General features: G+C 40.4%; 1 protein-coding gene across 1 annotated transcript; it reads right to left on the bottom strand.

The window, feature by feature from the left end:
- Positions 1-5,587: 5,587 nt before the first annotated feature.
- On the bottom strand, positions 5,588-44,331 carry LOC121387043 (chorion peroxidase-like). Its single transcript, XM_041518053.1, has 13 exons — positions 43,924-44,331; positions 32,389-32,482; positions 31,076-31,197; positions 29,068-29,250; positions 25,204-25,264; positions 23,552-23,643; positions 22,744-22,854; positions 17,919-18,017; positions 15,441-15,832; positions 13,705-13,958; positions 11,325-11,497; positions 8,805-8,907; positions 5,588-6,305 (listed from the first exon to the last, which is right to left on the bottom strand). The coding sequence occupies exons 1-13, from the start codon at positions 44,015-44,017 to the stop codon at positions 6,239-6,241; spliced, it is 1,845 nt and encodes a 614-aa protein (XP_041373987.1). The 5' UTR covers positions 44,018-44,331; the 3' UTR covers positions 5,588-6,238.
- Between the last annotated feature and the right edge of the window lie 16,999 nt (positions 44,332-61,330).

Here is a 61,330-nt window from a genome sequence, read left to right as displayed (position 1 = left end):
TAGCACGCTCGAGATAACAGTGTTTAAGTTCGTAACATTGCACAGGAAAATTGCCGAGACCGGCACTGGACCTCGATATATGTTGCGTAATCGAGTTTACCGAGGTCGAGATAACGAAGTTTGACTGTATATATATATATATAAATTGTATTATGCGAGCCTCTGCCGAGCATAATACATTATTGTTATTCCTAATACATGATATTGACGATACCGAAACACACGAGGGTAATAATCTCTTTATCATATAATATCAAGCTTAATACAACGTGTTTTTGTAAACTACACGCAACTTTAATTCCAGTCCGCCATTACTAGATATTCAAATGACGTAAGAATATGTTGGGCGGTGTAATTTTGAATGGAAATGAAGTCAAGCTCGAATGACTTCACTTTGGATGTCCTTACATCAAAATACACTTGGGCTTAACTTTTTTTGTTTTCTGAATGCTGGACAGCTTTCAGTGTAAACTTGCTATTGAAATGTTTTTATTTATTTTTTCAATTATGAACCGGCCTCGGTGGCGTCGTGGTTAGGCCATCGGTCAACATGCTGGTAGGTACTGGGTTCGGATCCCAGTCGAGGCATGGGATTTTTAATCCAGATACCGACTCTAAACCCTGAGTGAGTGCTCCGCAAGGCTCAATGTATAGGTGTAAACCACTTGCACAGACCAGTGATCCATAACTGGTTCAACAAAGGCCATGGTTTGTGCTATCCTGCATGTGGGAAGTGCAAATGAGAGATCCCTTGCTGCTAATCGGAAAGAGTAGCTCATGAAGTGGTGACAGCGGGTTTCCTCTCAAAATCTGTGTGGTCCTTAACCATATGTCTGACGCCATATAACCGTAAATAAAATGTGCTGGGTGCGTCGTTAAATAAAACATTTCTTTCTTTTTTTCTAATTATACCTTTTACAATATATAAAAAATTATGAAGTATCATTAAAACATGATAGTATTACGTTCTCGCCAAGCATCCCATATGCAGGAGTCAGTTCCTAGTGAGTACCAGTACACTAGTGCTATCTGTCCAGATGTTTACCGTCAACCATCCAGACATGAACAGTCTGAGATCGTGAACAATAATAGAATCCAACCACAGCTTCCGGCCCATTTACTTGCTGCTAGTTCATTAGGTAGTATAGCAAATGTCGCGCAAATACCAACACAGCCAGAATATCCTGACCCTATGGTCGGTGACTACTTACCTTCCAGGTCACACAATGAGTGTTACTTGCCCAGAGATACTGAAGTGTATCCTGAGAATCAGCCCATGCACTCGCATAGTGGTTACAATTACCCATACACTGGACAGACCAGGTACCCGCATTCTGCGCCACCTCCATTGGCGAGTTCGGACCAAAATCTAATTGGTCTGGTGATACGATTGTCCAGCAGCGGACTTGGTCTCGCACGGAGGATTGTCTCCCTTGATACATGTAGATGCCCTCCAAGGGAAGATAATTCATTTGGGAGAATCTCACTTGAGTTACCAAATTTAATAAAAAGGGTGATTACCGTGCTTTTGAAGCCCAGTTTAGGAATTTGGCCACACAATCGCGTTGGGAAGATACCCAGGCAACCCAAATGTTGGGATGTGCAATGGAGGGTGTAGCTCAGCGTTTGTACGCAGGACTACTTGAGCTTGAGCGACTGGACTACCAAAGGCTTTCACACAGCCTACGCAGACGATATGGAACCAGTCTTCCAGATGTTAAACGGGCGGAGCTGATGGGGCGAAGTCGCAAGTCTTGTGAGAACATTGCTGACTTGCGGGATGATCTGTGGTATCTCGTACAAGGTGCTTACCCTGATCTTCCCAATGAACTTCAGGAGAGGCTGGCTCTGGATGCACTGAAGAGGGCCGTAGACAAAGACTTATGACTCCGGTTTATGGAACGAGATGTACGCACTCTTTAGGAGGCAGTTGATGTGGCTGAACTTTATGAGTCGGTTGTTGGCAATCCTGCTCAGCAGAGATATGTGCGTGCTTTGAGCCTTCGTCCTTCTCAAGGAAAGAGAGTATATTTTGGTTCAGAGACAGAGGACAGTTCAGTTGACCAGAGACTCGGTACTATGACCAATCAGCTGTCAGATCTTCAAACGACTGTGGAAAAGTTGGCATCTATGCAACTTTGGTCATCTCATCTATACAGTCGCCCAAATAGAGGAAGACCGACAGAGATAAATCAGAAGACTAGTAAATTTTGGAAGAATAATGAGGGAGATAAATACTCTCACAATAAAAGGAATCATTTGGAGGGCCGAAGTTATTCGCGATCCCCTAGTACTTCTAGGAGAGGCAACGGTATATGTTTCAAATGCAATGAGACTGGCCACTGGGCTTCCGAGTGCCCTCTAAATTCCCAGACTAATGATTGTCATGGAAATGGAACCCCACTTAAGTCGGATTCGGTGGAGACTAGTGATAAACCAACCACAAATCATAAGGAAGTCAGAGCTAATAAAACAAGCGGTCAGATGGAGGGAGAGATTTGTTTGGTTTCTCGCCAAGGGAAGACAATCCCTGACTCCTTCCTCAATCCATCTGATCTAGTTACTGTTAAGGCTAATTTCCAGGCTTGCTTCAAAGTTCGAGATAAAGGCCAACTATTGAATATTAAGATTTCTAATACGTTGCTTTCCCCAGCTGCAAGCAAACGCTTTCCATCCTCAGTAGCCATCAACTCGGTTGACGTGGCGCTGGAGGCTGTAAATGGGACCTTATTCCAGGCACATGGAATATTTAAAGCACTTGTTCATATTAGTGATGACCTGAATCCCACTGTGGAGGAATTCCTGGTTGTAGAAGTTGGTAATTCCCATGACTGTGATGGTATTCTTGGTATAGATGTTTTAGACATATTAGGGGTGGGTGGGGTCTGATCGATGTTCCCAGGTCGAGGATCCGGTTGATGGGCAGACGGTTACCTACTGTGAGGGCTGAAACCACTGTCATTGTTTCAGATGACATCCGGTTGCTGCCTCAGTCTGTATCTATTATCCAAGTCCACTTGCCTCAACTTCATCGGGAACTGTCCCCGATATTGGTAGAACCCTGCAAGGAGATTTTATTCACACTTGGTTTAATAATGGGAAATTCAGTGGTCACAAATTACAATAAGGTAGCTCCACTGAAAGTTATCAATGTTCTTGATACAGAATATACTTTAGCTCGGGGAAGAATTATTTGTCAGTGCCAAAGTGTTAGTATAATTCTAGATAAGCAAATAAAGAGAGTATCACAAGTTAGTTTTAAAAATACAGTAGTACCTGATCATTTAATTGAATTATTTGATCAGAGTAAATCAAATCTCAACTCAGAATATCAAGAACAGCTCAGAGATCTCCTCTATTCATACAAAGGAACGTTCACAAAGAACGATGATGATCTTTGTCAAACAGACATAGTCAAGCACCGCATCGACACTGGCGATGCGAGACCTATTAAACAAGCTCCATGTCGTCAGACGCTGGTGAAGCAAGAGGCAGAAGAGAAAGAAGTTGCTCGAATGTTACAACAGGGTGTAATCAGTCCCCCAAGCAGTCCTTGGGCTTCCCCAACAGTCCTTGTGCAGCGCCAGGATGGCCGTTGGAGGCATTGTTGTGACTTTAGGCTCATAAATAACATTTCTCATAAGGACTCGTACCCACTACCTCGAATTAAAGATTGTATTGACAGTCTTGGGGGTGCCAAATTGTTCTGCACCATGGATGTGCAAGCAGGATACTGGCGAGTGGAAATGGATCCTCGAGACCGAGAGAAAACAACCTTTGTCACTCGTTATGGGCTGTTTGAATGGAATGTTATATCATCCGAGCGTATTTGAGAAACTGATGGAGATGGTACTGAGAGGTCTCCAGTGGAGTAAGTGTCTCTGTTTCCTTGATGATACCATGTCTTTTGGACTATTTTTTAAGAAACGTTATCCCGGCTCCAATCAGTTCTAGATCGACTGACCTCAGCTGGCCTGAAATTAAATCTAAAAAATGTCATTTCTTCAAAGAGAAAGTAGATTTCCTAGGCCATGTTATATCGGCTGATGGTGTTCACATCCAGCCAGAGAAAATCGAGGCAGTAAAGTCTTGGCCGACACTTAAGTTCCGAAAGGAGCTGCTGCAATTCTTGGGTCTGGCTAATTACAACTGTAGATTTACAAAAGACTTTTCTAAACTTGCCAAACCACTGACTCAACTTACCAGTTCATTAGTTGATTTCGTTTGGATTGAGGAAACTGATAGTGCTTTCATCAGTTTGAAGGAAGCAATTACCTCAGCGCCAGCTCTCGGATATCCCAAACAAGAAGGTGATATCACGGCAATCTAATTAAAATTAGCTCTGCTATTACATGTGGATCCAACAGCAGCCCGTTGGAGCTCATGTCCAGTTGACCTTTAGTTCGACCAATCAAAACTTTACTTGCAAAATCATACCAGTGATTTGAAAATAATTTGAAAACATTCGGGATTATGCCGAGGGTATATGCAATGATTCGGGTGAATTACGAAGTATGCCGGAAACTAATTTCAATATAAAATTTTATATAAAATTCGTTTCAAGACGAAAAAAAACCGTGATGGTATAGCCATAAAATCTGTTTATACTAGTATACAATCCAGAATTTATTACTGCACTTTTTCCCATGTTTTTTCAATGTTGAATTAGACCAACAATTTCACCTATTGCATAAATAGTCTCGCCCGATATTTTTAGAATTTGTATGCTCCCGAATAACGGTATAAAAGACGAAGTGTAATTGGTCGATATTTAAATTGTTATTTATAGATGAGATGTTACCTGGACATGGGGAGTCCACACAATGCTGTTAGATCTACTGGTAGACCAGTAGAGCTAATTTTAATCAGATTAATATCACGGTTGACACAGAACCGTCACACCTGACCACACCCCTCGTCCCCCAGCTGCTTGGAATAATGTTGATAATATGAGTAATGTTGACAGACTGAACACTAAATCCGTCCCCTGCCATAACATTCCATGAAGTGTTCTGAACTCGTACAAATAACAATAACACAAACGTCATGAAAAATATTTTATACTTTACTGAACAATAAGGTCCATGAGTTGTAACGGTTTCTGAATAGATAACGGAGAATACCGACTAAGTGTCAACTATCTACAACCTCAATAATCATATGTAAAGCACGGTTTCTGAATAGATAACGGAGAATACCGACTAAGTGTCAACTATCTACGTTTTTTTTTAACAACCTCAATAATCATATGTAAAGCACGGTTTCCATAAACTCTATAATAACAGGCGCAGATCGACATAGACACTTTGCAACATTTCTGTAAACTTTACTAGGTAAACTTCTACAATCTGTCGGACTACAGGCTGGTAGGTACTGGGTTCAGATCCCAGTCGAGGCATGGGATTTTTAATCCAGATACCGACTCCAAACCTTGAGTGAGTGCTCCGCAATGCTCAATGGGTAGGTGTAAACCACTTGCACCGACCAGTGATCCATAACTTGTTCAACAAAGGTCATGGTTTCTGCTATCCTGCCTGTGAGAAGCGCAAATAAAAGATCCCTTGCTGCTAATCGGAAAGAGTAGCTCATGTAGTGGCGACAGCGGGTTTCCTATCAAAATCTGTGTGGTCCTTGACCATATGTCTGACGCCATATAACCGTAAATAAAATGTGTTGAGTGCGTCGTTAAATAAAATATTTCTTTCTTTCTACAATCTGTCACCAACTTGATGAAGAACAGTGCAGATCATCTGCGACTGTGTTGACATAAAAAAAAATTGGGGGGTCAGGTTAAGATCGGAATAAATCGGTCTGAATGGCTGTAATAAATGGTCACCTGACCTTCTGGACTTCGTGAACCAATCAAAATTTCATTTAGACTGTCATGTACAGAGATACGATATTAAATTGTTTAGGTTTTTTTTCGTTTAGATATGCTGTAAAAGGCAGATTCATACGGATCAGAGCACTGAAATTTATAGAAGCTCTAAATCTAGTAACGTTTTTTTTTTTTTTTTTTTTTCTTTAGAAAAAAAAAATCAATTACAAATGTGATATGACGTCATCGTACATGTAACTAGCTGAATAAAGTACATTTTTTTGACAATTTGGATGCATATAATGTTTTAGGCCTCATTTTCGTGGACAATGAAATAGGTCGTCGGTTCGTGTTACGCTGCCTTTAAACGTAGACGATCGGCATTCAGTCAGTACTTCCCATAACATTCGACACCAAACTTCAGTCTTTCCATGCAGATAGATCCAAATATGGAATAGAGCTGTCCGAACACCTGACTTTAGGATTGCTGCAAACAAAAACAGAAGATAATGAATAGGAAAGGGAATCAGCATTTCTACAAATTACTGTAAATACATTTATATGCTATGGTTTATGTGGTTCAGTGTTATGGGATATTAAACAAGCGAATGACAATGAAAACTATTTCACGAGGCCCATAAACATGATATGAAATGGTAGCGGGTTTAATATCATATTTATTACCCATAATCGATCTTAATTTATATCGTTTAGTTGACGTTTCTGTAAGGTTGTAGTGCGCCAGTCGATGACGTCATAATGTGACGTCAAAGTGTTACATCCCACTTGGCATTCTGGGCCCATATTTTCGAAGCTCTCTTAGGTCTCACTACACAGAAGACTTCTGGGTGAGAGTTCACTGATCACGGTCCACTATAGTTCCTAATTGTGGCACATGTTATGGTTCACATATTCACTTCTAGGAAATGGTGAAGAATTAAAACAATATGTATGTTTAATGGTAAGCCTTCTGGCTGTATTTTGCCCATGTTATTTTGTAATATTGTGCATCGACCTTTTGGGACATGGGTATATAGTGCAAGTGACAGCCGGAGTGAATCGGTTTATGAACCACCTGTTCGGACCGTTACTACAGCCGGATGCGGTCATAAAGCAAAACACTGAGACGGAAATGTTCACAATTTTGGAATGAATATAAATCCTTATATAATGTATGTTCGCAATGGTGTATGTTGTTAGTGCCAACAAGAACCCGTTCTATGGGCAATCTTCATTTGAAGTTGGGCAGTTTAACATAGGTTTCAATGGCAGATGACATCTGTGTAGTGAGACCTTAGTGCTACGAAATGGTAAAACCATCGTAGGATGTGACGTCACTACAACACACGCCATAGTGACGTCATAGCTTACGATAATTTTACGATTTCGTAGGCTAAGATTGCTTCGAAAAAATTGGCCCTGGTATCACTTTGATATGTAGAAAGATATTTTAAACCATATGGGTAATAACTGTAATTCCATCATTGATCATGGGTTATAGATTTGCACCAATTGATCAAATTTTCAATTTACAGTTGATTAGGAAAAGTTACTTTTAAGTATACAACTAGAACACGTTTTTAATTAACGACCAGCAACTGTGTTAAACATTCGATAATTCTGAGGAAACGTGCAACTTATACATTTCTCCATTAGCACTAAAGGATCTGTGCTATGTATCGCACACCACGGCCTTTCATATACCATTTGTGGGGCACTGGTTGGGATAGAAGGACGACACACTCAACACATTTTATTTACGGTTATATGGCGTCAGACATATGGTTAAGGACCACACAGATATTGAGAGTCGAAACCCGCTGTCGCCACTTCATGGACATATGATTAAGGACGAGAGAGATAATTAGAGAGAGCCCGTTGTCGCCACTCAAGTAGTTAAATAAACGGTATCTAAGGGGGACAACTGTAGTATTCTATTTCTTATATATCCTCAAAAACCAGGTTTAAATCAATTTAAACGTGCTTTTCAATTATAACTTATAGTCCGTCCCACAAAAAAACGCCTTTTTTCATGCTATGGAATTTACTACAAATTATTTATTTCTGAATCGACTGATTTGTTGCACCAAAAAAAAAGAGTATTTTTTAAAATTATTTTCAAAACGCCTTTTATGTCTGGTTACGTCAAACCAAACTTAATTCTAAAAAACCCAAAACAGTTTTATAGAATGATGGGACGAACTACAGTTACTGCACTTGCGCTTGCAGTTATCTTATGAGTCACGATGCAATCTGTTTCAGGAAGGAAGGAAGGAAGGAAGGAAGGAAACGTACTTAACACAATTTATTTACGATTATATGGCGTCAGACATATGGTTAAGGATCACACAGATATTGAGAGAGGAAACCCGCTGTTGCCACTTCATGGGCTACCTTTTTCGATTAGCAGCAAGGGATATTTTATATGCAGCATCCCACAGACAGGATAGTACATACCACGGCCTTAGTTACACCAGTTGTGGTGCACTGGCTGGAACGAGAAATAGGCCAATGGGTTCACCGACAGGGATCGATCCTAGACCGACTGCGCATCAAGCGAATGCTTTACCACTGGTCTACGTCCCGCTCCGGGTTAGGATGGAGAAAAACCCAATATATCGACCAAGGTTTGAGATTCTATAACCCAATCAGGCAAGCGCTCTACTGACTGAACTAGTTCCCATTCCATTATCATTATAGTTATCAATCATCATCATCATCACCAACATCATTATCAACAACATCATCATCGTCATCATCAACAACATCATCATTATTATCAACAACATCATAATCGTCATCAACAACATCATCATCATCATCATCATCATCATCATCATCATAAATCGTCATCATCAACATCATTATCATCATCATCCACATCATCATAGCATCATCATCACCAACACAATCATCATCATCATCACTATCGTCATCACCAACATCATCATCATCATCATCAACTGAACGATGAGTATGTGAGCACCTTTTCGACACCATCCTGAAGGCATTCTGCTGTATGGCTTCTAGATCAAGGACGTCACACATCACTCGTGACAGGGTCATCCTCTTGATGTATCTTAGCTGTTCTGGAAAAAAAATACAAGTCAGTGGTTACGTAACACTTAACGTGTCACGTCAGGAATTAGTCTTAGAACTGAAGAAACAAAACGTACCTGGGTTTTTGCGGATGCATCGCAATGTTCTGTAATAATATCCATCCCATATGCCAGCAATAAGTATATATTATTTTTCAATACAAAATAAACCACTATTGTTAAAGTTTCGAAATAACTGTACTATGTTTTGTCCATACATTAACCCACGTGCTGAAATGATAATCGGAGTGTTTTGTTTTTTTAGTTAATTGGTCTTTCCTTTTCGTGGCCTGTACTTGTGGTTCCTGATTGGCAGGTGTATATTTGGACGGTCACCAGTCAAGGTGTTTAGAAACCAAAAAATACGTGCCTGTTTTATTAAGATAACAGGGTATTGTGGGATAACCGGTAATTGATATTATCATCTGTCCTGCTTTATTATTGTATATAATTCTGTAAAACCCTTGATTAAGTAGACTTTCCCATCTAAAATCACAAAACTGACCAATTACGTAGTCCCAAAGAAACTAACATTATCACTTGGGCATCGTGAGTGGTCGTTTTTGCTCCAACGTACCCTACCAATAGGCCTAATAATATGCATTTTTTCTTTTGATTTGGTTAAGAGGAAAAAATACTATAACCCCAGTTCGTTATATTAGTAGAAATTGAAATATATTTAGTTAAATAGTTTATTATATTATCAAGTCATTTATGTTGTTTTACAAGTCAGGTTGATAAAAGCGAAGTGCCTTGTAAATGACTGCGTTTGTTTACACTGTGCATACTGGAGTTGGTCGAAGCTGACATCACTTCGCCCCAAGCTATAATTACAGACGCACCGAAAACAAAAGAAAATGGATGTCCCCAGTTAGTAGGAATAATCACGGGTTTTTTGGGGGTTTTAATTAACTGAAAAATTAAATGTTTTTCATTTCTTAAAGTGTCAGTATGTGCTGGTGGTCTGGTATGCATCCTTCCAACACATTAGGCTCATGTTTGAGTTGATTATCCCTTTAAGTCACTTTCAAACTAAACACAGCCAATGGCAAAACCATCAGGTCACCTTCAAACTAAAGAACACAACCAGTGTCAAAATCATCGATTCACTTTTAAACTAAATAATACAGCCAGTGTTGAACACTTTAAGCCACTTTCAAACACGGTCGATGTCAAATATAATAACCGAGTCCTTTTCATACTAAAGAATACGGTCAGTTCTTTTAATTATTTAATATATTAATTTATTTTACATTTGTGGATTGTATTAAACAGTATTAGTACTACACACAAGAGAAGAAACATAATGATATTAATAGGATTTGTTTTAGGTGATCCAACATTGTGCAATTATTAATTATGGCTTGATTGTTACTATATTTAGTGAATTGATACAATAATCATAGCTAAAGTTATGAATGCACTTTTCTTAAATAATTAAAATTTAAGAATAATAAATCTGGTTTTAGAAATTGATTGCACCTCCACCCCTACCCCCGCCTGAAAAACAACGAATAACAAAAAAACACAACAACAACAACAACAACACACACACACACACAAAACCCCACCCATCCACCAAACAAAGAAGGTTAGCAAATTAAAAAGAGGCATGCATTAAAACGTGCATCTGGGCTTTTTAAAAATATGCTTCCATATCTATACGTACAGGTATGGGTTTTTTTATTATTGAATGTCAAACTTTCGATCATACGCAACATTTGTTTTTAAAACAAGAAGACTTTCGAATTAAAATCCTCTACCATTAAATTAGCGTCCTGCCCTATGAAACTCCTGACCAGAACACTGTACTTTAACTAGCAATCATTTTCAAATGTTTGCACCAATTGATATTGATAATTTTCAATATTTTCACAAGTGTATAAAGAGTACACTTTTGACCACCCCCTCCCTCCCCCCTAAAAGTGTACATCCCTAAATGTCATCAAAAAAAGTGTACGCTGGCCCCTTAAACCCCCGCCCCCACCCCCACCCCCCACCCCGCGTACGGTTTGTACGCTCGTAAAAATGTTGAAAATTGTGGACGGTCCCTTAGTTGTGGTAGTTTGGTTTTGTTAAATGTTTATTGTTCAGTCATTATTAATTAATTCTTCATTTATTCTTTCATCTCGGCCATTCATTCATTTTTTCAGTCAATTCATTCATTCATTCATTCATTCGTTCGTTCGTTCGTTCGTTCGTTCGTTCGTTCGTTCATTCTTTCAGTCAATTACTTCATCCATTCATTCAACTTTTAATTCTCTTTTTTCATTCATTAATTTTTTTTTTCATTCGTTCTTTCAGTCCATTCATTCAGCTCACCTATCCATTCATTCGTTCATTCATTCATTCTTTCAGTTCGTTCATTCATTCATTCATTCATTCATTCATTCTTTCATTGTACTAACCAGCAGTCAACCTTGTCCGGTAGTTCTTGTTTTCGTACCAGAACCGGTCTCCATTCTTCAGGTTGTAGAATTGTTGACCAATGATGAAACCAAATGTTGGTCCTACGACTCCGCCATTGTACGGCTTCTCCGTCAGTCCACCCACAAACAGATCCACTTCGTCATAGTTGTTGCTGATTAAATGAAAACATCAATTTATAAAAGTAAATTTCACCATTACACAAAGGAAAGGAATGTTTACAAGGAAATGTTTTATTTAACGACGCATTCAACACATTTTATTTACGGTTATATGGCGTCAGACATATGATTAAGGACCACACAGATATTGAGAGAGGAAATCCGCTGTCGCCACTTCATGGGCTACTCTTTTCGATTAGCAGCAAGGGATCTTTTATATGCACCATCCATTAGATAGGATAGGATAGGATACCACGGTCTTTGATGTACCAGTCGTGGTGCACTGGCTGGAGAGAGAAATAGCCCAATGGGCCCACCGACGGGGATCGATCCCAAACCGACCGCACATCAAGCGAGCGCTCTACTACTGGGCTACGTCCCGCTCAGATACATCACTATTCAAGAGAGTTAACTGTAGGTCCTTTTTATACGCCCGGCGTTGTCCATACGTCCGTACGTCCGTCAGAACGTCTGTCTGTTAACGTTTTCTTATCCGGACCATATCTTGCATACAGATGCATACAGGACCATCAAACCTCACATGTAGGAACAACTTAGGATATGGGTGTGTCGCGTACTATTACTAGGTCACTGTGACCTACTTTTCGCGGTCTACTGTACATAACAGTAAATCCTTATCCGGATCATATTTTGTATACAGATGCATACAGGACCATCAAACATCACATGTAGGAACAACTTGGGATGTGGGTGTGTCGCGTACTATTACTAGGTCACTGTGACCTACTTTTCGCGGTCTATTGCACATAACAGTAAATCCTTGTCCGGATCATATTTTGTATACAGATGCATACAGGACCATCAAACATCACATGTAGGAACAACTTGGGATGGTGGTAATCAGAAGTCCAAAATAATTAGAATTGAATCATATCCGTAACATATTCGTTAATATCTATAGTTTTCCATCAAACTACTGAAGGGTGTATCATATACCTCACCGATACTCTTGGCCAAATGCAGAGGATTTTTAATAATTTCCTACAACACTGAAACAAAGTAAAGTTTCTTTTATTTGACGACGTCACTAGAGCACATTGATTTTTTTTTATCTTATCATCGGCTATTGGACGTCAAACACATGGTCATTCTCACACTTTTAGAGGAAACTCGCTGTCGCCACAGAGGCTACTCTTTTACGACAGGCTGCGTTTCCCACAGGCAGGATAGCACAAACCATGGCCTTTGTTGAACCAGTTATGGATCACTGGTCGGTGCAAGTGGTTTACACCTACCCATTGAGCCTTGCGGAGCACTCGCTCAGGATTTGGAGTCGGTATCTGGATTAAAAAATCCCATGCCTCGACTGGGATCCGAACCCAGTACCTACCAGCCTGTAGACCGCTGGCCTAACCACAACGCCACCTAGGCCGCTAGCAAAAACGATAGAGAAATTCGGGGACAATAAGCGCCTGAAACATTTTCACCATATATATATTACATATTTACATTATTCTACCCACAATATTACTAAATTTGAAATCCATGTTAAAATGTATAGCGATTCGTTTGCAACCCTATTTAACTATTTTGCAGTATTGCTAATTATTAGGGCTTCTAGAATTTTCATAAAAGCCACTAGCCATGGGATCAGTGATTTAAAAAATTTACTAGCCACAATTAAAAATTAACTAGCTCTACTTTACTTTAAATTAATACAATTTTACTAAATAATAGTAATAATCAGATACATGTATGTTGCCTAAAGAGAGAGATAGAACTTAAAAACTCTAACATTGGGGGCTTGAGGTGGAGGCAGAGTATTCATATCAGAGCCGTAGCTAGTGGGGGGCAATCCTCCCCACCCACCCACCCCCCACCCCACCCCCCACCCCACCCCCACTCCACCCACACACCCCACCCCACCCCCGAAAAAATTCGGAAAAAATTCTCTATTAACTACTCAGTTGCCCAACCAAACAGACAATCCTAGCTACGGCCCTGCAAATTTACAAAATAGACTTGACTGCAACATTTGACAAAAACTAAATTCACTAGCCGTCGGGCATGTGAACAGTAGTTATTTACTAGCCAGGCATTGAATATCACTAGCCATGGGAGTTGGGGCTACCATAAGCTAAAAGCCCTGGCTAATACGAATAAATGTTATCCAGATTCGGGCATTTTGGTTGAATTAGGGCAAAGAATGGGAGCTCGTGCGCCTATGCCTGGGACATACTTGTAGGTTTCTAGGCACTTCCGGCTGAGTTGAACTCTGGGCGATCCTCGGCGCAGCAGACGACGGTATTGGCTGTAGGGCGGTAACCCGTGGTCCCGCCCTCGCTGTACGTTTCTGGCGGCCAGGTCCATGGGCGGCACAATTGTCTCGTACAGGTGATTGGTGAGGCCGGTCGTCAGGAAGCGGTCAGGGCGGGAACACGGGCGCGACACCATCCCGTCCATGATGCTGTACAACCCTCGGCTGTTGTTCACCTTTGTGCAAGGAAAGGAATGTTTGTTTAACAGTGTGAGACATATCAACAGCTGTTAAGTACTACTGTGTGGCAATGGAAAGACATAATTTGTATGGGGTGTATACTACCAAATTAAATCCCATAGACGACAATATTAACATATGTGGCTAAAACGCCTACCTGCAGCGTATCAATCGACATAAACGCCACGGATATAAATACTACCACCCCTCACCCTTAAAGTTAATTAGAAAACAATTGGGGGTCAAGCTGCTCAATTCTGAGATAACGGGTAGCATCTATGACTACCTTAGTTCCGCACAAAATTCGAGTACATTTTGTTACAGGTACCCCATACATGTTTCAAGCACAAGGCTACATGACACAGTGGTATTATATGAAATACAATTGCATACATTTTTTACCCAGATGAAACAAGTTTTTTCATAACCAACAAACTCATATTTATCACAAATCACAGGACTTGTGGTGTTCACTTCTCTATAAAAAGTTTGGTGCACCTCGAACTTTGACCCAGCCGGAAGTTATTTGGTTTAGTACTTCTTATATGTTTAATAACTACGCGAGGCAGTAGTATATCTACGACTAGTTCATTAAATTAAACATTGATAAACAAACCTCGACTCGATACATTTTAAAGAACTGGTCTACGGCTATTAGGCTACTGTTTGGAAAAGGAAAAATGACTGTGCTCAACGACATTAGATATATGGACTGCCGTTAGGCACGAAACAGGGCCGTACCTTGATAAAAATCCTAGGGGGGGGGGGGGGGGCACTACTTTTTATAAACAAATAAAACACTATACAAATTAAACCCTGAGATGTGTATGTTATTTTCTGGAGTGAAAAAACGTGAGATTCTCAGGGGGAAACTGTCCCTCCTGCCCCCTCCCACACAGCTCAATCCCACCTCTCCCAGGCAAACGTTCTACCACAGAGCTCAATCCCACCCCTCCCAGACAACGTTCTTCCGCAGAGCTCAATCCCATCCCTCCCTGGCAAACGTTCTACCACATAGCTCAATCACACCCCTCCCTGGAAAACATTCTACCACAGAGCTCATTCCCACCACTCCCTGGAAAACGTTCTACCACAGAGCTCAATCTCACTCCTCCCAAGCAAACGTTCTACCACAGAGCTCAATCCCACCCTCCCAGGAAAATGTTCTACCACAGATCTCAATCCCACCCCTCCCAGGCAAACGTTCTACCACAGAGCTCAATCCCACCCCTCCCAGACAAACGTTCTTCCACAGAGCTCAATCCCATCCCTCCCTGGCAAACATTCTACCACATAGCTCAATCCCACCCCTCCCAGACAAACGTTCTTCCACAGAGCTCAATCCTATCCCTCCCTGGCAAACGTTCTACCACATAGCTCAATCCCACCCCTCCCTGGCAAACACTTTACCACACAGCTCGATACCCCCACCTTTGCCTACCAAGTGGTCTTCTATAGATCTCGATGGAACCTCTCACCTTCAAGAAGTACGGTCGGAAGAACATAGTGTCCACTAGGGTGTGGTCACTGACGCTTGTCTTGAACTCTCGCGGAACGAGACTATGCCCGAAGCGGAAGGCGGCCGTGGCAAAGCTGTTGAAGACCTCGGCACGGAGAGTCGGCTGGTATCTGTACCTCCAGGAAATCCTCGACTGTCGCATCCCGCCAGGTCCCAGCACGATAGGCAGCCAATGCTTGTACGTGATGTGCTGCAATATGGCGCCGTTGATTTTGCGCGCCTCCTGGAAGAGATGTTCATCATTCCAGTGTTGGTTGAGGCGCTTGAGTATGCGCACGATACGGTTGTGAAGTTTGTGGAACAGCGTGTGCAGTCCCGTCAGACCAGGGACTTCGTTGACCCTGACATCGCCTGCAATGACACAAGTCGTACGTAGCAATGACGCACAACGTTGTACCTAGTGGGGAGCAGTTGTCCAGGAACTATTACAAACATCAGGGTGACCAGAAACCCATACCAAGATCCTGTCGAATCGTTCAGTGAAGAGGCGGGATGTAACCCAGTGGTAAATCGCTTGCATTGATGCGCGGTCGGTCTAGGATCGATTCCCGTCGATGGGCCCACTGGGCTATTTCTCGCTCCAGCCAGTGCACCACGACTGGTATATATCAAAGGCCGTGATATGTGCTATCCTGTCTATGGAAAAGGTGAATCCTATAACAACTTGTTCTGAATGTGCACGTTAAGCCCTATAACCTGACCTAATGGAAAAATGTAGCGGAGCTTCTTCTCTAAGACTATATATCAAAATTGCCAAAGGTTTGACATCCAGTAGCCGATGATTCACAAATCAATGTGCTCTAGTGGCGTCGTTAAACAAAACAAACTTTTTTGTTTCGTCCAGTGAAGTTTCCGATTATACTTTTAGCAAGAGATTGTAGTTTGAAACTAAACTCACATACACGATGTTAGCTACTCACGTGATTGTACACATTAAAACTAAACTCACATACACGATGTTAGCTACTCACGTGATTGTAGTTTGAAACTAAACTCACATACACGATGTTAGCTACTCACGTGATTGTACACATTAAAACTAAACTCACATACACGATGTTAGCTACTCACGTGATTGTACACATTAAAACTAAACTCACATACACGATGTTAGCTACTCACGTGATTGTACACATTAAAACTAAACTCACATACACGATGTTAGCTACTCACGTGATTGTAGTTTGAAACTAAACTCACATACACGATGTTAGCTACTCACGTGATTGTACACATTAAAACTAAACTCACATACACGATGTTAGCTACTCACGTGATTGTAGTTTGAAACTAAACTCACATACACGATGTTAGCTACTCACGTGATTGTAGTTTGACATACACGATGTTAGCTACTCACGTGATTGTACACATTAAAACTAAACTCACATACACGATGTTAGATACTCACGTGATTGTAGTTTGAAACTAAACTCACATACACGATGTTAGATACTCGCGTGATTATACACATTAAAACTAAACTCACATACACGATGTTAGCTACTCACGTGATTGTACACATTAAAACTAAACTCACATACACGATGTTAGCTACTCACGTGAGTGTACACATTAAAACTAAACTCACATACACGATGTTAGCTACTCACGTGATTGATAGTACTCACGTGATTGTACACTTAAACTAAACTCACATACACGATGTTAGCTACTCACGTGATACTCACGTAGTTGTACACATTAAAACTAAACTCACATACACGATGTTAGCTACTCACGTGATTGTAGTTTGAAACTAAACTCACATACACGATGTTAGGTACTCACGTGATTGTAGTTTGAAACTAAACTCACTCACACGATGTTAGCTACTCACGTGATTGTACACATTGAAACTAAACTCACATACACGATGTTAGGTACTCACGTGATTGTAGATTTGAAAACTAAACTCACATACACGATGTTACTAACTCACATACATGATGTAGATACTCACGTGATTGTAAAACTAAACTCACATTGTTACTCACGTGATGTACACATTAGCTACTCACGTGTTTGTAGTTTGAAACTAAACTCACTTACCCGATGTTAGGTACTCACGTGATTGTAGTTTGAAACTAAACTCACATACACGATGTTAGCTACTCACGTGATTGTACACATTAAAACTAAACTCACATACACGATGTTAGCTACTCACGTGATTGTAGTTTGAAACTAAACTCACTTACCCGATGTTAGGTACTCACGTGATTGTAGTTTGAAACTAAACACGATGTTAGCTACTCACGTAATTGTACACATTAAAACTAAACTCACATACACGATGTTAGCTACTCACGTGATTGTAGTTTGAAACTAAACTCACCCGGTGTTAGCTACTCACGTGATTTTACACATTAAAACTAAACTCACATACACGATGTTAGATACTCGCATGGATGTAGACATTGAAACTATCACGAACCTGACGTTAAGCAGTTTGGAGCCTCGGTTTCGTTCTTGCACGGCCTATGGATGTTTTTACCTCGAGGCAGCTGGTTGCTAGCTGACGTTCTTAAGAGACCTGCCAAACGAAGACAAACATATCAGCTCAATAACCTATATCTAATATATTTTAATGGCTATACTATAATGAAAAAAAGAAAAAGAAAGAAATGTTTTATTTAACGACGCACTCAGCACATTTTTATTTACCGTTTATACGGCGTCAGACATATGGTTAAAGACTACACAGATATTGAGAGAGGAAACTCGCTGTCGCTACTTCATGGGCTACTCTTTTCGATTAGCAGCAAGGGATCTTTTATATGCGCCATCCCACAGACAGGGTAGTACACACCACGGCCTTTGATATACCAGTCGTGGTGCACTGGCTGGAACGACAAATTGCACAATGGGCCCACCGACGGGGATCGATCCCAGACCGACCGCGTATCGAGCGAGCGCTTTACTACTGGGCTACATACCGCCCCCATATTATAATGAGTAGACCTGGCAGTCAATAAACAGATTGAAAATACAATGGAAATATTGTTGGGTGGATTTTTTTCCAGGTTATGTCATGTTGACGTTTTAAATCACAAAATCAGATTTAAGTTTCAAGTGAAGGTCAGTTATAAACATTTACAACTTGTAGAAATGATACACTATCAAGTCGTAGAATAACAAATGTTAGAATCGTGATAACATCACTTAAAGCGATTACAATAACGCAGAGAGTTTACAAAATAAAATGTACTGGAACTTATTGTGTTGTTTTATCACTGGCACGTGGTGGCATTAACACGATGAAATGTACTTGAACCTTTTGTGTTTTATCACTAGCACGTGGTAGCATTAACACAATAAAATGTACTTGAACCTATTATGATTTATCACTAGCACGTGGTAGCATTAACACGATGCAATGTACTTGAACCTATTATGTTTTATCACTGGCACATGGTAGCATTAACACGATGCAATGTACTTGAACCTATTATGATTTATCACTGGCACGTGGTAGCATTAACACAATGAAATGTACTTGAACCTATTATGATTTATCACTGGCACGTGGTAGCATTAACACGATGAAATGTACTTGAACCTATTATGTTTTATCACTGGCACGTAGTAGCATTAACACGATGCAATGTACTTGAACCTATTATGTTTTATCACTGGCACGTGGTAGCATTAACACAATGAAATGTACTTGAACCTATTATGTTTTATCACTGGCACGTAGTAGCATTAACACAATGAAATGTACTTGAACCTATTATGTTTTATCACTGGCACGTGGTAGCATTAACACAATGAAGTGTACTTGACCCTATTATGTTTTATCACTGGCACGTGGTAGCATTAACACAATGAAATGTACTTGAACCTATTATGTTTTATCACTGGCACGTGGTAGCATTAACACAATGAAATATACTTGAACCTATTATGTTTTATCACTGGCACGTGGTAGCATTAACACAATGAAGTGTACTTGAACCTATTATGTTTTATCACTGGCACACAACAAGTGGTAGCATTAACACAATGAAATGTACTTGAACCTATTATGTTTTATCACTGGCACGTGGTAGCATTAACACAATGAAGTGTACTTGAACCTATTATGTTTTATCACTGGCACGTGGTAGCATTAACACAATGTAATGTACTTGAACCTGTTGTGTTTTATCATTATTAACACAATGTGTTTATATCACTGGCACGTAGTAGCATTAACACAATGAAATGTACTTGAACCTATTATGTTTTATCACTGGCACGTAGTAGCATTAACACAATGAAGTGTACTTGAACCTATTATGTTTTATCACTGGCACGTGGTAGCATTAACACAATGAAGTGTACTTGACCCTATTATGTTTTATCACTATTAGGTGTTTTTATCACTGGCACGTAGTAGCATTAACACAATGAAATGTACTTGAACTTATTATGTTTTATTACTGGCACGTAGTAGCATTAACACGATGCAATGTACTTGAACCTATTATGTTTTATCACTGGCACGTGGTAGCATTAACACAATGAAATGTACTTGAACCGATAGTGTTTTATCACTGGTACGTGGTAGCATTAACACAATAAAATGTACTTGAACCTATTATGATTTATCACTGGCACGTGGTAGCATTAACACAATGACATGTACTTGAACCTGTTGTGTTTTATCACTGGCACGTGGTTGCATTAACACAATGAAGTGTACTTGAACCTATTATGTTTTATCACTGGCACGTGGTAGCATTAACACAATGAAATGTACTTGAACCTATTATGTTTTATCACTGGCACGTGGTAGCATTAACACAATGAAATGTACTTGAACCTATTATGTTTTATCACTGGCACGTAGTAGCATTAACACAATGAAGTGTACTTGACCCTATTATGTTTTATCACTGGTACGTGGTAGGTCACAAAAAGTAAAATGAACTCATTATAGTGTTTTATCACTGGCACGTAGTAGCATTAACACAATGCAATGTACTTGAACCTATTATGTTTTATCACTGGCACGTAGTAGCATTAACACGATGCATTGTACTTGAACCTATTATGTTTTATCACTGGCACGTGGTAGCATTAACACAATGAAATGTACTTGAACCGATTGTGTTTTATCACTGGTACATGGTAGCATTAACACAATAAAATGTACTTGAACCTATTATGATTTATCACTGGCACGTGGTAGCATTAACACAATGACATGTACTTGAACCTATTGTGTTTTATCACTGGCACGTGTTAGCATTAACACAATGAAATGTACTTGAACCTATTATGTTTTATCACTGGCACGTAGTAGCATTAACACAATGAAATGTACTTGAACCTATTATGTTTTATCACTGGCACGTAGTAGCATTAACACAATGAAATGTACTTGAACCTATTATGTTTTATCACTGGTACGTGGTAGGTCACAAAACATAAAATGAACTCATTATAGTGTTTTATTACTGTAGGACTCAAAAAATAAAATGTATTTGAATATATTGTGGTGTTTTATCACTGGCACGTGGTAGGACTCACTAAATTGGTGTTGGGTTCGCTGTATCTTCAAACACGTTTCATCCCAAAGTTACGCACTGATATTACAGACAAAAATAATGTTCTGTTCTCTATCTATCTTGCTCTCATCTTACAATATCTGACTAGTTTTCTATGTCGTGTTTTGTTTTTCTTTCCTTGTAAAATCCAGACGTAGCCCTACTGCGGACATTTAATATTCTAATGTTAATATTCTAATGTTCTAAAAGATTTCTCCATTAGTTAGTGAACACTGCCCATGCTCATACTAAGTTTTAGAACTATCCAATCAAAAGTCTACCCCCCCCCCCCCCACCCACTCCCGAGAATCATAGTTCAAAAGTATCTAAACTCCTCAAGGCGACGACAGACTTTCAACTTTTCAATTTAAATTTTGAAAATATGTAATAAACATTGTAAACTCCATATTTCCAAACTATCTCTCTATTAGTTTGTCGAGGGTACCAAAAAGGATCGTTGTACAAAGTTTCTGAATCAAAACTGTGGAAGAAAGATTGAGTTGATGGAAATGTTGACGAAACGTTCCACCGACGAACTTCATAACAGAGAAGGGCGGGACGTAGCCCAGTGGAGAAGTGCTCGCATATATCAAACACTTACCCAGATGTACCCGTCATTCGTGTCAAAAGCACATTCACGTCAAACACTTACAGATATCAAACACTTACCCAGATTTACCCGTCATTCGTGTCAAAAGCACATTCACGTCAAACACTTACACATATCAAACACTTAACCCATATTCAAAAGTCATTCACGTTAACAGCACACTCACGTCAAACACTTACACATATCAAACACTTACCCAGATTTACCCGTCATTCGTGTCAAAAGCATATTCACGTCAAACACTTACACATATCAAACACTTACACCCATATTGAAAAGTCATTCACGTTAACAGCACACTCACGTCAAACACTTACACATATCAAACACTTACCCATATTAAAATGTCATTCACGTTAACAGCACTCACGTCAAAGACTTACACATATCAAACACATACCCAGATTTACCCGTCATTCGTGTCAAAAGCACATTCACGTCAAACACTTACACATATCAAACACTTACCCATATTAAAAAGTCATTCACGTTAACAGCACACTCACGTCAAACACTTACACATATCAAACAATTACACCCATATTAAAAAGTCATTCACGTTAACAGCACACTCACGTCAAACACTTACACATATCAAACACTTACCCATATTAAAAAGTCATTCACGTTAACAGCACACTCACGTCAAAGACTTACACATCACGTCAAACACTTACACATCACGTCATCAAACACTTACCTAGATTAAACAGTCATTCACTTACCCATTAAAAAGCACACTCACGTCAAACACTTACACATATCAAACACTTACCCAGATTAAAAAGTCATTCACGTTAACAGCACACTCACGTCAAACACTTACACATATCAAACACTTACCAAGATTAAAAAGTCATTCACGTTAACAGCACACTCACGTCAAAGACTTACACATATCAAACACTTACCCAGATTAAAAAGTCATTCACGTTAACAGCACACTCACGTCAAAGACTTACACATATCAAACACTTACCCAGATTAAAAAGTCATTCACGTTAACAGCACACTCACGTCAAAGACTTACACATATCAAACACTTACCCATATTAAAAAGTCATTCACGTTAACAGCACACTCACGTCAAAGACTTACACATATCAAACACTTACCCAGATTAAAAGTTCGCAGATCATTCATCTCTTTGACGCTAGATCCATATATCTGAGACGCATCCATGTAGGCAGTGATCATGTTCATCTGTTCCCTGTGTGATTTGTGCCCTATAGGATAAAGTGAAACTGTGAAACTTGTACAAATCCCACGAAACAAGTACTGAGTGTTGAATAAAGATCATCGCTTGGTTCCCCATGTAACAGTTGGGGTATACCTTTCAAGAGCCGAATTGTGGCCCTGTTTTGAGGTGGCCAAATCATGGGTTCGCGGTGGTTATGACACTGAGTTCAAAGACTTTCTGACAATAATTTAAAGAAAATAATACTGACAGTTTTTAAAATACACATGTAACAGTGTCTGGTAGATATGGAGGTTTTATTTTTATTTTATTTTGTTTTGTGGGGGAGGGATTGGGGGGTAGAATGTTCTAATTTTTGTTTTCGTAAATTCTTGACTGTGATATGATCTAAAGAATCTAAATATAGGATATTGATACGACCGGTTTGCATGAATCAGAACTTGTAATATGGTATAAAAATTTAAAAGAATTGTTTTCACTGAAATTAAAATTATATAAAAATAGTCGACGTTTCCTCAGTAAAAAATGAACATGTTGAGAAGTTTTAATAGTATTAGGTTCTGTAAGCATTGTTAATATGTAAAGTGGATTTGCCTAAACTGATAATTTAAATAAAAAAGGACACCTACCTTACCCACCACTACCCCTACCACCGCCATTTTTTTTTAAATAAAAATTGGATATAGCTATCAAATCAATTAATAAAATTTCTAGAAGTAACAAACCTTTTTCATCGGGCATAGATCGTAAGAAGTCCATACATTTCCGTTTGAAGTGCGGATCTGTTTTTGGAATTGGTATTGGAAAACATGGACCCCTGAAAACAGTTAATCAAAGTGCGATTAAAGTTACAGTTAAAGTTTTGTTTAACGACACCACTAGAGAACATTAAGTTATGAATCACCGGCTATTGAATGTCAAACATTTGGTATTTCTGATATATTGTTTCAGACAGAAAACCCGCTACAATTTTCTATTACAGTGAAACTTTTAAAAGGTTTTAAGAGGTATCCTGTTTAGAGAGGTTCTCGTGCACAGATATTTAAGAAGGGAACATGAAAAACGTCTTGTTTTGAGGGAAATCCGGTTTACAGAGGGTACGGTTTTGAGAGATTTCACTGTAGTAGCAAGGGATCTTTTAAGTTTTATATGCACCATCCCAAAGACAGGATAGCACATACCACGGCCTTTGATATACTAGTCATGGTGCACTCGCTAGAACAAGAAATAGTCCAACAGGGATCGATCCTAGTCCTACCGCGCTTCAGGCGAATGTTAAAGAGCCATTATCACAGATAAGATTTGCTTATTGCGGAAACTTTGAGTTATTTCTATATATAATGATGAAACAGCAAGCTTAATTAAATAAGATCTTTGTATCTGCTCTAGATCTGCACATAACCGGTTCTATCCCATGTCGGGATGGTGTTTCATTTGACCAATGAAACCACTGCTAGCATGTCATTTCTATGGAGGCTTAGTTTCAAGTAAAATACAATTTGTTTGTTTGGGGGAGGAGGGCATCGCCGATAAGACTGTATACTACTGACCGGCCTCGGTGGCGTCGTGGTTAGGCCATCGGTCTGCAGGCTGGTAGGCACTGGGTTCGGATCCCGGTCGATGCATGGGATTTATAATCCAGATACCGACTCCAAACCTTGAGTGAGTGCTCCGCAAGGCTCAATGGGTAGGTGTAAACCACTTGCACCGACCAGTGATCCATAACTGGTTCAACAAAGTCCATGGTTTGTGCTATGCTGCCTGTGGGAAGCGCAAATAAAAGATCCCTTGCTGCCTGTCGTAAAAGAGTAGCCTATGTGGCGACAGCGGGTTTCCTCTAAAAAACCAGTGTCAGAATGACCATATGTTTGACGTCCAATAGCTGATGATAAGATAAAAAAATCAATGTGCTCTAGTGGCGTCGTTAAATAAAACAAACTTTATTTTTTATTTGTATACTACTGTGTATGCCACATGTATGTGTAACGGCGATAGTGTATGTGACTTGCCCAAAATAATAGTGACAGTGTCTGACTTAACCTGAGTAATAGTGATGGTATCTGTCACTTACCTTGTGTAATAGTAAATTGTTGTGTAATAGTAAATTGTGACTTAAAATGTATAACAGTGATGATGTCTGACTTACCCAGAGTAATAGTGATGGTATCTGTCACTTACCTTGTGTAATAGTAAATTGTTGTGTAATAGTAAATTGTGACTTAAAATGTATAACAGTGATGATGTCTGACTTACCCAGAGTAATACTGATGGTATCTGATTTAATGTGTGTAATAGTAATATTGTCTGTGGCGTATTCTGAGTAATAATGAATGTATCCGTGACTAACCCTGTTCAGGTTTAATAGTATCATACTTACCCTGTGTGATAGTGATTGTGTTTGCCATCTGGTAACAACCCTTCACAACAGTCTTCCACTTCTAAAACCCAAACATCTTTATGTTAGTACTTTCAGAAATAAAAATTATCATTAATTCTGTTTGAAAACCATAAGTCTTGGTTTCCATCATGTGTTACATTTACAGAAGGACTTCCAGTTCCATGTATCGTCCCTCCTCTCTCTCTCTCTCTCTCTCTCTCTCTCTCTCTCTCTCTCTCTCTCTCTCTCTCTCTCTCTCTCTCTCTCTCTCTCTCTCTCTCTCTCTATCTATCTCTCTCACATCTCTCTCATTATGTATGTATGTATGTATGTATGTGTGTGTATATATGTATATATATATATATATATATATATATATATATATATATATATATATATATATATATATATATATATATATGGGGCGATTACTTTACAAAAGTAATCGATAACGATTACGATTACTTTAGAATGTCACGATTACGATTACAAGATAATTGAAAGTAATCGATAACGATTGCGAATACATTGTCTAGCAATCATGATTACAATCATGATTACATTTCCACAAATCTACACAAATAATGAAATGTTACCACCATGAAGTTATGCACTTTATTTTACAACCATACCGATTTCATTCATTGAAAGACATAATGGATAATTTTGGATTATTTAATCAATTATTTCAAACATTTATAAACGTATGTATACTGCAGGGAGGGAATCGGTTTCCAAAACCAGATTTATTATTCTTAAATTTGGATTATTGACGAAAAGGTACCCATAACTATAGGTATAATTATTGTATCAATGCATAACATATATATTTTGTTATATTATTGAAATAAGCCATAATTAGTCATTGCAAACTGTCTGATCACTATTACTTGTTTTTTTATTGTTTGTAGAACGTATACCATTTAATACCAACCACAATTTAAAAAAAAAAAAAAAATCTATAAATGAAGAAATAAAGAACGAAAGAAAAGAACAAACAAGTAAATAAATAATTAAATTGATATCTGCATACATATACATGTGCACAAGATGCTCATTGCATTTAATTGTTGACATTCTAAAAATGACTATTATTAATTAATCGATTTGCAGTCATGCTTGCTTTGTGCCATATTATAAGGATCCAATTGTATCGATGAAAATTACAAGTATCTTGGTCTGAATGTGTTTATATTGGTATCATTAGAAGTGCCGCGTTTCGTAGAACATCCATTAAAATCAGCTTTTGGGAATTTTTATCAGACGTATTAATATTTTAAGCTATTTTAAAGGAAAATTAACCAAGGTTTATCGTGATACACTACTTTCAACTGGGTGTTTGCTTAATTAGTTACGTAATTTGTGGTTGTGTCTGCGACAGGGTGAGGATGACTGCCCATGGAATCAAGCTTGATACGACTGGCTGGCTGCCCGTCTGCAGTCGTAACCACTAACAAAACCACGATACCATGGTGGACTTTCACACCTGTGACAAAACGAGATATTGTCAGGCGTTTCTTAGTTGAATTCAGACCCGTGATAACGCTGTATATATGCATTCAGAGGAACGCAAGTGTTTTATTATAAAAACAAATATATATATATATTATTCATTTTTTTACGGCAATGAATTAGGACAGAAAACTGGGGCATGGTGCAGAGCCCTTTTATATATTGCTAGCTAGAACACTGTATTCATTCAAGTGGTTTTATAGTAAACGTAAACACGATAGATACCATTAGGTGAATGTGTGTCTTCATCCCCTGGGTAACATTCATTTGATATTCCAGACGTTATGATCTCCTGTTTCTCAAGGCAAATAATAGTTCTATTATGAAAGTAGCAGACAATGGTAGATCAGTTCTACTGACTGACCAGTACTGCTTCTAACTATAGGCACTGTTACTGAAGTTGATGCGAAACACATCTAAGTTTAGTAAATAATTATTAGTAATCATGAAAGTAATCGCTGATTACGATTACATTAGCAATGTAATCGATTACGATTGCGATTACACGAAAACATGTAATCGATTACAATTACTGATTACGATTACCCTATCTCTTATATATATATATATACTCTGTCAAAAACGAAACGCATAGGTGAAATATTCATGGAATTATCTCTTTAATACAAAGTGGCATAATTTCGTTATTTATGATCGTATCAGTCACATTTGACATGAGCATGTGACAATGTTCTTGCTATGGAATTATGGAATAACGGCAATGAAGGCGTTTTCGTCACCAAACAGCGTCGCACTAGGGCGCTGAAATCAGTACCTTGTGTGGCCACCAGCAGCAGCAATCATTGCGAGACATCTCTTGGCATAGACTGAATCCGGGCACGTGGAATTCTAGCCCATTCTTCCTGCAGTGCATGTGACAGTTGCGGAAGCATCTGAGGCTCCGGTCACGCTGGCGTACACGTCTGTTCAGTTCATCCCATAGATGTTCAATGGGGTTGAGATCTGGCGATCTTGATGGCCATGGCAGCACATTAATGTTTTTATTCTGTAGGAAATCTATTGTTACACTTGCCGTATGCGGCCTGACATTGTCCTGCTGAAAGAGTTCTCTCTGTCAATCCAAAATGGGAAGCATGTGACGGCGAAGAATTTCATCCCGGTCGCGTACAGCTGTCAGGTTGCCTTGTACGAACACAAGTTCACTTCTGCCGGTGTATGAGATGGCTCCCTACATCATGACACCCCTTACACCGAATATGTCAACTTGGGCGACGCAGTTGTTAGCAAAACGTTCAGTGCGGCCTCTGTAAACACGTTGTCGTCCATCACGTCGCTGTAGAAGGAAACGTGACTCGTCGCTGAACCATACTGGCCGCCAGTTTCCCAAGTTCCACCCCTGTACATTCGTGCAATAGCGAACACGTAAATGTCGATGTTGACGTCGCAGGACGGGGCCAACATACGTTCTCCTAGCCCGTAAACCAGCTTCTCGAAGTCGGTTCCGAATGGTTTGTGCAGATACCATTCTCAAACCAGGTATGCGTCCAGCAGTGTTCGTTGCTGTGGCAGTTCGGTGACGCAAGTGCAGAACCGGGATGTAGCGATCTTGTGCTGCAGTTGTTATGCGAGGTCTTCCACTTCTGGGCCGGTCTTCAGCTGATTGAAACTGCTGGTATCTGTCCCAGAGACGTGAAATGGTGCTCTGATGGACATTCATGTGGCGTGCGACTGCTGACTGCGATTCACCTAACTGGAGGCAGCCTATTGCAATGTTTCGATTCGGCAGGCTTAGTCTTGGCATCTTGTATCTCGTCTACGTCGAAATGGAGATGAGGCATCATTGCGAGCAATGCAGCTGTAAATACCCATCACTACCCCAATCTTTTCCCCGAGTTTCACGTGCATTTGCCAAAATCTGACCATTTCACGCCGATTTCCTGCAATTGTCGCACAAGGTGCGTTAAATTTGTTTTAGGGTGCATTTGGGCATGCTGTCTCATTCCAGGAACATTAACAAACATGGTCATTCAGCAACATTGTACAAAAAAAACACCGATATTTTGTAAACTCAAACACTTTTCTTCTTTCCCTATCGCCTATGCGTTTCTTTTTTGACAGAGTATATATATATATATATATATATATATATATATATATATATATATATATATATATATATATATATATATATATAATATTCTACCATCTCTCTCTCTCTCTCTCTCTCTCTCTCTCTCTCTCTCTCTCTCTCTCTCTCTCTCTCTCTCTCTCTCTCCGATTTCTCATTATTTGTTTTCTATGTCTGTCTGTTCATCTATGGTTTTGGTTAGATCGACTGACTAAAACATAAAGTCGGGGTGTCTAGTAAGATCTCACTGTTAATTAACTAACCTTCTTCTTCTGCTGTTGCCGTGATGTCGTGGTCTACAAACTGACCCCACTGCATGAATAGTAAGGAGAGATTGTGGTCGCGGAGTTCCCCTTCATTGCCCTCCGAGTGACAGTTTGTGCTGACAAGGCGAGCACTGGGCAGGATTCGTCCGTCCCTTTGGAAAAAACGAGGCTTGGAGACTCCTGAAAAGTCAAAAGGAAAATATTTTTTAAATGGACAATTCCTGTTCCCATCTCATAAAGTATTAATAATAAGCTATATAGCATAGGTTTGACACTAAAGCCGACACAAAGCTCTGTTATTCCGTCGTACGATGTCGGGTAAGTCGTTTTTGACGAGAGTGCTCAAATCATTCTCTAGTAAGTCAGCTGTAGTGCGAAACTGTCTTTAGTAGGTCAGCTGTAGTGCGACACTGTCTTTAGTAGGTCAGCTGTAGTGCGAAACTGTCTCTAGTAAGTCAGCTGTAGTGCGAAACTGTCTCTAGTAAGTCAGCTGTAGTGCGAAACTGTCTTTAGTAGGTCAGCTGTAGTGCGACACTGTCTTTAGTAGGTCAGCTGTAGTGCGAAACTGTCTTTAGTAGGTCAGCTGTAGTGTGACACTGTCTTTAGTAGGTCAGATGTAGTGTGACACTGTCTTTAGTAGGTCAGCTGTAGTGTGAATGTATTTAGTAGGTCAGCTGTAGTGTGACACTGTCTTTAGTAGGTCAGATGTAGTGTGACACTGTCTTTAGAAGGTCAGCTGTAGTGTGACTGTCTTTAGTAGGTTAGCTGTAGTGCGACACTGTCTTTAGTAGGTCAGCTGTAGTGCGACACTGTCTTTAGTAGGTCAGCTGTAGTGCGACACTGTCTTTAGTAGGTCAGCTGTAGTGCGAAACTGTCTTTAGCAGGTCAGATGTAGTGCGACACTGTCTTTAGTAGGTCAGCTGTAGTGCGAAACTGTCTTTAGTAGGTCAGATGTAGTGTGACACTGTCTTTAGTAGGTCAGATGTAGTGTGACACTATCTTTAGTAGGTCAGCTATAGTGGGACACTGTCTTTAGTAGGTCAGCTGTAGTGTGACTGTCTTTATTAGGTTAGCCGTAGTGTGACACTGTCTTTAGTAGGTCAGCTGTAGTGTGACTGTCTTTAGTAGGTCAGCTGTAGTGCGACACTGTCTTTAGTAGGTCAGCTGTAGTGCGACACTGTCTTTAGTAGGTCAGCTGTAGTGCGACACTGTCTTTAGTAGGTCAGCTGTAGTGCAAAACTGTCTTTAGTAGGTCAGCTGTAGTGTGACACTGTCTTTAGTAGGTCAGATGTAGTGTGACACTGTCTTTAGTAGGTCAGCTGTAGTGTAAATGTCTTTAGTAGGTCAGCTGTAGTGTGACACTGTCTTTAGTAGGTCAGCTGTAGTGTGACACTGTCTTTAGTAGGTCAGCTGTAGTGTGACTGTCTTTATTAGGTTAGCCGTAGTGTGGCACTGTCTTTAGTAGGTCAGCTGTAGTGTGACTGTCTTTAGTAGGTCAGCTGTAGTGTGACATTGTCTTTATTAGGTCAGCTGTAGTGTGACACTCTTTAGTAGGTCAGCTGTAGTGTGACACTGTCTTTATTAGGTCAGCTGTAGTGTGACACTCTTTATTAGGTCAGCTGTAGTGTGACACTCTTTAGTTGGTCAGCTGTAGTGTGACATTGTCTTTATTAGGTCAGCTGTAGTGTGACACTCTTTAGTAGGTCAGCCATAGTGTGACACTGTCTTTAATAGGTCATATGTAGTGTGACTGTCTTTAGTAGGTCAGCTGTAGTGTGACACTGTCTTTAGTAGGTCAGCTGTAGTGTGATACTCTCTTTAGTAGGTCATCTGTAGTGTGGCACTCTCTTTAGTTGGTCAGCCTTTAGTAGGTCAGCCTTTAGTAGGTCAGTTGTAGTATGACACTGTCTTTAATTTGTCAGCTGTTGTGTGACACTGTCTTTAGTAGGTCAGACTTCAGTGTGATCCTGAAAATTAAAAAGTATATATTTGCATATTCTCTCACCGTCGTCATACGACTGTGGTAAAAACCTCCGAAAAGGTCTACCCAGCATTCCCCACTGTAGTTTCAGGAGATTGTTACAGCTACCATCAATAGATCGATACTTATCCGCTGAATCGCAATAACTGAAAAATAGCATTAATATAAAAAGTAGAAATGAATGGTTATTGCGGGACGCCTCGTCACATTACTTATCCTACATAAATATTTCAATTTACATGTAATTTTTTATTACTGCAAATATAAAAGCATATATATAGCTCCCCCAATGATAAAATTACCAAATATTTGACATCCAATAGCCGATGATTAATGAATCAATGTACTCTAGTGGTGTCGATAAACAAAACAAACTCTCTTTTCGGGGTGATTGCCGGGCACTTGTCGTATTATTGTATGAGACGGCCCCTGGAAGACGGAATGGCTGAGTGGGCGATCATGTGACGCAACGTAGGTCGGCGAACTTTGAATTCTGCTGTCTGGAGTTTGCCGAAGCTTAGATGAATGTGAGTGCTGTCGGGTTTCTTTCTGTAGTGTGTGTATTATTGATTAATATCTGAAATTTTTTTTAATCAAGGAACTCGAAAATGATCGATGTAAATGTATTTGACGTCAAACATAGGATTGTTGTGGTATTAGAGCGGGAATCTTTGACTGCTTTTTGGTGGGCAGCGATTGACAGAAAATTACAAAGCTTGGTCTCTGACTGTAATGAGAGCGTATATAACTGTCCAAATGTCCGTCTAGCTCTCTTACAGTCTCTTACAGCAAAATAAAACACAAAATGTGATAAATCTGAACATACATTTATACTGAACAGTTATTGAATCCAACTGCGTTTTGACGTATCATTTACATTTCTGAATCTGAGAGATATAAAAATTGACGAGTACTTGCTTTTAGTTTGTCGTATTTGCAGAATTAAACTCGGCATGAATAAAGTTGTTATCTTTTTGTGGAAGGACAGCAAACCGTTTTGTCACATGTATGTGGTTGTTTATATTAAAATTAACAGTTAACGTTGCATTACGTTACCTACTCATTAATTGGATATAATGTTTTCTCTTCTTCGTTTTCACTGGTTAAATCTCACAGGGCAATATCAATTTTGATCGGACCGGTGGGACCAACTGAGGGCAATATCATTATTTACGGAAGGCCATGTGACTGGTTTTCGACCAATAAGAATACAGATATATTATCATTATGTAATAATATGATTTATCCTACAACTTACCTATGATATCCATGTCATAAACCCATGTGATAAATTAGTGTATTACCCCGGTTAATAATGGTATATTTATATATATTACCTCGGGTACGGGATGTGTATGAAAGCCATCTGCTTGGTCTCCTTCATTCCCGAAACACCAATAATATGATGCTCAATCATCTGTATGTTGTTTTCTGAATAATAATAATGAGAGAGAGAGAATTAATGAATGAATGAATGTTTAACGACACCCCAGTACGAACAGAGAGAGAGAAAGTTTTATTTGACGCCGCTCAGCATGTGGCGTCGGACATATGATTAAGGACCAGAGAGAAAAAAGAAATGTTTTATTTAACGACGCACTCAACACATTTTATTTACGGTTATATGGCGTCAGACATATGGTTAAGGACCACACAGATTTTGAGAGGAAACCCGCTGTCGCCACTACATGGGCTACTCTTCCGATTAGCAGCAAGGGATCTTTTATTTGCGCTTCCCACAAGCAGGATAGCACAAACCATGGCCTTTGCTGAACCAGTTATGGATCACTGGTTGGTGCAAGTGGTTTACACCTACCCATTGAGCCTTGCGGAGCACTCACTCAGGGTTTAGAGTCGGCATCTGGATTAAAAATCCCATGCCTCGACTGGGATCCGAACCCAGTACCTACCAGCTTGTAGACCGATGGCCTAACCACGACGCCACCGAGGCCGGTAAAGGACCAGGGAGATAATTAGAGAGAGTCCGTTGCCGCCACTCAAGTAGTTAAATAAACGGTATCTAAAGGGGACAACTGTAGTATTCTATTTCTTATATATCCTCAAAAACCAGGTTTAAATCAATTTAAACGTGCTTTTCAATTATAACTTATAGTCCGTCCCACAAAAAAGAGCCTTTTTTCATGCTATGGAATTTACTACAAATTATTTATTTCTGAACCGATTGATTTGTAAGTTGCACACAAAAAAGAGTATTTTTTATTATTTTCAAAAAGCCTTTTACTTGAATTCTTGCGTCAAATCAAACTTAATTTTTAAAAAACAAAACAGTTTTATAGAATGATGGAACGAACTACAGTTACTGCACTTGCGCTTGCAATTATTGTATGAGTCACACTAATCTGTTTCAGTTTAACTTTTACTTCACAGAACAATCAATTACGATGGTGCTTATTTCATTGTATGGCTGTGGCGACTGGGTAATAACCAACGCGCAGCTATTCGTATACCTTTAAATCAATAAAACGGGTGTAATTGCAATCTGGTATCATAAAATAGCGGGAGGGGTTTTGTAATATGTCACTTATAGGGGTCTCAGTGTCGCTAAGCATGATTTTGTGGTGGAAAAATCACATTGGAAAATCCAGTATGGTGGAAATCGAACATGGCGGCATACAATTCAATATGGTTCACACAAAAATAATCATTTTGGAAATGACCTACAGCTTGTAATATGAATGTTTAAAAAATAAATTCAGGGTTACTCAATACGTTTCTAGTGTCTAAAGTACATTTTGACATTTCCTTAGACCGTAATTCAAGATGGCTGTCCTATACCACAAGACTGTCTTCCGCATTGAACTGGAATAATCATGAATTACTTCAAATATAAGCAGAATAATTCTCTCTCTCTTTTTTTACGACAGAACATTAGTAACGTGTTCACAACACTTCACTGAACTGATTTAGATATACATCAGTATTGCCGCTAACGCTCTCATGATACACTTCGAGATTAGCAGCATACGGTGCCCACAGGCATGTCTATTATAAGGCTTTCTTTAGATGGTTAGGTCAGGTCAGGTCAGGTCAGGTCAGGTCAGGTCAGAGTGTTTAACGTGTACATTCAGAGCAAGCTGTTGTAGCGCCGTCCTAGGCACAAGTGCTCCTCCGTTCAGGACCAGGCTCATAGCAAGGGGGGGGGGGGGCAGCCAATAATTTTGGCTGGGTTTTTTTTTTGGGGGGGGTGGTGGAGGTTGGGGATAACCTTTACATCTCGACTGAATGTAAAAGTTGTAGCGAGATTAACGAATCGAGATTAACGGCCACAGTAACGGGCAAATAACCTTTGAATAATGCCCCCGGATTCCCTAAATAACTCGCTCATTCAGTTGCCCCACCCCCACCCACAATAATGTCCACCTGAGGGCAGAAAAGAGGTCAGGTGGGTTGGAGGGGGGACCGCCTGCACTGGCAGGTGGGAGGGAGCACCAGCAGTCCAACCAGGGCCGGTAACAGGCAGAGGGTGATATGGTGCTATGGAATTTGGAATGTGCCGTAAGATTAAGCCAAAGAGAAAAGGTGCGCAGTTTTGTGAAGGAAATTAGGCGCAATTTTGAACGGTCCGCCGAAAAGAAAACTATGGAGGTAGTGGAAGATTAGTGCGCCGAGAGTAGCTCGTTAAGTGGTCCTAGTTGGTGTCGACATGTCTTCCTAGGTTGCCCATAGGGGCTTCTTTAGATGGAGAATGTGACTTGTCTTATAGAACTGAAAGTGCGATGTCCCTGGCATAATGCCTTGTTATTATCAATATGGTTCAACATAACCGAGTTAATAATAATCATACGAAGCACATGTGTAACAACAAGTGTAATGACGTAATTTTGAGAAGCGACGCTTCTCCAGTCCTAGCTCGGACTGTGCATTTAAAATATGACGTCATTTTGTCATCTCCTTGTGGGTGAAATATTTTGAGTTGGGTCTTGTTATTCATAAAGAAAACAACAATAATAATATGGATAATAAAGAAATTATTACACTCACGTGTGAGTCGTACTGATTTTACGAAACTCGTGTCAGGATTCACGCATTACCGTCGCTCTCACTCGGGCAATACCAAAAACCTGACACTCGTTTCGTAAAATCAGTACGACACACAAGCTCGCATAATAATATCTATTTAGGTACATTCAGTCTATTTTCTTAGAACTTTCAATATTTGATTCCTCTACGTATTTGTCTACTTGTTCGTTTCATTAATAAATGTAAATGGACTCCTCCTCGTGATTTTCAGTATTTCCAGGTTATTGTTTTTTCTGTTGAAGACCTTCAGCATCCACTCCGTTATTTCGGGTATTCTCCCTCTTGGTTTTATCTTCTTCTGTTTTTGTACTCTACGAATGAGCTCGACGCTTGGCGTTTTATTAATACTAATATTAATTACAAATGGGAGTAAATTTTGTGCGTGTGTTTGGGGCTTGAAAATCGTCCGTCCTTCAGACTCACAGACTTGTTCTGTTTAGGAGAAATGTGAGCATCAAATTCCTTTGCCTTGTTCCAGGTTTTGGGGTCAAAGTCAAGGTTTATACGCGAACAAGTACACAAATACGTATTACAACTATTAGAGATTCTAATAAGATAGATTAAATGTACCTAAAAGTGCGTTATGTCAGGTTATTACGCTATCAGTCCCTAATTCAAGTGACACGATCTGTCTAAAGAAAAACTATATAAAACTGTCTGCGGGCACTTACTCTCTTAATCTCAAAGTGTACCACCATAATGATAGTTACAACACTGATGTTAATCTAAATAAGTTCACTGAAGCGTTGAACACTTTACTAGGGTAAAAAAAAAAATGCTAAAGACTTGTTGTACTGGTGTAAAAATAGATGAACGTTTCTTTTGTTTAACGACACCACTAGAGCACATTGATTTATTAATCATCGGCTATTGGATGTCAAAATTACAAAATGTTTGACATAATTATAGTCTAAGAGAGGAAAGCCGCTACATGTTTCTATTAGTAGCAAGGTATCTTTTATATGTACATTCTCTCAAACAGGACATCACATACCACGGGATTTGATATACCATTCGTGGTGCACTGACTAGAACGAGAAATAGCCCAATGAACTCAATGACGTCCATCGATCATTAAAAAGAGATAAATGATTATGTTTATATTTGAAGTAATTGATGATTTGCTTTGTTCATTACCCAAAACAGTCTTATGGTATTTCGCAGCCATCTTGGATTACGTTGTACGGAAATGTCAAAATGTACTTTAGACCCCAGAAATGTATTTAGGGTCCTTGAAAACATTTTTATATTACAAGCTATGTTTGTTGTTCCAAATATGCTTGTTTTCCGCCATATTGAATTGTATGCCGCCATCTTGGATTTCTGCCATATTGGATTTTTCAAAGTGGTTTTTCACCCTTAAAATGTACTTGAAAATCCCGAAAACCCTATAAATGACATATTACATATTAGAATATAAAGTATGGAAAATATTATGTTGTAGCATATACAATATGGAACATTTAAAATTGTTTCACAGTTGTTGAAGGTAACCCCAAAAGTTAGTGTTTAAATTACTCCCCCCCCCCCCTCCACACACACACATAAAGTAACGCGCAGGATGTTCTTATCAACGACTGTATGTGTGTGTATATATATATATATATATATATATATATATATATATATATATATATATATATATATATATATATATATACTCTTCAAAAAAAGAAACGCATAGAGCATATTTTTCATAACATTAATTTTGAAATAACACAATAGTGAATGTTTTAGTATTATCTTATTTTATAGCTAGTGGATATGATATCATGCAATTCTGAAGCTGACAAAACGCATGATTTGACGTCAGCACGTGCAAATATGTTTTTCACAATATCCATAATAATAGTTGCAGAGCTCACATTTATTACGTACAAATCATGCACGTACAGCACGTGCACTACCCCTTGACAGAAAATTGAGTTACATTCACACACGCATTATCGATAGTGTCGCTACCTAACGTTGAAATTATGCCCAGGCTGACAGAACCACAACGTAACAACGCAATTGGCCGGATGGAAGCCGGGGAATCGCAATCAACAGTTGCACGTCTTTTCAACACATCTCAGAGTACAATATCTAGGCTTTGGCACCATTATCAGCAAACTGGAGTGTCACGTGACCGCCCCAGATCCGGTCGTCCCAGAGTTACCACACCGGCGCAAGACAGATACATACGTCTACGACATTTACGTGACAGATTCCTAACTGCTTCATCATCAACTTCTGCCATACCTGGGATGCGAAAAATTTCGGACCAGACCGTAAGAAACCGTTTATGTGAAGCCAATATCCGAGCTAGAAGACCAGCTAGACGGATAATTTTAACCGCGCAACATAGGCGTCTACGGCTTACATGGTGCAGACGTTGTCTGATATGGCGTCGACAGCAGTGGCGAAGACTGGCTTTCAGCGACGAGACGCGTTTTTTGCTTCAACGCGCCGACGGCAGAGCTAGAGTTTACCGACGACGTAACGAGCGTTATGCTAATAATTGTGTGCGGCAGGTGGACAGATGTGGAGGGGGGAGTGTTATGGTATGGGCGGCCATCACTTACACTGGCAGAACAGACCTTGTACATGTCCCAGGTCATCCAACAGCCCAACGTTACTGCAACGAAATTCTCCAGCGTCACGCCATACCTTTCATCAACGCAGAAAATGTCATCTTCCAGCACGACAATGCACGACCACATAGCGCACGTATAACAACATACTTCCTGAATCAACACAATGTCGGAGTGATGCCATGGCCTTCAAGATCACCTGATCTTAACCCCATCGAGCACCTGTGGGATGAACTAGATCGACGTTTACGGCAACGTAACCTTGCGCCACAAACGCTACCCCAGCTGCTCCAGGCTTTGCAACAAACATGGGCTACAATTCCCCAGCCTGTGATTCAAGCATTATTTGATTCCATGCGTAGGAGGTGCCAAGCCGTCATTGCTGCTCATGGGGCTCATACTCGATATTAGTGTCCATGACCGTGACCTTGATACGGTGGCCTAATCCTGTTGATTTGATAGACGATTTCATTCCAAGTGATGATCTGATCATGTTTAACAAGTTTCAATTTTACTGCTCTGGTATTGAGCAAAGATATGATGCTATAAATTTGCAATCCAATCCTAACATATACCAGTTATGCGTTTCTTTGTTTGAAGGGTATATATATATATATATATATATATATATACATAAAAATTAAAAGATAAAATAACAATGCTATGTATTGTATTTCCCTGTGTGTACTGTATTGCCTGTAGGCTATGATAAAAAAAACACCTAAAAATACTCCCGATTATCTGAAGGTGCGGATTATGTCGTGCCTGGTTTCTCGGGGCTAAAAACATGCGGGCAATACGAAATATTTGTTTCAGCCACACTGTATTTTATAAAATCATATAAATAATGGCATACGCCTCTATTAGAAACATACGTATCTGCCTTGATTTGTATAGAGTTAAGCGGCTCCAATCAGCCACTAAATTACTTCCGGAGCGTTCACCCTCAGTCGCTTGCAACAAAGACCCTTTGTTACAACTGAATTGTGAAGTAGTCGTCGACGTGTTCTTTTATTCTTTGACGTCAAAGGACATTCCTGAGTTTACTGCAGTTTTTAAGATGTAATCGACTAACAGAGACTTTCTAACGATTGTAATTACATATTAAATATATTTTTCTGCATAAAATATTAGTGGCTGTATATTAAACGTGTTTCTGATCATTCTAATATTTGTACTAGGTTAAATTTCATCTTATTTCCTAAAATATTGGGGGGTTTTGGTACGTACGAAATTATTTGATGACAAAATCCAGTTTGGGCTTCTTACAGATATTAAGACGACCAGAAACACATTGAATATACCGACACCGATACTCTAAACAAGAAAATACATTTACAGGGTTCAAACTTAACGGTCGCCCGATCGCCCCTGGCGACTGAAAACGACGATGGGCGACTGAAAACCCACAGTAAGGTTGCGCGCCTGGCGACCGATTTTTTTAATTATGTTTTTTTAAAATCAATAATAAATAAATAAAAGTGCAGCTATGTAGCCTACTTTGCACCATGAAAAAGTGTAGGTCTGCTTTTACATATAAACATATGCCCAATATAAGAATAGGTGTAAGGTAAATTAAGTGGCATGTAAAATTGGGCACAAATTCATGTCGACAAGATTCAGCCCTGGTTATGTGTACACGTTATAGATCGTATTCACTGAACATTATATTTTAGGGGTTTTTTTAATTATAATTATTTGATTGAGATGGGGTGGGGGGAGGAAGGGGTTGTGTCAGTTATACCAGTGCTCAACGTTTGGTGAACGCAAGCATCTTTGTTTGTTGGAAATTATATAATCGGGAATTATATAATCCTATTATCTAATTTAATATGAAACGCTAAGCGATTTCGCAAACCTAACACGTGCGTAGCTCGTGTCCTAACACGTGCGTAGAATCTGTTGCAATATTGTTTTGTTTTTTAGAAAATATTATTCGGGCAAGTGAAAAAAAACGGGCAAGTGAAAGTGCTGTCACCACTTTCCCGGATGGCAACTCAAAAAAAAGGTTAAGCGCAGACACTGTCATTTAATATGCAAGTTCAATCGTAAAAATATTTTATTAGTCGAAAACATCTTACAATGCAGCAAACTCAGGAATGTCCCTTTAATAAAGTTTTCTATTATTATTATTAATTGTTTGTCAGATTTATAAAACTGTCAAGATTAGATAGTATTTGAATAATGTTTTAGGTCTAAATTACGATATGAACAACTCAGCGATCAGCTTAGGCCCACACAAACCCGTGCGTAGTGTGGACATTAAACACATAATAAATAAAAAAATAAATAAATAAATAAATTATTAATTAAAAAAGCGTGATCAGATTTTGATCGCAGGACATTATTTTGTACGTCACTGTGTATGTTTCAGCGCTAAACCTATATTAATGACGTCACGCGACTGTCATTATAGGTTCTAATAGACCAAATCAATTCATATTGCCGATAATGTTAACGTTTACTAATAAAACTGATATGAGCAGCGTATCAACACACCCAGGAAGTACAGCAATAGAAAGTGTGGTACCTCACATTTAATCTACCTGCAAGAAAATCGCGTATCATTTAAGAGATTTTTTTTATTTATCCCACTGCCGCCTTTCCTTTCTCTCCTTTGAATTTCATCTCATTTCTTCCCGATCTGGCAACTCCTCCTATCTTTCAACTTCTTTCGCTGTCCACCTCCACATCCCAGTCCTTGTCTCTCCAACCGCGACAGGTGCTTGTCTCCTGTGGCTATCGGTGCCACACACCTGCCATTCCCCATCAGCTTTTAGCTGTGGGCTTAGTCTGACCACTTCGGAGAGTGTTCAGTAGTTACTTGTGGCATTGTTAAGAGGCACTTGTAACCACCTACTATGCATCCCTACTACCGGCGGTCGTTAGTTAGTGCCGTGGATCAGACCAGCTTTATTAGCGGCAAAAGACGAGGATGCCAGGTGGGTGCAGGGAAATACACAGACTGCACCCGTGGAGAAAGTTGAGACAGGTAGGCGATGGTGTGGACAGCTCAGAAGACAGAATCTGAAGAAACTGACAGAAAGGGTCGAAACAGATTCAGATAGTGGGAGAAATTGGAAAGGTTTTTATATTAAGATAATGAGAATGATGGGCAGAGGGTGATAGATGAGAAAGATGAATGAATGTGTGAGCCAGCTTTGACGGGATTTGAACCACAGTCGTCAGCTTGATTGTCCAGCAGCTTATCCACTAGATCACGGAGCTCAACACACCCAGGAAGTACAGCAATAGAAAGTGTGGTACCTCACATTTAATCTATCTGCAGGAAAAGGGGGGGTTACGTATCATTTAAGAGATTTAATTAATGTTTTTAATAGCAACCGTAATATTTGCTGAAAATTGCAATTCCATGTTTGGGAGTACCCCGCATTAGTTTCAACCTCTGGTATATACTGCATAACAACTGTGTAACAAATAAAAGTGTAATCATTTATTGTCAATTTGCACAAATAATCAATGTCACATATTACTACCAATCACACCCACAGCTGCTTTTACTCCGTAAATAGTTCACGGTGCACCTACAACTTTGATACGGAACTCTCTTCTTTTGTACTATGCAACCTCTACTAGTTAATGCGTCTACCGCTGTAAAATATAGATCCATTCAACCCACATTACTGACATTGTTTACAGTTGCCGCAAATGAAGTTTGCAAGTGACCAGTTCATACTGTTTAATGAAGGCCAGTGGAATAACTTGTCTTTACAGGTTTCTTGTTCCACGGCATAAAACTGTAGACTATCAGGATTACAGTTTACAGAATTTTCAGGAGGGATCTAAATTGCTCCAAAGTGCAGGAATTTGTTACGATCTAAGATTAGTAGTTTTTACACCAATGTTTTTTTTACCAGCGTGTACCAGTAGCGATGTTTAGTAGGACCGCTGTATATGTGACCTCAGAACATGCTTGGAAAAAGTTTGTCGGTAGCCGTTTTGGGATAAATAAGTAAACATAATTTTTTGGGAAACTAATGAATATTTGTTTCTTGGTTGTGTTTTAACATAATTCAGATCAAAACCACTCTTTTGAAAACCTCGTTGCACATGACATTGAAAATGGGCAGAATTTTGAAAATAGCAATTAGTAAAGAAGTTAATAGATTAAATAAAAAAAATAAAAAGGTTACAAGCCAAAAATAAAAAAGAATTGACTGCTCGGCCGAATATTTATATAATTTGGAGCATTTTAGAAGGACAGTCCAAAATTAAGTAAGAGAAAGAAGAGAGGATCGGACTATTTAATAATATTTTTTTTTAAAAGTAATTTCGACATAAAATTTTGAACGCAGATCTAAAAGTTTAAAGTCCGATCGATATGTCCACGCGAGTGGCCTCGTTAAGGCCGTTTGGGTGCTTAAAGGGACGAGATGGGTTGCATCCCGTTAAGAAAACCCCTAGATTGACAGTCGATGGACGTTGAAGATGTAGTGCTGTGCTGAAATACAGATCTTGAGAAGCCGGATCTTTCTGAACGAGAGAGAGTATCAGACTAGGGTATAGTCCAGTCGTCATGGGTTGGTATAGTGGTGCGGACGGGCCCGACTCCGGAGGATACGAGATGGTATCACTATAAAGCAAGGTAAAGTCTAGAAAAAGAGTAGTAGGGGCCGACCCCGCTTCCTATTTCTTCTTAGAGTGGGGCGGTCAATCTTCCAGTGATGCTAGGACAGGCTCGGACATGTAGAGACTAAACGCGAACAACCGTGGCGTTCTGCAGAATGGCCGTCATACAAGTCACGAAAAAACAAGTCGACAGTCAGACGGAGAAATGACGTGGAGGCAAGGACTCTCGCTAAAAAAGAATCCAACCTGGTGGTGCAGGCTGTCGAAACGAGAAGCGTTCCAGCTTTCAATCAGTTCCAATGGCCGCATACATCCCAGTAGAAAACTACATTTCGCTGACAAAAACAACGAAATGAAGGACCCCAAGTCGAGCACACAAACGCACGCGCAGTGTGCACAAGCGAAAACAAACACGTCTTACCGCGTGGAGCTCCAGACTGGGAATCCAGAGATTTGAAAAGAATTTAAAAACATTCGGGATTATGCCGAGGGTATACGAAATGATTCGGGTGAATTACGAAGTATGCCGGAAACTAATTTCAATATAACATTTTATATAAAATTCGTTTCAAGACGAAAAATGAAACCGTGATGGTATAGCCATAAAATCTGTTTATACTAGTATACAATCCAGAGTTTATTACTGCACTTTTCTCCCAGTTTTATCAATGTTGAAATAGATCAACAAGTTCGCTTATTGCATAAATAGTCTCGCTCGATAGTTTTATAATTTGTATGCTTCCGAATAACGCTATGAAAGGCGAAGTGTCATTGGTCGATATCGGGACATGGGAGCCCACACAATGCTGTTAGATCTACTGGTGAGACCAGTAGAGCTAATTTAGACACTCTAAGACAGAACCAGACAATGACTTCGATACAGCTTCTCCGAGATGAGCGAGGTGAATCACAAACAAAACTAACTTAGGACATGTTTATTTAACGACGCACTCAACACATTTTATTTTCGGTTATATGGCGTCGGACATATGGTTAAGGACCACACAGATATTGAGAGAGGAAACCCGCTGTCGCCACTTCGATTAGCAGCAAGGGATCTTTCATGTGCACCATCCCATAGACAGAATAACACATACCACGGCCTTTGATATACGTCGTGGTGCACTGGCTGGAGCGAGAAATAGCAACTGTACAGTTACAAACAAGGCTTTTAAGGTAGACACTCGAAAGCTATTTCACGATATGACTAAAATGATGTCTGATGCAATACCTTAAATTGACCCAGTGCACGCCTTTCAATCTGTTTGGTGAAGACCTGTACATTTACCATCCTGTTGCGGGTCTCCAGTGGAGTGACAGTCCTCCTTCAGGTGGTGCAAAACGGATGGACCATCCTGTTGCGAGTCTCCTGTGGCGTGACAGTCCTCCTTCAGGCGGTGCAAGACCGATGGACCATCCTTTTACGGACCTCCAAGAGGAGTGGCGGTCCTCCTGAGGACGAGCACCTGATGATGGATAATGGAAGTAATCACAACTTTGCCTGATGTCCTTTCGACTCTCCCTTGTGCAGAGTTACGGGTTTGATCATGGAGTGCGGTTTTGTCATTCAGATTTACAAAAATTTGTGCCTACTGTATTTAACAGATTCTTTAAAAAACAAAACAAATCCAAGCTGTGGATCTTACCGTGCTACAGAATGAATCTTACCTTCGTCCATGGTAGCCGTCGATCGTGTGAACACCAGAAACAAGCCTAACAGTGCTAGGGTTGTCATCGGTGCAGCAGACACGGACCAAAACATGTTGTCGCCTGTCACCCGAAACTGGCGTGTGCAACGTTGACTGATGTTAAACCTGGCACTAGAATCTCTCCAGTTGCCTGCTTTTAAACCTAGAACCCCTCCAGTTGCCTGCTCTTAAACCTAGCAGTAGAATTTCTCCAGTCGCCTGCTCTTAAACTTGGCAGTAGAATCTCTCCAGTTGTCTGCTCTTAAACCTGGCAGTAGAACATCTCCAGTCGTCTGCTGTTAAATTCAGCAGTAGAACCTCTCCAGTTCCCTGCTCTTAAACACACTAGGAATCTCCGGTGGTCGTCTGCTGTTAAATCTCAGAGTTGTCATCTGCGGGTGAACGTGGAAACGTGACTTGCATGATCCGCCTGCCATTACGCCTCTGGCCCGAGATATAATTGGTCGATAACATCAAAGAGAACAATTTCCTTTTTTTTCTTTTTTGATCGAGTCAGATAAAATCAAAACTAAACTTTAGTTTTCGGCAATTTGTTCTTTTTTAGGTCATTAACCATGGTCCTGGGCTGATATCAGAGATGTACGTAACCTAAAATAACTAGGAGAGTTGTAATATTAAAAACCCCAACAACATATAGGAACAGTGATATTAAAGGGACATTCCTGAGTGTTCTGCATTGTAAGATGTTTCCGACTAATAAAATATTTCTTACGATTAAACTTACATATTAAAGGGACATTCCTGAGTTTGCTGCATTGTAAGATGTTTCCGACTAATAAAATATTTCTACGATTAAATTCACATATTAAAAAAAAAAATTGTTTGTTTAGAATATCAGTGTCTTTATATTCAATGTGTTTCTGGTCGTCTTAATATTTGTAAGAAGGCCAAACTGGATTTTGTTTTCAAATAATTTCGTACGTACGAAAAAACAATAGTTCAGGAAATAAAATGAAATTTAACGTAGTACAAGAAAGAAAGAAATGTTTTATTTAACGACGCACTCAACACATTTTATTTACGGTTATATGGCGTCAGACATATGGTTAAGGACCACACAGATTTGGAGAGGAAACCCGCTGTCGCCACTACATGGGCTACTCTTCCGATTAGCAGCAAGGGATCTTTTATTTGCGCTTCCCACAGGCAGGATAGCACAAACCATGGCCTTTGTTGAACCAGTTATGGATCACTGGTCGGTGCAAGTGGTTTACACCTACCCACTGAGCCTTGCGGAGCACTCACTCAGGGTTTGGAGTCGGTATCTGGATTAAAAATCCCATGCCTCGACTGGGATCCGAACCCAGTACCTACCAGCCTGTAGACCGATGGCCTGCCACGACGCCACCGAGGCCGGTAACGTAGTACAAATATAAGAATGATCAAAAACACTTTTAATATATAACATCTTAAAAAGCTGTGTGCAATAGTTAAAATAATGAAAGGAATGACTCCTGATCATGGGCGTAAGACCCGGGGGGGGGGGGGGGGGGGCCAGGGGGGCAATTTCCCCCCCCACCCCACCCCCACCCCACCCCCCAAATTCGGGCAAAACAGTGGGGAAAATTCGGGCAGTTTTTATCTGGGTAAAATTTCGGGCAAATCAACCCCTCCAGCCCCCCTAAATCAAAGAGTCCCCATACGCCCATGCTCCTGATTTCTTAACTAATTGTATTCCACAAAGATTAGAAGAAAGACTTGTATGCTAAGACATCGGGAGGATCTTTTGCTAGAACAAGTTTATTAAAATCATTATTTATTTATTTAGCAATTGATCTATATAATAATTTATGCTCAGCAATTAGAAAGTGTGAATCAATATCGTCTTTCAAAAAAGCAGTAACACCAGTGGTAAATAAAGTTCAATTTTATTTTTGCCTGTGGGAAAAGTATAGAAAACGTATTACATACAAGATTACGGCATGGATGTAGCCTTTTGTACAGATGTGGACTTACCACAGACCCTTGGTGTAACTGTCGTCATTACTACACTATTCATCATCGAAAGAAGAATCGCATGATAATTGAGCCTGGCAGTCGCTGTCGGTTCCACTTTCGCTTGTGCTGGAAGTCATCTTACAGTGCTAGGTTTCTGTGAAGCGAGTTCCCTTCATGACGTCACGGCTATTTACAGGCAAATGTTTTTACCGTGAATTTTACTCGGTCGTTTCCGGCAGTGTTCTACGGGAGTGATGTTTTAATACTTTTATGGGGCATTTTCGTAATTATTGATTTACATGTCGGTGTAAAATATTATTGCAATGAATTAAGAAGGCATTTAATTGTGGAATTCGAAATTTTAGTGTATGGTCTGGAAAAGCACTTTAAGGGCCACACAGATATTGAGAGAGGAAACCCGCTGTCGCCACCTCATGGGCTACTCTTTTCGATTAGCAGCAACGGATCTTTGATATGCACCATCCCACACACAGGATAACACATACCACGGTGTACTGGCTGGAGCGAGAAATAGCCCAATGGCCACCGACGAGGATCGATCCCAGTAGATCTAACAGCATTGCGTGGACTCCCATGTCCAGGTGACATTTCATCTATAAATAACAATTTTGATATCGACCAATTACACTTCGCCTTTTATAGCGTTATTCGGGAGCATGCAAATTCTAAAAATATTGGGCGAGACTATTTATGCAATAGGCGAACTTGTTGGTCTATTTCAACATTGAAAAAACGGGGGGGGGGGGGGGGTGCAGTAATAAACTCTGGATCGTATACTAGTATAAACAGAACGATACATCACGGGGTTGGGTTTTTTTTTTTTTTTTTTTTTTTTGGAGGGGGGGGGGGGGGGGGGTTCCCGTCTTGAAATGAATTTTATATAAAATTTTATATTGCAGTTAGTTTCCGGTATACTTCGTAATTCACCCGAATCATTTCGTATACCCTCGGCATAATCCCGAATGTTTTCAAATTATTTTCAGATCACTGGCATGATTTTGCAAGTAAGGTTTTGATTGGACGAATGAAAGGTCAACTGGACATGAGCTCCAACGAGCTGCTGTTAGATCCACATGTAATAGTGGAGCTAATTTTAATTAGATTGGATCCCAGACCGACCGCGCATCAAGTGAACGCTTTACCACTGGGCTACGTCCTGTCTTTGCAGGGGACGAGTGCAATTTAAATTATGCCGGTCCCCCGGGCCAGTAAATCTGAGCATATGTGACCCAAATTTAAGTTTTAAAATAATGCTCGTTTGATTTAACGACGTCACTGAAGCACATTGATTTATTAATCATCGGCTGTGGGATATCAAACATTTGATAATTTTGTCATATAATCTTAGAGAGGAAACAAGACACATTTTCCTATTAGTAGCAAGGGATCTTTTATATGCACCATCCCACAGGCAGGGTGGATAGTACACACGGGCGTCAATCCGGCTTTAAAAGTGGGGGGACGTGTTAGTGTGTGTGTGTGTGTGTGTGTGTGTGTGTGTGTGTGTGTGCATTGTGTGTGTGTGTATGTGTGTGCAGAGCTGTCAACTTGTGGCAATTCTTAGGCGTGAGGAAATTAGAAATCAGGGTCCAGGGACTGCAGCCTCTTGGTCGGGTGCAGGGCGAAGTTTTTTGTTGTTGTTTAAGTCCAAAATGGAAATCTATAAAAAAAAAAAAATAATAAATAAAAAAAAATAATCGAGCAAATTGCAAATTTTACTAATTAATACGGTTAATGTTAAACCATACAAGTCGGTCATCGGTAGCACAAGTGAGTGATTGTTGGTATTGAACGAGGCTAGGTGGAATATGTTGTATTATTATTAAAGCGGCAGTATCCGGAATATTTTTATTGCTTAAGCATATAGAACAGAAAATCCAATTACGTTTGGTGCATATATGACGGCGAACTCCGCATTGCTTTCACTACGCTGGCTTATCCAGGTCAAAAACAAAGCCAGTATTTCGAAAGTGGGACACTTTTGACGGGCTCCTACCGATCTCGGTTTTCATTGGATTATCAACAGTGTGGAATTCCCCAACAAGAGATCACGTGAGATTTCACAATTTTTTAACAAATTTAACTGTCTTGATTGAGGGGTCGTCTCATATCTCCAAAACATTTATATCCATAGAGGTATGGTACAACGCCTTTCCAGGAGTCGGTGGGTGGGAGATTTGCCTTGAAATTTTGACAGTGGCCAGCTGTTGGCATACGCGATACATGTAAGGGGGTGTTACTAATTACGTAACGCTCTAGGGGTAGAGGAAGAGGGTACTGTGTTCGAGTTACGTAACATTTTTCAAGACTATATGTTATTTGTATTCATTACTTAGACCTAAAAAGGTGTTTTTTTTGGAAATGCGCGGTCAGTCTAGGATCGATCCCCATCGGCGGGTATATAAAAGACCATGGTATGTGATATCCTGTCTGTGGGATGGTACATATAAACGATCCCTTGCTAAAAACAAATGTAGCGGGTTTCCAAGGCGCATGTGCAGGGATTTCAGCGGGGTTGGGGCTATAGACTGTGTTGAGCGAAGTTTATATGGGGCCCTGCTCCCCCAGAAAATACATTTCAAATTTTTTTTAAGCTTGGGCTAGTAAGGGTTTCGACCTCCAATACCCTTCCCCTGCACATGCACCCGATTTCTCTCTAAGATTATATGTCAAAATTACCAAATGTTAGACATCCAAGAGCAGATGGAAAGAAGGATAGGATATGTTTTATTTAACGACACGCTCAACACATTTTATTTACGGTTGTATGGCGTCGGATGATTATTAAATCAATATGTTCTAACTTTGATGTCGTTAAACAACCCCCCCCCCCCCCCCCCCCCCACACACACACACACTAACTTTACCCTTTCCAAACGAAAGAATATTTATTTGAATTTGTCGATTTTAACACGTAAAATTAAGAAGTGAAAACGTTCATTGTCTACTTTAGTATATTTTAGTTAAAAAATATATACGTGATTAATGTGTTACTAGAATACAAACTAAACTTTGAAAGTTCTACTACACTTTATATAATATTAATTCTGAAATAGGAAGGTACGACTGTCGATAATACTTGACTTGAAGTTTTTAACATGCTCTTATACCACGAAGGTTTCGAGCATGTCCATCCCGAGTCCTGTCTCTGGATGCCAGTGATTTGACTCGGGACAGAAACTTTAAGGGACAATTTTGATAATTACTTCCAAAAATTTCGAAAAAAAAAAGAAAAAAAAAAAGGGATTTTAATATACTATTTTAATTTTGTTTGCGAATTTTCCAAAATAATATCACTATAAAATATAAAATTCTAATATTTATTTAAATTTTGTCGCATTTGATTGGGCTGTCCAAATTAAAAATGTCGATAATACGTTGTCAAGATCAAACCGGTTTTAACGAAGGACTCAAGTACCGTATCCTCAACCGAACGTTCTTCGTACAGCGCAAGATTTTTTTAATTTTATTATTATTATTATTGTCCCCAGGCCATGCCAAGGTTGGGGTGCCTTGAGATCATGACCTTACAATGTCAAAATATCATCACATATACATTATATAGAAATAGTAATAATAATGTATTGATATATATTATTAACATAATAGAATATTGTTGAATATCTATAATATGGGAAGTTAAATGCTCCGAGTTCAACATGAAAATGAGGAGAAGAAGAAGGAAAGAAAACAAAAGGACTAAGGATTAAAAGTAAAAAGAAAGAGGAATGGAAGAATCTAGTTAAAACGAATATAATGTGTACTGTATCTGTATTTCCAAGCAAGCTGTATATATATATATATATACTGAACAAAATAAGAAACTTCCGCTAACTTTGCTTGAACATAACTTGATGAAAACAAACCTGGGGAATAATTGTTATATATGCGTTTAAAGAGTGTTCCATGATGCATCGTTTGGTGCAAAAATCATGGCCATAGGTTAACAGAAACTGGGAGAAATTTTGAACAAGTGTGGTAGGGGTTAAAAAAAAAAAACCCACTTAATAACGGGTATGACCACCTCTTGAATTGACCACTGCAGTGCATCGCAGGCGCATAGAATTGACTAAAGTGTTGATTTCTGCCTGTGGAATATTGTTCCATTCCTGAATGAGCGCTGATGAAGTTCGTTGACGTTAGCGGGTGGGTTGGGACGACGCCTCAATCGTCTGTCCAGAATATCCCAGACATGCTCGATGGGGTTGAGATCAGCACTTTTAGCGGGCCAGTCATCAATGAAATCAATGTTATTTGTCCTAAGAAAATTTAAAGTGTCTCTAGCTGTATGAGAGGTGGCATTATCATGCTGAAAAATCGAGATGTTGGCGTTGTTATGGAACAGAGGAATGACGTGATGAGCGAGAATGTCATCGCGGTAACGTTGAGCATTTAAATTGCCATCAATGACGACTAGTGGTGAACGATAACCATGGGCAATGGCTGCCCAGACCATGACACAACCCCCACCCCCAAAACGATCTCGTTCAAGAACACAACAGTCAGCATAGCGTTCATTTCTCCTACGGTAGACGCGCACCCTGCCATCACCACGTTGTAAAGAAAATCTGCATTCATCCGAAAAAAGAACGGTATTCCAGCGTCGCCGTATCCAACGAGTGTGTACACGTGCCCAATTAAGACGATGACGTTGCGTTAAAACGCCTCCGACGTAAGGACGTCGTGCATGTAAACCGTTCTCCCGCAGACGATTACGAACAGTTCGCCCACTAATTCAGTTATTATGAAGCCCAGATGTGCCTTGCAACGCCTTCCGTCGACATGCCAGCATCAAGCATGCCAATCGCCCGTTCACGTAAATTATTGGGTCTTCTTTGCATACTAAAAATGCTACAATGTAAAAAATGTTGTTGTTTTTTTTACAAATTTTGAAGCGTTTCGTTCACTTGACAACAATGTCAGTAAGACAAGTAAAACAAATTGACCGAATACTACACGGGACATGTCGAACCATGCATGCATGTGCAAATTGAATTTCACGTTGTCGACGATTAACAGTGCAAAAATAATCGATAAAATTCATGAATCCTGATAATACAGCTCAAGGCTAATACTACCTATATAATTTCATTACACAATGAATTCTTTAACACAACAAATACTATATGTACAAATCGGAAGTTTCTTTTTTTGTTCAGTATATATGTGTATATATGTGTATATATATGTGTATACATATGTATGTATATATATATGTATATATGTATATATATGTATATATGTATGTATATATATATATATATATATATATATATATATATATATATATATATATATATATATATATATATATTATTCAATATATAGTCTTATTCAACTTACTGTGCTAGCACAATAAATATGCTATTCAACCTGAGTCATACCTTCACACTGCAGAATTCTCTCCCCTGCCGGATATGCGCAATGCTATCCTTGCACGGGCTGCCTTAACTTCATTCTCAATTCTGCAGTCCACCTGTCAACACTTGTTTAAGCTTTGGCAAAAGGTTTTCTTTACATTGTAACTTTGTGTTTGTTTTGTTTTTGGGTTTTTTCGGTTAACTTGACATACGGTTGGTAGTTGGGAATTCTGTGTTGAATTTACCATGTCCGACGCGAGTTCGTTGACAGCTAGCGCACGGAAAGTTTGTGCGCGAGATGGTTGTCAATTTCCTTTACGACGTAAAGACACACATGTGTTTTGTCCGGACTGTCGGTCTGGTTCCCAAGACTGTCAGTGTGAGATCTGCGCCACGTGGTCTCCTGACCAGTGGGTTCGGTTCTGTTCGCAGACTCAGGTTTCGGGTACCAGCAAAATCTTGTCGGCTGCTTCGGCAGTATTCGGCAAGTCGGACTTAGTGGGTAGGTCTCATAAGTCTGTAGACACTTCGAAGAGTGTCCAGAAAGGGGGGAAACACAAGGGTGTTTCTTCGTTTGTCCGTGTTACGAGTACAGATACCGATACTTTAGGCGCGCCCCCACACACCCTACACCCCTCCACCCCGGGATCCTATTGTGACCGTGGTACGTGAGCCGTCTTCGTTAGTGACGGCGTCTTCGTTAGTGACGGCGTCCTCTTCTGTTTGTGTGACTTCGACTTTGCCTCGGGTGTCGCCATCGTCTTTACGGTTACCTTTACAAACAGAAGAGGGGGCAGGGTGCAGTCGTCGCGGCACCGGTTTTGACGACTTCATCGGTTACTGAGCACATGCACTCCGTTGTGCATAGGTCCACTGTTTCGTCCGCAGAGCAGGTGGCCCCGACTTTGCCTTCGATTGCTGACAGTCGCTTCGGCACCTCAGCATTCTCAAGGCCCGAGGAGAGTTCTGCCAGTTTGCTTCGAACTGAGCCGATTGTTCCGATGCCGGGATCCGTCTCTGATGGCATCCCGACCGATGTTCACCGATGGGTGGAGAACTCATCCCGTTTGGGTTCTCCGTTTGCATATGTTTACCCCAAGGGTCCGGTAACTTCGGTAGCTACGTTCGGTTCCTATTGTTTCCGTCTCGGCAGACGCTGCCCCAGGGGCGTCTCGAGTAGGGCAGGAGTCCATGTAGATCTTCGGGATCCAATGGATAGTGACCTGGCTTCGGAGGAAGCATCGGTTGGACCGGATTCTGTCGCTGACCCAGCTCTCTCTCACTCCGGTTCGGAGGTAGAGGAGGAGTGCGATTATCCGGCAGCTCTGGCTTTTGTCAGGGACCAGGTCCGACAGGTATGCGGGGGCGCTATACCTCAGGTTGAGGCGCAGCCTAAATTCAAGGACGTCTCCTTCGGGAACCGTTCCTTGAATTTGGTCACTCCTCGTGAGGAATCGGGTTTACCACTTGCTCAGGAGGCGCACAGTTCACTTTGTGACATTGATGCGTTGATCACTGGCAGTGATCGTATCCTGGGAGTGGGTGTTGATGAGTACCCAACAGCACTGCCTACGGGGAAAATCTTAACACAAGCGCGCATTTTCCGTGCCGACTCCTATGAGACGTTGGGGGCGGATTTTCTCGAACATCCGGCGGTCGTTCCCGCAAGTGTGCGAGCCGTTTGTTCCCCATCGCCGCATGTGTCATTGCTAATCGCGGATCTGGAATCGTTCGAGCGGCTGGCTAAGTCGATGTTCCAGGTTAATAACAATTTAGGAACGTTCCTATTTGGCTTGGATAAGGGCCTTCCCACGATGGCGAAAGGCTGTTTGGGGGCTGCGTCAAAAGCCTCTAAGCATATCGCTCAGTTATCTAGCTGATTGTTTGCGAACAGTCTTTTGTTACGGCGTGACCATTAACTGGCGGGTTTGAGTGCGTCAAACGTTGCGAAGACGTTTTTTCGCACACGTTCGGTACGGAAACTTACTTTTCGGTCCCGATTTTAATATTGTCCTAGACAACGATTTGTCGCGACCAGTCCCGAACACTCAACCCCCAACCTCTGGTAAACGTCGGTCCACGTTTTCGGGGTTCAAGCCTCCTCCTGTGAAAAAGGCTGCTTTTTTATATAGTCTGCTCAGATCCCTAGGGTTCCTGACAATATGAGGCAACCAGGTAACAACCCGTCTTCCGCTAAGCGAGGACACAAACGTCGTACTGCATTCCGGCGTTGCGCCTACGGGTGGTAAGCGGTTGGGGTGAGGGTACGTGAACGATCGGCAGTTGCTTTCGGAGGTACCGTTAGCAACCATACCCGTGGGGGGCAGGCTCCGCCATTTCCTTCGAAATTGGTGCAAGCTGCCGGGTCTCGACCTCTGGGTTCTGTCGGTCGTTCGACACAGTTACAAAATACCCTTTTCTTCGAGCCCCTTCTTACTTCCACTCCGAGAATGCCGCCGTTACCGTCCGCGGATCGGCGCGTTTTGGTGGAGAGTATGATTGCCGAGTTTCTCGACAAAGGGGCCATCCAGAGAGTCAATCTGGACACTCCGGGATTTTATTCTCATCTTTTATTCGCCCAGAAGAAAAATGGGGAATGGAGACCAATCCTAAATTTGAGGCCACTGAACGTCTTCGTCGACGTTACTTCCATGAAAATGGAAACGGTTCATTCGGTCCGGAACCTGCTTCAAATTGGGGAGTGGGCTGCGTCTATCGATCTGAAAGACGCATACCTCCATGTCCCGGTGCACAAGGCGTTTTGGATGTTTCTGCGCTTCCTTTTCGACGGGAAAGCGTACGAGTTTCGTGTGCTCCCGTTCAGTTTGGCGACGGGTTCCCATGTTTTTACACGTGTGGTAAAAGCAGTGGTAGGTCATGTTCATTCGTTAGGAGTTCGAATGCATACCTATCTGGACGATTGGTTGATCCCAGCTTCGTCGCAATAGGAGTGTCAGACCAATGTCGGGTTGGTTTTGGATACGATCCTCCAATTGTCACATATCTCGGAGTGGTCTTCGATCTTGTGGTAGCGTCGGTTCGTCCCACCGATGCGCGTATCCACAATTTTCAAACGTCGGTGTGACGTTTGATGGGGGAGCAAAGTACAACGGTAAGATCTCTCCACGTGGTGTTGGGTCACCTCGAATCTCTGGCCTCAGTGATGGAGCGGTTCAGACGATTCAAACGACCACTCCAGTGGCATTTGTCCCCACGGCGGGACGGTCACAATTGGGACACGATAGTGCCTCTGGGTCCATGGTTCACTCATCCGATACAGGAGTGCCTGTCGGACAAGTGCATGTCCCTATCGGTTCCGTTGCACCCCCCTGCTCCGGATCGGATCCTTTTCACGGATGCATCGCTGCACGGGTACGGGGCGCATCTGTTCGATCAACACATTTCAGGGGTATGGAATCTCTCCGAGAGGAAGCTTCATATCAACTGTTTGGAGATGGAGGCAGTGCATCGTGCCTGTCTTCATTTCCAGTGTGTTCTTCGACACCGTCGAATTCTGTTGAGATGCGACAATACGTCGGTAGTGGCATATCTCAATCGTTGGGGTGGAACCAAATCGGAGAGTTTGGGTCGCAAGGCTCTTGCGATTTTGGAATTATGCGACCAACTAGGGACGACCCTGTGGGCGAAACACATTCCTTCTTCGGTGAATGTGTTAGCCGATGCCCTCAGTCGACATACCCCTGTTCAGACGGAGTGGATGTTGAACACAGGGGTGGTCGCAGCGGTTCTCCGTGTTTGGGGCAGTCCACAGGTGGACATGTTTGCTATACGGTTGAACAACCAATTGCCGGTGTTCGTGTCCCCGGTACCGGACACATTGGCGTACCGGACACATTGGCGTACTCCGGCCTGGTTTAGAGGGTGTGTCTGTTTAAACCAATATGTTGGGAGAAAGAGCTGGACAACAGGGGTTGTCCTTTTTAGGGTATGTGCCCCCCCCCCCCCCCCCCCCCCCATGCAGGCAAAGGTACATACAAAACTTCACGGGCCTGCTGATATTAATAAAAAATGTTATAGCCACTAAGGCTATATAGAAACATATAGCGAAATTAAATGTGGTCTGAGGCCGTGTGGCATCCGAAGCCGGAGGTCTTCCGGCTTCACGCGTGGAGGTTATCAGGGCTTCCTTGCGACGCAGAGGTTTTTCGACAAGAATTGCGCAGCTCGTCTCTTCAGCAAAGCGCACTTCTACCGAGTCGGTTTATCAGTGTCACTAGCGTGTGTGGGTTCGTTGGGCGAACGCACGGGATTTCGATTTCGCCTATTGTCAACGATTTAGCGGAGTACTTTCTGACGTTGGTCCAAGAAAGGAAACTTAAAGTCACGACAGTGAAAAGTCACAGAGCTGCGATTTTCACTACTCTTAAACAGTGTGGATGTCGTGACTTTTCTACTTAAATCATTGCAATCCATGGCTGAACGACCTTCCATTCTGCCGAAATGGAATGTCGTTCTTGTGGTACACGCTCTTAAGGGTACGCCTTATGAGCCGTTGAGGTTTGCTAGTCTTCGCGCCTTGACGTGGAAGACACTGTTTCTGGTTTCACTGGCGGCTTGTCGTCGGATCAGTGAGAGGCATGCTTTTTTGCATGACTTTGTTGATTACAATTTGGACGGGTCTGTCACTTTACGTACCGACCCTATTTTTGTTGCTAAAAACAAGTCTCCGGGGGAAGAGTTTCCACCTATTGTCATTCACAGTTTATCTCGTACACTGTCATCCGACAACTCTGATAGACTTCTTTGCCCAGTGAGAGCTTTGAAGTATTATTTGGAGCGTACGAAAAACCGGCGGCAGGGTAAAAAGAGATTGCTTATTTCTTATACCATTCGGCCTGGTGATGTCACAAAAAATGCTTTGTCTCGATGGATAGCAGCTACCATCAAACTAACATATGAGATGGCGGTTGATCATGTGTTACGGAATTTCTCTGTTAAACCACATGAAATCCGAGCCATTTCTGCTTCCCTGAACTTTCATGACTCTTTAGATATTATAAAGGTCATGAATGCAGGGGTTTGGAAAGGACGGCACACTTTTGACCGTTTTTATTTCCGGGATATGGCGGTTGGTCCTGACGGTACACGTAGGATCCAGACAGACATTGCGGCTCAACACGTCATGTCTGTGCGCAGGGCAACGGAAAGAGGTCGACCTCTTTTCCGTCCGACTGCCATCGATTCACGGGTTTTGTAGTGTTGTCTACCGTTTCCTCTCCCTGGGGAGATGTTTTTCCTCCCTTTTATAGGGATGAGGTTTTTTTTTCTTTTGCGAAGCCCTTTTTATTCTTAAAAGTCTTTCGACTCCTTATTACCGTATGTCGTGGTTCGTCCTATCTCCATGCCATTACTTCAACGGAGCTTTTTGGGTACGGGTTAGTCTTTATTTTCTTACCTCCTCCCATTAATGTTGAATTCACGTGCTCTAACGGTGTCATTGCACGTCCGTTATAGCATATTTGTTGTGCTAGCACAGTAAGTTGAATAAGACTATTAGAATATTTTTTTCTTCTAATTTTCATTATTTTCATTCATACTTACCTAGTGCTAGCACAACAAATTATACCTCCCACCCACCCCTGTGAGGCTTTCCCTCGGTGGGTTTGGGTGGACTTTGAACCGAGAATAAGGTCTCACTACACAGATGTCATCTGCCATTGAAACCCATGTTAAATTTCCCAACTTCAAACGAAGATTGCCAATAGAACGGGTTCTCGTTGGCACTAACAACATACACCATTGCGAACATACATTATTATGAGCATTTATTGTCACTCCAAAGTTGAGAACATTTCCGTCTCAGTTGTTTGCTATAAGACCGCATCTGGCTGTAGTACCGGTCCGAACAGGTGGTTCATTAACCGATTCTCCGGCTGTCACTTGCACTATATACCCATGTCCCAAAAGGTGTCACAATTAGGAACTATAGTGGAGACCTAAAGTTACAGGTAGCCCGTGCAAGGATAGCATTGCGCATATCCGGCAGGGGAGAGAATTCTGCAGTGTGAAGGTATGACTCAGGTTGAATAGCATAGGTGTTGTGCTAGCACTAGGTAAGTATGAATAATAATGAAAATTAGAAACAAATTTTCTAATATAATTCACTTATTGATATTTATTATAAATACTTTAATTAAAAAGGTCAAGCCAAGGGTTCCATTGTTCAATAAATAATTCATAGTCACAATTTTTAAAAAGAATATATTTTTCTATATCAATTTTTTTTTGTAAAATGTTTTTAACGCTGTTAAAATGTAACATTTTGTTCTGTACTTTCATACTATAAATATAATATTTGACATTAATTGTTAACCAATTTACAAAATAACTGTTTTTGTTATTAATCATACCAAATAAAACAATCTCTTTGTTGAAATTAATTTCAATTCCTGTTTTAGATAGTATCCATGCTTTTACATTTTCCCATATATTATGAACCTTATCACATTTGAAAAATAGATGTTGCAAGGTTTCTGGATAAGTATTACAAAATTTGCAAATATTAGAATTTATATAATGGATCATGTGTAAAAATGTATTAGTTGCCAGGATTCTATGTAAAATTCTATATTGAAACCAGGATAAAGACCTTCTTTGAATATTTTTTATTTCCTATCCATATAGCTTTTGATTTGGTATAATTTATTTTATTTATTTAGATTTCTCTTTTAATTTTTTGAGACGAACCATACAATTTGAAATCGGCAAAAGCACGTGTTAAAGGGACACACCCTAGTTACCGCTAGTTGTTAACCATTACGGCGTTGTTTTTCGCTATTAAACCCATTTTTTTCACAAATAAAATTGCACTTTACTTACTGTTTATTATTTAGAATATACATTTCCATTCACCTGAAGTGTTTTTTGGTAATCCTGGTGTTTGTAATACCACAAAATGCATTTTTCGTATTTCCGAAAAACGGACGCACGTTTGAGAAAAAACCGTTGAGCAGACAAGGTCTAATCTATTTTTAGACGGGATATTTCTATTTCAATGTCACAGACGTTGGTATACCACGTGACCGTTATCATTTTGGTTCGGTTTGTTTTCTCGTGCACGGTTCGCGCAATCAACATTCGATTTGTTGTTGTTCATTTGTGAGATTTTGTGAACATTTTCAGTAACAATAAAGTTCAGACAAGTAAGTATCTCAATACAAAACGTTACAAACCCTTAAAACCAATAATTTTGCTAAGTCTTACGATATCTGGAGAGGGGATACAACCAGGACAGAACAGTTGGAACATGTCCAGGAGAGGTGAAAGGAACGCACCCCAAGTCTGTAAAATTTGTCGTGACGTAGGCATTGTTGTGCTTCGAGCGACATCTACCGGTGACATCAGAATACAAACTTTCAAAATTATTTCAAGCAATTGGGACATGGGGATTCCCATGGTATTTATCGATATAAAACCTGCTTTTTCACTCCATTTGATAAAAACGTGATCTAAGTGTGTTACAGGTTTGTAGATTAACCAAATTATAATTTATTTTCGCTGGATGGAACTAAGGTGTGCGGCTTTAACTGAAACTGACAACAGGCTGTCGTTTGTGCTTTGCCGAGCTATGGCGGAACAGGCGACGAATCAAGCGTATACTATTGACGATCTCCGTTCATAGCGAACACACACGAGTTTTTTAAAAGTGCATTTGAGCTTGTATTTTATATTTGTACATGATGTTATAATATGGTAACAAGAGACTGTAACTTTAATAGGTAACGAATTCAGAGACCTGCATAATCAGCATATATTTCCATTCAGCTCTAAAATATAAACCACAATTATAACATTTTTATTTTTAGAAAAATTGTGAGATTATAGTAACGTTGCGTAAGAGCGTGATGATTATTACAAATGCTTGAGAGTTGACATGTATGTGCATGTGTGTGTGTGTGTGTGTGTGTGCGCGCGTGTGTGTGTGTGTATGTGCGTGTGTGTGTGTATGTGCGTGTGTGTGTGTGTGTGCTAAACGAAAAAGTTGGAGGGAGACATTTATATAGATTGTCCCCCGGCGTTGAAACGTGAGGGGGACGCGTCCCCCCTGTCCCCCACCGATCGACGCCCATGGTAGTACATACCACGGTCTTTGATATACCAGTCGTGGTGCACTGACTGCAACAAGAAATAGCCCAATGGGCCCACCGACGAGCATCGATCCCAGACCGACCGCACATCAAGTTCTAGTCCATTAAGGATATTTGTCCGGTTTTAACGTCACAGACTATTTTTTCACTCTGTTGTAACTTTATCCAAGTGCGTTACAGGTTTGTAGATTAACTAAACTTAGTGTCCATTTTTACTAGTTGAAAACTGCGGGTATGCGCCTTTAATTTTTGCACCTGTGACGTGGCTCCCCTGCGTGTGCTGTAACCTCACCGTGGTGCAGGGGTGTAACATTCTCTTTGAGAATGGCCAATACAGCACAAATTGAAATTTAGAGTAAAAGTCAGTATCTATCTGTGATATTTGTATTTGTATTTTTGCACAGTTCTTTACACTGTTTTTGTTTGTATCTTGAATTTTTCTGTTTATGTTGATCATCACCTTATTTGTTTTCATTACCATAGTTTGACACCCAAATAGCCGATGTATTTTTCGTGCTGGTGTGTCGTTAAACATTCATTCATTCATTCATTTGTTACGTGGCTAGAATACATGTATGCGTTGACTCTTCTCAGCTGAAAGTTGAATTAACAACTGCCACCTCCCACTCAATTAATAACACATTCCGAGATACTGTTGAAACACATTTTTGTACGTGACAAGAGTTTTTATGTACTCCGTTGCTGTACCAATTAGCTTTTTTTTTTCTCGTTATCATAGTATAAATATTTTCAACGTCTTAACTTAAGCCCCAGGCCTAATTTCATATTAAACTTTATCTTATCTGAGATCATAAAAATGTAGTTTCTGTATTTAAGCCTGGGGCTTGATACTGAAAATAGAGATGTGTGTGTGTGTGTGTGTGTGTGTATATATGTGTGTGTGTGTGTGTAGTGTGTGTGTGTAGTGTGTGTGTGTGTAGTGTGTGTGTGTGTGTGTGTTGTAGTGCGTGCGTTGTCTGTAGTGTAGTGTGTGTGTGTGTGTGTGTACTATGTGTGTGTGTGTTTGTGTGTGTGTGTGTGTAATATGTGTATGTTGTGTGCGGTGTGTAGTGTAGTGTATGTGTGTAATATGTGTATGTGTTGTGTGTGTGTAGTGTGTGTGTGTGTGTGTGTGCGCGTAGTGTGTGTGTAGTGTAGTGTGTGTGTGTGTGCGCGCGTGTTCGCGCGCGTAGTGTGTGTTGTGTTGTGTGTAGTGTATTGTGTGTGTGTGTGTGTGTAGTGTAGTGTGTGTGGCAGTGTTGTGGGTGTAGTGTGTGTATGTTTGTGTATGTGTACTATGTGTATGTGTGTGTGTGGTGTGTGTGTAGTATGTGTTGTGGGTGTTGTATGTGTGTGTAGTATGTGTTGTGGGTGTTGTATGTGTGTGTGGTGTAGTGTGTAGTGTGTGTGTGTAGTGTATGCGTGTGTGTAGTGTGTGTGTAGTGCATGTGTGTGTGGTGTTTGTGTAATATGTGTGTGTTCTGTGTGTGTGTAGTATATGTTGTGTGTAGTATGTGTGTGGTGTAGTATGTGTGCAGTGTGTGTGTGTGTGTGTGTGTGTGTTTTGTGTGTATATGTGTATATGTGTTTTGTGTGTGTATGTGTGTGTAGTACGCGTGTGCGTAGTCTGTGTGTGTGTAGTGTGTGTGTATGTGTGTAGTGCGTGTATGTGTGTGTGTGTAGTATGTGTGTGTAGTGTGTGTATGTGTGTGTATGTATGTGTGTGTAGTATGTGTGTGTGTGGTGTGTGTGTAGTATGTGTTGTGGGTGTTGTATGTGTGTGTTTTGTGTAATGTAGTGTATGTGTTTTGTGTAATGTAGTGTATGTGTTTGTGTGTATGTGTATGTGTGTATGTATATATGTGTGTGTGTGTGTATATATATATATATATATATATATATATATATATATATATATGTGTATGTATGTGTGTGCGTG

This window comes from Gigantopelta aegis, chromosome 13 (assembly GCF_016097555.1).
Source record: "Gigantopelta aegis isolate Gae_Host chromosome 13, Gae_host_genome, whole genome shotgun sequence".
Classification (NCBI taxonomy): domain Eukaryota; kingdom Metazoa; phylum Mollusca; class Gastropoda; order Neomphalida; family Peltospiridae; genus Gigantopelta; species Gigantopelta aegis.
The sequence above is the reverse complement of the archived record's forward strand: the minus strand, read 5'-3'. Positions and strand labels throughout refer to the sequence as shown.

What these genes read in the sequence shown, in the direction of transcription:
- LOC121387043 (XM_041518053.1), bottom strand. Translation starts at nt 44,017, where the DNA reads ATGTTTTGGTCCGTGTCTGCTGCACCGATGACAACCCTAGCACTGTTA. An exon ending in ATACACATCCCGTACCCGAG is followed by an intron (nt 31,198 to 32,388) that starts GTAATATATATA and finishes GCTATTTTTCAG; the next exon opens with TTATTGCGATTCAGCGGATA. An exon ending in ACCACAGTCGTATGACGACG is followed by an intron (nt 29,251 to 31,075) that starts GTGAGAGAATAT and finishes TTGACTTTTCAG; the next exon opens with GAGTCTCCAAGCCTCGTTTT.